The sequence below is a fragment of the Bos mutus genome, chromosome 17 (genome assembly GCF_027580195.1).
Source record: "Bos mutus isolate GX-2022 chromosome 17, NWIPB_WYAK_1.1, whole genome shotgun sequence".
Classification (NCBI taxonomy): domain Eukaryota; kingdom Metazoa; phylum Chordata; class Mammalia; order Artiodactyla; family Bovidae; genus Bos; species Bos mutus.
This window is the reverse complement of record NC_091633.1, coordinates 28,285,058-28,356,267: the sequence shown is the minus strand read 5'-3', so window position 1 is coordinate 28,356,267 and position 71,210 is coordinate 28,285,058. Positions and strand designations below refer to the sequence as shown.

At 46.2% G+C, this 71,210-nt stretch overlaps 2 protein-coding genes and 3 pseudogenes across 3 annotated transcripts; 1 reads left to right on the top strand and 4 right to left on the bottom strand.

The window, feature by feature from the left end:
* Positions 1 to 12,783: 12,783 nt before the first annotated feature.
* Positions 12,784 to 13,368, top strand: MBD3L1 (methyl-CpG binding domain protein 3 like 1). The gene has a single exon (XM_005891200.2). The coding sequence runs from the start codon at positions 12,784 to 12,786 to the stop codon at positions 13,366 to 13,368; it is 585 nt and encodes a 194-aa protein (XP_005891262.2).
* A 12,085-nt stretch (positions 13,369 to 25,453) lies between these two features.
* On the bottom strand, positions 25,454 to 26,831 carry LOC102277849 (branched-chain-amino-acid aminotransferase, cytosolic pseudogene; annotated as a pseudogene).
* Positions 26,832 to 28,589: 1,758 nt separating this feature from the next.
* On the bottom strand, positions 28,590 to 32,409 carry LOC102278126 (zinc finger protein 384-like; annotated as a pseudogene).
* Positions 32,410 to 38,794: 6,385 nt separating this feature from the next.
* On the bottom strand, positions 38,795 to 53,768 carry ANHX (anomalous homeobox). 2 transcript variants are annotated; one of them, XM_070385603.1, is made up of 9 exons: positions 53,520 to 53,768; positions 51,204 to 51,331; positions 48,354 to 48,477; positions 47,386 to 47,602; positions 46,876 to 46,996; positions 45,446 to 45,738; positions 41,882 to 42,029; positions 39,157 to 39,241; positions 38,795 to 38,881 (listed from the first exon to the last, which is right to left on the bottom strand). In XM_070385603.1, the coding sequence occupies exons 1-9, from the start codon at positions 53,766 to 53,768 to the stop codon at positions 38,795 to 38,797; spliced, it is 1,452 nt and encodes a 483-aa protein (XP_070241704.1). The 2 variants fall into 2 exon arrangements, with proteins under 2 accessions (XP_070241704.1, XP_005891263.2); XM_005891201.2 differs by lacking the exon at positions 45,446 to 45,738 and having other exon boundaries at positions 41,882 to 42,010.
* A 7,463-nt stretch (positions 53,769 to 61,231) lies between these two features.
* Positions 61,232 to 61,926, bottom strand: LOC102278409 (U2 small nuclear ribonucleoprotein B'' pseudogene; annotated as a pseudogene).
* Between the last annotated feature and the right edge of the window lie 9,284 nt (positions 61,927 to 71,210).

Sequence of the window (71,210 nt, the reverse complement as noted above, 5' to 3'; positions counted from 1 at the left end):
TTCCCTGTGTATACTGAATCATGGGGGAAGGTGTGCTTCCTCCAACCCCGTGGTCTATGGTTTGTTTGTTTTTTCACTTCTTGAAATTTAAAACAAGAAAAACCGATTATCTTTTTATAAAAATTAGAAAACATCAGTTCAATTCAGTTAGTCGCTCAGTCTTGTCCGATTCTTTGTGACCCCATGAATCGCAGCATGCCAGGCCTCCCTGTCCATCACCAACTCCCGGAGTTCACTCAGACTCATGTCCATCGAGTCAGTGATGCCATCCAGCCATCTCGTCCTCTGTCGTCCCCTTCTCCTCCTGCCCCCAATCCCTCCCAGCATCAGAGTCTTTTCCAATGAGTCAACTCTTCGCATGAGGTGGCCAAAGTACTGGAATTTCAGCTTTAGCATCATTCCTTCCAAAGAAATCCCAGGGCTGATCTCCTTCAGAATGGACTGGTTGGATCTCCTTGCAGTCCAAGGGACTCTCAAGAGTCTTCTCCAACACCACAGTTCAAAAGCATCAATTCTTCGGCGCTCAGCCTTCTTCACAGTCCAACTCTCCCATCCATACATGACCACGGGAAAAACCATAGCCTTGACTAGATGAGCCTTTGTTGGCAAAGTAATGTCTCTGCTTTTGAATATGCTGTCTAGGTTGGTCATAACTTTCCTTCCAAGGAGTAAGCATCTTTTAATTTCATGGCTGCAGTCACCATCTGCAGTGATTTTGGAGCCCAGAAAAATAAAGTCTGACACTGTTTCCACTGTTTCCCCATCTATTTCCCATGAAGTGATGGGACCGGATGCCATGATCTTCGTTTTCTGAATGTTGAGCTTTAAGCCAACTTTTTCACTCTCCTCTTTCACTTTCATCAAGAGGCTTCTTAGTTCCTCTTCACTTTCTGCCATAAGGGTGGTGTCATCTGCATATCTGAGGTTATTGATATTTCTCCCAGCAATCTTGATTCCAGCTTGTGTTTCTTCCAGTCCAGCGTTTCTCATGATGTACTCTGCATATAAGTTAAATAAGCAGGGTGACAATATACAGCCTTGACGTACTCCTTTTCCTATTTGGAACCAATCTGTTGTTCCATGTCCAGTTCTAACTGTTGCTTCCTGACCTGCATACAAATTTCTCAAGAGGCAGGTCAGGTGGTCTGGTATTCCCATCTCTTGAAGAATTTTCCACAGTTTATTGTGATCCACACAGTCAAAGGCTTTGGCATAGTCAATAAAGCAGAAGTAGATGTTTTTCTGGAACTCTCTTGCTTTTTCCATGATCCAGCGGATGTTGGCAATTTGATCTCTGGTTCCTCTGCCTTTTCTAAAACCAGCTTGAATATCAGGAAGTTCACGGTTCATGTATTGCTGAAGCCTGGCTTGGAGAATTTTGAGCATTACTTTACTAGCATGTGGAGCGCCGAAGAATTGATGCTTTTGAACTGTGGTTGGAGAAGACTCTTGAGAGCCCCTTGGACTGCAAGGAGATCCAACCAGTCCATTCTGAAGGAGATCAGCCCTGGGATTTCTTTGGAAGGAATGATGCTAAAGCTGAAACTCTGGTACTTTGGCCACCTCACGCGAAGAGTTGACTCATTGGAAAAGACTCTGATGCTGGGAGGGATTGGGGGCAAGAGGAGAAGGGGACGACAGAGGATGAGATGGCTGGATGGCATCACTGACTCGATGGAGGTGAGTCTGAGTGAACTCCGGGAGTTGGTGATGGACAGGGAGGCCTGGTGTGCTGCGATTCATGGGGTCGCAAAGAGTCGGACACGACTGAGCGACTGATCTGATCTGATCTTACTAGCATGTGAGATGAGTGCAATTGTGCGGACATTTGAGCATTCTTTGGCATTGCCTTTCTTTGGGATTGGAATGAAAACTGACCTTTTCCTGTCCTGTGGCCACTGCTGAGTTTTCCAAATTTGCTGGCATTTTGAGTGCAGCACTTTCACAGCATCATCTTTCAAGATTTGAAAGAGCTCAACTGGGAATTCCATCACCTCCACTAGTGGATAAGCCAAAAAATAAACAAATAAATACAATTTAAAAGCCAAATAAAAATAATAAAAACAAATAACAATGTGGCAGATATCATTTTATGTCTTATCTTTTCAAATGGGCTCTGTACCACTCACCCTGGTTTTGTAACAGGCTGTTTTCATGCTACAATGTATTACAAGTTGGGTCATCTAGCATCTTCCTGGGCATAACTACTAATTATCTTCCAGGAGCTCATCCTCTTTCTGCAGTGTGATCTACTTAGCAAATCTCCCACCAGATCTTTGGATTGTTTCCAGATTGTTCTGGAATGTTTCTCTTTTGCCCAAAGTCTTGCATAATCTTAGGCATGAGCTTTGCCCTCAAGAGAATTTTTACCTAGACCATCATTTAAAAACCAATGTAAAGGGGCTTCCCTGGTGGCTCAATGGTTAAGAATCCTCCTACCAATGCAGGAAAGGTGGGTTCAATCCCTGATCAAGGAAGATCCCACATGCCATGAAGCAGCTAAGCCCTTGTGCCTCAGCTGAGCACTGAGCCCACACTCTGGAGCTCTCAGAGCCCTAACTACTGAAGCCCTGCACCTAGAGCCTATGCTCTGCAACAAGAGAAATCACTGCAGTGAAAAGCCAGGGAACTGCAACTAGAGAGAAGTGCCACACACACCTTCCCCTCCCCACCCCACACCCCCTGCATTCCCCTCCTGTCCCACTAAAGAAAGGCCCCCACATCAAGAAAGACACACACACACACACTCACACACACACACTCACACACACACACACACACACACACACACACACACACACACACAGCCAAAAATGAATGTATATATAGGGCTTTCCCTAGTGGCTCAGATGGTAAAGAATCAGTCTGCAATGCAGGAGACCTGGGTTTGATTCCTCATGGGGGAAGATCCCGTGCAGAACGGAATGGCAACCCAGTCCAGTATTCTTGCCTGGAGAATCCCATGGACAGTCCATGGGATCACAAAGAGTCCCTGAGCAACTAACACTCCTCCTGGTTTCATCTCTAGGGCACCTTCCACTTGCTGTGCAAAAATCACAGGACTGTAACCTGCACAGGAGAGACCCCAGAATTGTCCGAGCAGGTGAGGGCAGTTCTGTGGTTTCCTCTGCATGTGAACCAGGGGCTTGGAGAACTCAGGTCCCCAGGCCCCCACCATCACAAAGGCTTCTCCACCCCGCGGAGCTGAGCACCCAGGATCCCACAGGGGTGAGATCCACAGGGGCCTCTGCTGCGACCTAAGCTCCTTGAAGGCGCTCCCTCCCACGCAGTCCAGCGGGTGCACATCTACCCATGCACAAGAGAGGTCAGAGTTTCTGCCCCACAGGCTGTGACCCCAGCAGGGCTTTGGCTCTGCAGAGCTCTAGGCCAGTGTTGTGGGGTCAGTCCAGGATTACAGCTTCCTCCTGCTGCAGGGGTGGGGATCATGGGACCTTCTTCTCCACCCCAGCCCATGACTCTCAGGCTCCCTTGCTTCTGAGGCCCAAGGATACGCAGAGCCAGGCTGGATGGCGCTGCCAACTCACCGCCAACCTCTAGGTTCTCGGGCAGCCCTCCTGAATGCCACGCACGTTTGCTGGAGAACCTCTTGGCTCACCAAGAACCACCAGAACCCCCTGAACCCAAGTGGGCCCCCAAAGCTCCTGGATTTAGGGGCCAAAGGCCAGCGTTGTCCAGCCCAGCTGACACAATGATTGACTGAGGCCTCGATACTTTGTAGTGACTGCACCTCCCCAACTCCTCTCCAGAGGTGCAGCGGGAGCACACGCGGAGCCTGGAGGGGTGGGGGGAGCATAGCAAGTTCCGGGGCAGGTTCCTGACAGTGAAGGCCTTCCTCAGAGAAGAGAGTATTGCACTGCCCCACTCTCCGTGCCTGTCCTGTGACAAGGCCAGACTTCTCCTTCCAATAGATGTGAGTGAGGTGTGGGCAGCCTCTGGCCTCTCTGAGTCTGGGGTTTGCACAGAGGCACGTGAGCTGCAGAAGAGCCTCCTGGCTGCAGGGTGCCTTCCCCTGGATTGCAATTGATTCTTCTTGCCCAACAAATGTTCTGTTAAAGTTTAATGTTTTGAGCCATGCCGCCCCTCTATTTACTTAACTATCCTGGACACCTTCCCTTCTCAAACCAGGCCCACATTTCGCTGCCCAAGGGCACTAATCCACACACCAGGACTCTGGTGATCGGCACTCAAATCCTTTCTAATGGCTCTGTTTTATCGGAAGCGTCCTATGAGCATCTCTGCCCTCTGCTCCTCACCTGGTCGTTTTGCCCCAGAATCAAGGAATTTCCCTGGAGATGAAAGCAGCGGTGTCAAGCACACAGGCCCTGGGGCTGAGTGGGCTCGGTTCCCAGCACCCCAACCCCCTTCGGTGAGGACTTTGACACCCAGGACTGTCACCTCCAGGAATGGGCCCTTGATCCTAGCCTCCCCATCGTGTTGGTCAACAGAGGTGATACAGCGGGAAACTAAGCCAGGTTTGTGCCCTCAGGGCTCACAGGATAGTGGGAGAGGCAGAGGAATAAAGGGGCACTTCCAGGTAATTGCTGGAAGGTGGGGTGAAGTGGGGAGCCCCCGAGAACCTAAGACCCCTTTAGAGACCCTGGCAACTTTCCCCACAGGGGGCATCTCAGCTGAGACCACCTTACTCTGACTCTGCCCCTACAGCCCAAGTGTCCCCAGGCTCACTGCTTCCCTCCACCCCCCCCCCGCCGCCACCCCATCGCCCAGCAGCCCCATCCCATCCCATCCATCTTCATCCCCAGAACCGCAAGGCCGAGCATCAGGAGTGACAGAAGGCCACTCGCCTTCTAGGGTCCCTAAAACTCAGACCTTTCAGTTTTAAAGCATTTCTTTGTTTTGAAACGATAGAAAATTTACACAAAGTTGAAAATGCAAAACAAAGATCTTTTTGTCTTTGAATCATTTGAGAATAAGTTAATGACCAGATACCACATCATCCCTTCACTATGGGTGAGAGGAGGAGAGAGACCACCTGAAACAGCAGGAGGGTGGCGACCTGGAGCTCAGCCAGGAGGCCCCGCCCCTCAGGGGCGTGTCCAGGAGTAGTGACAGGAGCACATGCACTGGAAAAGATTGCAGCCTTTAAGGGGACCATTTGGGTTTGGTGGGGACAGAGAAGGGTGATACAATGACTGCAGTCTAGGCACCTTGTTATCTGAGGAGCAACAGGCCTCCCTGCATTAGTAGCACTAAGACCATTATCCCAATGAATTCTCAACAAACAGCCCCGCTGAGCTGAGAAAACAGGCTTGGGGATGTCAGCTGGCTGCTCACAGCCATGAGGTCAGAGCTGAGGAACCTCCAGAGCGTAGACTGCTTGCCTTTCCCTCTGAGCTTCCTGAGGCTTGATCTGCCCCTGACATGGAGGGAGAGGGCTGGGTGAAGCTCCTCCCTTCCTAGTTAGGAGACAGTGAACAGGGCAGATGTAATCAGTGGGGATCCTGCTGATTTCAAATAAAGACTTGGGTTTTCTTTCACATTGTAGGGAATTTTGAGACTTCCCTTATATAGATCCCAGGTTCAGCAAAAGGACAAAAAGCAAAGATACACATGGTCCAGTGCTAAGTGAAACAATATTTTTTTTCTCTACTGTTCAACAAATTTGTGAAGAGTGACTTTCTGCCCTCTGACATTGTTAGTGAGGGAGGAGTGGACGTCAGTTCCCTTGGGAGTGGGATTGAGGGGCACTCTAGTTGGAAAACCCCGGCAGGGCCCCAGGGGGCTTCAGATTCAAGATGGGGTTCCAGGCCCGCCCTGGTCATCTCAGGCCCTCCACGACCACTCTCAGATCAGACTGGCCCCAGCGGTTGGTGGCCTGGGACATCTGCTCCATGGCCAGGGCAATGGAGTAGCTGAAGCATCCACCGGCTTCTCCAGGATCTCCTGGGCAAGGTAGCCAGGCCCGGAGGCATCAGGAGCAAACCTGGCTATCACTACAGGGTGCCTCCACTGTAGTTATGCTCCCCAGGTCAGGCAGAGGACCATCTGCACAGAATCGAGCCAGAAAGGGAACAAGATGACACCTCAAGGGTGCGTGGATAACATGGGGGGCGAGGAACTTGGTTCCCAGTGCTGACCTTCCCAGCCTGCCAGCCTTGGTCTGGGTTGCTAACGACGGATGAACAGACTTCCAACACCTAACAACCTGCTCCTGCCCCCTCATCTCCTACCTTCCCCCACCTCTCTCTCTCAAACACACACAGGAACTGACCAGATAGGTTGGGCTGCCCATGTGGAGTTATAGCTGTGGCCTGGGAGGTCTGGCCAGGGCTGCCCTGTGTTACCTTCGGGGGCCTCTTGTCAAATGACCAGAGGTATTGGAGGTGAAGGCTGACCTTGTGTCTGAAATGGCCCCCACTCTCAGCTTTCCAGAAGCTGGGGCCCAGAATGTCAGGCCACAACATGAGAACAGGTCGCTACATTGAGCACCTCTGGTCAAGTGAGTAGGGATAGCCAGCTGGCTCTAGAACGTGGCTGCTGGGTTACCACATTTCAAGTTCTGTTTTGCTGTGTCACCGAGGAAGTGAGGTCACTTCTTCCTTCAAACCCACTCAAAGCCCCGTCTTGACTGCACAGTCCTCCCCACCACTTCTTGGGAATGGAACCAGGATCCTGCTTTGAGAAGGCAGTTCTCTATCCTGGAAAAGCCTCCTGGGTCCTCCCCAGTCTCCAGGCCTGCACAGTGGGGACCAGACCAGTGTCTACTTCCTGGGGACACCATTGGTGGATGTGAAACAATGCCTTCAACATCTGTGTGCTGGTGTCACATGTATCTGAGGCACAGATCATTATTACAAGAAGGGTTGGACACAGCAGGGAATACCTCTCAAAGCAGGTCTGGGTTCCAGCCAAGTGATCTTGGGAAAGTCATTGTCCACTGTTCTCATTTCCAGGTCTGCACCTTCAAAGGGTAGAAATCAGAGGAGATTCAGATGTTGTCATCCACTGGCATAAACTTTCCAACCCTCCCTGCTTAGATTCAGGTCCTGTGCCTCTTGGTCCATTTGCTGGGCAGGCTCCACAAGAACTCTCAGTGACAGCTGCTTCCAGGTGTGTACATCCCTATGTGACACTGACATCCTCGTGTGAGCAACAGAATGCAGCCCAGGTGATAGGATGTCACATCCATTACAATAAAAACTGCCACTCCCCTCTTACTTGCTCTCTTAAGTTCTCCCTTTCTCCCTCTGTTCCTCTGTTAGCATCTCTCCCCTTCTCTGTCTCTCTCTGTGTCTCTCTCACTCGGTCTTTTTCTGGAACTGGGAGAGCAACCACAGGTGATTTGAGCTGCCCTGTATGGAGGCCCCATCGGGAAAAATCAAGGGAAAGTCGCATCTAACAGACAGATAGGAACTAGGCTGTCAGTTCAAACAGAATCCTGACAACACCCATGTGAGTGAACTTGGGAGCAAATCCCCCCAGAAGAGCCTCGGTTAACATGGCTGCCCCAGCCTGTGAGGCACTGCAGGTCAGTCAGAAGCACCCAGCTAAATTGCGTCAAGATTCCTGAGTCACAGAAACCGTGAGGTGTTAAGCATGTGTCGTCTGAAGATACAAGATTTGGGAGCAATGTTGTTTATGCCTCAGTTTTTCTCTCTGATACTTGGCAATACTAACTCTACCTCCTGCAATATTAGGGAAAGTATTAAAGAGTGAATGTCTGAAAAATGCTTGAACCTGGTACATCTCAAGCTCTGTGTCTATATGTTATAAATATGTGTTTATCATTATCTAACACTGTTTGCGTGCTCTGGAGGGTGGGGACTAGTGCCTGGATGAATGTAGAAAGCACCGCGTAACACATGATGGATACTTGAATGACCAATATGTTAAAGATGTGAAGTTATCTTATGCCTCACTGGCCTCTCAACACACATGTAATGAGCTGAGTCAGACCCCAGATCTGGAGGGAGAAGGGGCTTTTCATGGTTTGTAGCCATAAGTCAGTCTTCCTGGGATCTTCTGGGGTAGGAAGGGGACTCCCTGGATGGGATTAGAGGTGGTTTTCTGGGTCATCTGAGCCTCTTCTAGGGGATGGACAGAATCAATGAGCCGAGGACAGACCCTTGCCACAGCCCAAGGCCTGGAAGTCAAAAGGAGAAAGGAGACATCACCTACTCAGACAGAACAGCAAGGTCTGGGAGGAGAATCTTAGGGTCTGTTCATGTCTATGTATGGATTGGAAAAGAATTTCCAGACACGGGGTATTTCAGAAGGGAGTGAGTTTATTAAGAACAAAGGGCAGAGATAATGAGAAGCACAGCATATATGAGGAAGAATGAGAGGAGAATAGAATTTGTTAGAGCAGAAAATACTGTTAGAACACAGGCTGGCTCAAGGAGAGCTGAACCCTCTTGTGGGCTAATAGCCAATTTTTATAGCCTCAAGACAAAGAAAATTCCTACTGGAAGTGTAGCGTTAGGTGATTGGTCAGGATGCTATAGGGTGGATATTTTACCTAGTATGGAGTCGAAGAAGGCCAGTTTAGGTTAGAGGAGCTCATGGCAACAGTTGCTATGGGACTCAGTCAGTTCTGGATAATTTTGTCCTGTGAGCTTGGTACAGGGCTCCACACCTGTGACCTTGGTATAGGACTCCACAGGGTCCATTTTGCCAACTGCTTGGAAGGCTATAGACTCAGAACTTTGAATGATTCATTTTGACTTTGGAAATTCACCTTTCGTCTTTTTCTGAATTCTCTGTGTGCATATGTCTTAAAAGAGTAAACCTTCTTGTAGAGTGTGAGCTATAGGCCTCAACGGGACCAGGAGAAGGACCTCATCTCCCAGGTGCAGCTGGAGGGCTGTTCCTGGTTCCAAGACCACCATGGTCCTTGAATGCTGGGAATCAGCCACCCCTAGGGGAGAGAGGCTCAGACTGGGGGAGGTGAGGAAAGGGAGGGAGGGAGCTGCCAGCCACTTTCCTATCCCCTACACCAATTACCTACTGCCAGAATATTTTTCAGCCTTTAAGAGGAAGGAATTTTTGACATACATTAAAATATGGATGAACTTGAAGACATTATGCTCAGTGAAATAAGTCAGACATGAAAGGATAAATACTGTATGATTCCACTCATATGAGGTCCCTCAGTCAGTCAGTCAGTTCAGTCGCTCAGTCGTGTCTGACTCTTTGCGACCCCATGAATCGCAGCACACCAGGCCTCCCTGTCCATCACCAACTCCCGGAGTTCACCCAAACTCACGTCCATCCAGTCGGTGATGCCATCCAGCCATCTCATCTTCTGTCGTCCCCTTCTCTTCCTGCCCCCAATCCCTCCCAGCATCAGGGTCTTTTCCAATGAGTCAACTCTTCACATGAGGTGGCCAAAGTATTGGAGTTTCAGCTTCAGCTAGAGGAGTGAAATTCCTAAAGAAATGGTAGAATGGTGGGTGGCAGGGGCTGGGGGAGGGAGAATTGAGATTGAATGTTTAATGAGGACACCATCTCAGTTCTGCAAGATGAAAAGAGTTCTGGAGACAGTGGTCGTCAAGGTTGCAAAACAATCTGAATATGCCGAATACCACTGAACAGTACACTTAAAAATTATTAAAGCAGGACTTTCCTGGTGGTGCAGTGAATAAGAATCCACCTGCCAATGCAGGGTTTGATTCCTGGTGCAGGAAGATTCCGCAGGCCTCAGGGCAAATAAGTCCATGTACCACAACTTCTGAGCTCGCGCTCTAGGTCTACATGCTACAACTACTGAAGCTCTGGTGTCTAGAGACCATGCTCTTCAACAAGAGAAGCCACACAATGAGAAGCCTGCACACAGCAACTAGAGAGTGGCCTCCGCTTCCCACAACTAGAGAAAAACCTGCACAGCAACAAAATCCAGCACAACCTAAACAAATAAAAAAATAAAAATTTTAAATATTAAAAAAAAAAGAATCCCACCCACCCAAATATTTCTGCTCTGTCCTGCACCATCTTCTTCAAGTCTGTTCAGGACTCACTGGGGCTTCTTGGTCCCTGGGTACGTACCCAGCACATTAAAGATCTTCTCCTCTTCTGTGAGCATACCCCAGTCCTTGTCCTATTTCCTGCAGCTCACAGAGTCTGCACCCTGGTCCTTTCTTTTACCTGAGGGACAACTGGGCAGGCACAGAGGATGAACCACGGAGAAAATGTTTCCCTGGCCTGTGGCAGGAAGGAGAGAGAAGTGACAGAGTGTGACATTGGGAAAATTCTCCAGGTGCTATCAGGGCGTGGAGCCAGGGGATTTGTCAGCAAGGACTAGTCTGGTTGGTGGGCTTGGTGGTTAACTAGGAGGAGGGCCAGCATAATACAATCGATGTGTTGGTCATCCAATCAGAATCAACCTAATGAGGCCCAAATTAACGCCATCTATCCTCTGACTGATTCACTAATAACAATGTTTGTATCCTATCATCCTGATTCCATTTATTGGCTACAGTTATTATTCTTTACATATCTTGTATATTTTACATAGTAAAGATGAAGTGATTTTTTAAAATGACCCTCCTTCAAAAGTTTCTCAAGAGTATTGAATTAATAACAGAAGTCAATGAGCAGGAAATTCCTCCTAAAATTATCCTTAGTCTCTGGTTTTGACTCATCATAATTGATAAACTATCTTGACTTCTGACTTTTTTCTTGAGATTATTCTTTTTAAGACTGTAGGAGTGCAGCCTCAAGGCATTTGAGGCATAATGGTGGGAATATTTGATTTAGAAAGTGTGTGTGTGTGTGTATGAGAGAGTCTGCTACATCTTGGGGTGAGGTTGAGGTAGATAGACTCTTTCCCATGGGAACAGCTTTGCTGAGCTCTTTCTGTGGACTTCATTTTTTCTTATGGCTTGAACCAGCACAGTCCAACAATAGCTTTAAGCACTTTATATTTTTAGTAGCCGCATCTTAAAAAGTAAAAACAAACAAGTGAAATTATTTTAATTGTATATTTTAACCCATTACAGCTAAAGATATTTTCATTTGTGAATGCAAACAATGTAAAAATTAATAATGACATATTTTACTTTTTCAGTATTGAGTTCCTGAAATTTATTTTGTGCTTTTCATTTGCAGCACAGTTCCAATTTGTGAGACATAATTTATCCAACATACCTATTCCATATTTAGATTGTAAGGTTCACAGCTATAAAATGTGATTCATGTGTTTAAATTGACCCAAAGATACTTAAACATTTTGCACTTAAGGACCATGTTGGATGAATAATGAAAAGGTCCATGCTTGTCCTAGTAACAAAGTCGTCATTGTGACCTGACCAAGGGAAGCACCCATAGAATGGTGAAGTCAGACGGTAGTGTGAGGAGGTCTGAGGAGTTGGTTGGAGGTGAGGCCGCAGAGACACGTGATGTAGATCACCCTTCTCAATGGTTCACAGCTAAGGGGCAGTAGTAGAAAGACTGTGGTTCAGGAAGTTCCTGGGAAGACTAGGTGAAGGCTTTCCATGTAGTTTAGAGAGATTTGTAGGTACTTAAATGCTGAAGGAAGGATTCGGTGGAAAAGGAGAGGCTGAAAGTAAAGAGGGATATATTGGGATGGTGAACTTACTAAGAAGGAAGAAGAAATGAGGATCAGCATTGGAAGATAAAAGATGCTTCTTTAAATATAATTAAAGGAACTTTGAAAATGATGGAATCTTAGAGATAGTTGCAGATTTGGGGACTACTGTGGTAAAATTTCATTGTAGTAGTTAACAGCTTCTCTGTGAAATATCAGGCAAGTTAAGGGACATGGGATGCGTGTGATGGAAAAAGGAAAGTGGAGAAAACCTGAAACAGACTTTGGGGAAAATCCAAAAGTAAATATGCCAACACATAAAAAGAAAACAAAATTTCCAGGCATTATGGATGCTTTCCAATCGATGCAGATGATTTTGGACTTGCAGTGGTAGTAAAATATCATGTTGTGTGCTTTCCTTAGCAGTTACCATAAGACCAGCAGTAGCTATGGTAAAGGCAGTCAAGTGTCAGGTTTGAAGTTTGTTGTTGTTGTTTGTTTTTTTTTTTTTTTTTGCAAGACAGATGTGATGAGCAGTAAGGAATTTTGGATTATTCCAAGAGAATTACTGAGATCATAGTCCATGGAACCCAGGACTGATATGACTAGAAGGCAAGAAATTAAGATGAAGATATGGTGATCTGGTATAACAGGATCTTGAGGAGCAGGTATCTGTTGTAGGAGTCTTGGAAAAAATCACAGACCAGAAATTAGTAGTGAGTTAATAAGTTTTCTAAAGTATTTATTTAGAACATGACCAACTGGGTGGAGATAAACATCAGGGATATGGGTGAGTTGCTAAGGGTGGGACAGTTGTTAATGTCACTATATTCTTAAGCTCTAAAGCAGCTATGAACAAGTGTCAGTGGGTTAACCAAATGAAGTCACATGACACTGAAGCATTTGGGATTTAAAAAAAGACTGAAGACCATGTGACATAAACTACCTGAACTGGTGCAGTTGAGAGTGATAAGGACAAAAAAGAATATAGTCACACTCATAAAGGAAGGGGTGAAGGAGGTGAAAGAGTTCACCTTACAAACTATGAAGGAGGAATGAGCTGGGGTAACCCTGAGGTTTGACCTTGAGCTTTCTGTTCTTGACTCAGATCTGCTTGATGATGTTCAATCTAACCCTGGAGGGACAAAGAGAGGCTGAGAGTACAAAAGAGCCAAAATAATGGTCCAAGAAGGCAGATTTCATTTATCATTTGGATTCAATTTCATGGTTTTTCATAGGGTACAAGGAGAAGAAGTATGATGGTGAAGACTTCACAGAGGAAGCATTGTGACTGTGGAAAAGTATCCAAACCAAAGCCTGGTTTAAACATCTCAATCCCTTTGAGGATGTCCAGTTACATATTCAAGAGACCAGTGACTAGAATCACATCCCATCCCAGCAATGAGGTCAGATGTTATCCCTGGGAGGAAACCTTGGACAACCCCCAACAGCTGTACTGGCAGAAGAGACTGCAAGGACTCCAGGCTTGCAGCAGCACAGGGGAACTGTTAAGTCCTCTGGATCTAGCCAAAGCCTTGCAAAAATTTGCACCAAGTTGTCCAGGTGAGTCCCTGCCAGGGGTACATACAGGTGGTCCAAACTCCAGCCCCATGGCCACCCCGGCGTGGTCTTCAGATTTGTCACAGACCGTTCCAGGAGCTGGTTCTGGCACCCCACAGGTCCTTTGTGAACAGTGTCTGGTAACTGAGGAGGATATCAAGAATCAGGAAAGGAGAGTGAAGACAGTAAGAGAGAGACTGGCGATAGCAATGGTTGCTGACAGACTGGCTGGCGAGGCAGAGAAAGTGTGGGGCCAAGAAGGATGCCCTGGGCCAATGCTGTGAAGAAGAGAAGATGATGCATGTGAAATTTCACACAACACTTTATTAACATCTCTTTGCAGTGTTCTTGCTTTGAGTTCTTGAAACTTAAGATATACTAATACTTTCCTCCATTGTAAATTCTGTATGACAGAAAATATAGACAGGGATTTCCTTTCGAGGTGGAAAATTGAGTTCTCTCATTTTTAATTACTATGTATGTTGTTTGTATTTGAAAGTTAACAGAGTCATCAAAGTCATAAGATTACTCAAGGTTTTGCTCTCACAGTTATGAACTCCTTAGTCTGAATTACATTTTTTGTGTGTGTTTGTAATATTTCCCAAAAAGATTCCCAAACATCTCATTAAAAAAATTTTACATCTATATTCTCAAATAAGATATCTCTTTCTATTTTTCTGACTTTTGTTGCATATGAATTCAGAAGTGCACATAATCTGAAATACCAGACTTTCCCTTGTTTTCTAGACCTACTTGTGTTTGAAATTTCATTCATGAAAATTGACATGTCATTTGGGAAAATGATGCTGTCAAGAGGGACTGTTTTCAGCATCATTAATAAGAAGCCTGGACTTGTTTATATATATATATATATGTCTATTTGCCTGAACACATGTGCTGCTGCTGCTGCTAAGTCGCAGCCCACATAGACGGCAGCCCACCAGGCTCCCTCGTCCCTGGGATTCTCCAGGCAAGAACACTGGAGTGGGTTGCCTTTTCCTTCTCCAATGCACGAAAGTGAAAAGTGAAAGTGAAGTCGCTCAGTCATATCCGACCCTCAGCGACCCCATGGACTGCAGCCTTCCAGGCTCCTCCGTCCATGCGATTTTCTAGGCAGGAGTACTGGAGTAGGGTGCCATTGCCTTCTCCAGAACACGTGTGCTCTACTATTCAAATTCTTTTCATCATTACTTACTTTTTCCTGGTGAATTTACCAATTTCTGAGAGAGAGAGAGATGTTTTTTTAAAAAACAGAGTATCTGTATTTATATCTTCCCTAAAAATGAGACATTTTTAAATTGAATCTTCTCTAGAATGTGGCAATCATCTGGGACTTTAGTTAGAATGCCTTATTTTAAAACCAGTAATTATTTAGATACACTAATTTTTTTCTCTTCCTCATGATTCCTTTTATGTTTTGCCGGGTTCACATTTCATCATCATGATATACATTCTTTACTGGTTCTTTCACAGGTGGCCCTAGGGAGATCAACTTTGGGTCTGCCAGTATGTTGGAAAACGCCTTATTTCTTTCTCTGACAGTTTGGCTGAGTGTTTAATTCACTTTCTAAGTAATATTTTTCCTTCCTCACCAAGTTACTTAATATCTGACCTTCCATATCTCTAGCTATAACATGGAAATAAAACCTCATGGGGTGATGAGCATAACCGAAATGATGCAGGCAGAGTTTGCCCATCATGCTGCTCAGCAGGTACCAAGCGTCAGCAGACAGCTCTTATCATCATTGTTGCCATCTTCAGAGAATGACTGCTTAAGAATGAGCAGCAGAAGCTCATGCCTGAAAAGGCAGAATGGGTGACATTAGTGTAATTTTAATTGTTCGTCCTTGGGCATCTTCAGCTTTGGTTGTCTGCATGAGCTGTAGAGATAGTGCCGTCTCTTCAGTAAACTCAAGGCAAAACAGTACAGCTTGCTTTATGTCTGGCATGTTTGTACTACTTGTAGAGGAGCCTCTGCTTTAACTGTCTGAATGGATTCTGTGTGGAAAAAATGAAAAAAGACTGCTTTGTTTTTCCCTCAAATTTTCTTCCCTGAGTTTATTCATCTTTACATCCAAAACAGACAATTTTTATAGCCTTGGTGTTACCCCAGGATTCATGCTTCCCAGAGACCTAGTCATTCCAGTTTCAAGTCCCAGTAAGTAGGGTGATTGCCTCCATATTCATGACTCGCTCCTCCTGTCATGGCCTGTTTCCCATCTTGAAGGACCCAGGAGGGGTCTGGATCTGGAATCTCTCTTAGGCAGTTTGAGACTGCTGGGGCTTTGGGGTGGAGGTGTGGAGGAACAGTGATGCGGGTCATGGCATAGAGTCCAGGGGCACATGTGCTCCAAGGTTTCCTGGGAGGGGAGATGATCTTGCCTTGAGGTCACATTTCAATTTCATTTGAGGCCATGTCTGTTTCTGTTTCACCAATCCTGATATCCCTGAGGGATGACATGGCATGAATCCACAAGACCCAAGTCACAGTTTCCTTGAAGATTTAATGGAGAGAATAATGTTTATATGGATCCCTGTGAACTAGACAGGATCCAGGTCAAGAAGGACCCAGAAATGTGTCCAATGCCTCTGCTTTATTCTGTTCTAGCCAAACCCTTTGAACTCTGGATGGGAGAAAAGGGGACTCTGGGAGATCTCTTCTAGGTAACAGACCCAGGCATTTCGGCTGAGCCTCCTACATCTGGCCCTTGCTCTTACAGGGTGTTTCCAGGAAGTGATGTTCAAAATGCTAGATGGGGTGGGTATTAGCTCATGGGGTGGGTGTTCAGGTAAGCTTGGAGCAGTGTTGTTTACCACCCATATTGGAAGCATTCTGTATTTTCAATCATCAATGCTGTGTCTGTGCATGTCTGCGGATCATCAGTTTGGTGGCATTTCCTCCATTGGACCTTCACATGCTTCCCTTTCATGTCTCTACTTTCAAAGGTCCACTAAGAAAGGTCCATACCACCCTGACATAACCACACCACAAGACTGTGGAAAAGCACACAGTCATCCCAGGGATGGGGGTCGGGGTGGGGCGGGGGTGCTGTAAGCTCATGGGCTTGGCCCCAGCTTCCCCATTAGGACCAGTTAGTAACAACATGACTAAGTATGTGAAGTAGTGATTGTCCAAGATCATAGGCCTCAGAACCACAGGGACCCACAAGTCCCACTGGACAGCAAGGAAAGTATGGGGTCATACACTGGCCAGGATTACAGTCAGATATCCTTATGAAGCAGAGCTCAAAAGGAGCCATCAGGACCGGGCAGGGAGAAGTGACTGCGACATAGCTGATCGGCTGACAAACCTTCAGGGAATTCCTGCCCTAAAGGGGATTGTAGAACAGAAGTGCAAGGATGCTGGAAATCTAGGTCACAGGGAACAGTGATATTTATGTAATGAGGTGCAGCTGTAGCCTCAAAAGCTGCATCACAAATCTTTACCCCTGAAGAGAAAATCATTGGGAAAAGGAATTCTGAGGTCATGGACAGGATCTCAGGAGGACTCGAATCTAGGCCTAGAAGGGCCTGAGGATGGAGAGTTCTACTGCCCTTAGTTTTTCTACAAATGTCCTTCCTCTGGCTTCATCCTATCTACTTGCACATCTTGATTTCTTTGCATATTTACCTCACTTAGAGCTAATGCAATTCAAGATATTAAATCAGAAAACTATAAATTCTTCATATTTGATCAAAAGAAACTTCCACAAGAGAAGCAGAAAGTGTCTCCTCTTCCCACAGAGCTGTCAGATGGTGGCCACTGTCCAAGTTCAGGACCCAGTCCCAGGAGGTGTTATTTAAACACATAAACGTTTCAGGTGTTCTTGTTCGATCTGTGAAAGTTTGAGGGGCAGCCTCTGCTCTTGGCCCAGCTGAATGACATGAAATGAATCAGCCCTCTGAGGAGGGAGACTTGGAGCTTCCTTCACCAGCCAGAGAGCTGGCCCTTCTCCCTTCACCCACAACAAGCTGATGAACCTGCAAGACTTCTTAATTAAAAGAAGAATGTCAAAGTCTGCATGTCATTTCAATGAGCACAGAATGGTGAAAGAACCAAATCACAACTCTAGGCTGTGAAAGAAACAGGATGTTAATATAATATTCAAACCTAGTGCATATTATTTACAACAAATAATATTACCCTTCCCCAGTAAGTAGGTGCAGGGGTAGAAATGTCATGAAGATGGGGTGCGAAGTTCTCCTCCCTCTTGGCCTTCAAGGATCCTCATCTGTGTGGGAGGTCTGGCCTGGTGCACCCCAAGTAACCAGTTCTGTCCCCACCACTGACAATGCTGCTCCACTTGAACTGGTTTTGGGAGTGTGATTTGCCAGTGGAACTGGGCTGTGTGCTGGGGACTGTTGCTGAGTAGAGGAGACATATAACTTGTAGGGGCCTCCCCAGAACCACAGCTCCCCTGCACGCTCTGCACTCTGTGCTGCAAGCCCTTGGTGAATGCTCAGCCAGCACCACTCCAGTTGCTCCTGCCATCCAGCATCCAGCCACCATCACTTGTTTCAAAGGAGAAAACCAAGTCCCAAAAAGCTGAGCAAGTCTCCCCATGGCAGGACTGATCAGCAGTGGAATTGGGACCAGAGTGCTGGCTGTTGAATTCCCCAGGCCCACATCAGCCTGAAGCTTTACCAGGGCCCTGGATGCAGCTGCTGCCAGCCCAGATGCTCACTCCCCACTGAGACGTTCAGCTCAGTTCAGTTGCTTAGTCATGTCCAGCTCTTTGCAACCCCATGGACTGCAGCACATCAGGCTTCCCTGTCCATCACCAACTCTCAGAGCTTGCTCAAACTCAGGACCATCAAGTCGGTGATGCCATCCATCCATCTCATCTGCTGTCCCCTTCTCTTCCTGCCTTTAATCTCTACAAGCATCAGGGTCTTTTCAAATGACTCAGTTCTTCGCATCAGGTGACCAAAGTATTGGCGTTTCAGCTTCAGCATCAGTCCTTCCAATGAATATTCACAACTGATTTCCTTTAGGATGGACTGGTTGAATCTCCTTGCTGTCCAAGGGACTCTTAAAAGTGTTCTGCAACACCACATTTCAAAAGCATCAATTCTTTGGCATTCAGCTTGCTTTATAGTCCAACTCTCACATCCATATATGACTACTGGGAAAACCATAGCTTTGACTAGATGGACCTTTGTTGGCAAAGTAATGTCTCTGCTTTTTAATATGCTGTCTAGGTTGGTCATAACTTTTCTTCCAAGGAGTAAGCGTCTTTTAATTTCATGGCTGCAGTCACCATCTGCACTGATTTTGGAGCCTCCCAAAATAAAGTCTGTCACTGTCTCCACTGTTTTCCCATCTATTTCCCAAGACGTGATGGGACCAGATGCCATGATCTTAGTTTTTTGAAAGCTGAGTTTTAGTCAATTTTTTCACTCTCCTCTTTCACTTTCATCAAGAGGCTCTTTAGTTCCTCTTCGCTTTCTGCCATAAAGGTGGTGTCATCTGCATATCTGAGGTTATTGATATTTCTCCTGGCAATCTTAATTCCAGCTTGTGCTTCTTCCAGCCCAGCATTTCTCATGATGTACTCTGCATATAAGTTAAATAAGAAGGGTGACAATATACAGCCTTGACGTACTCCTTTTCCTATTTGGAACCAGTCTGTTGTTCCATATCCAGTTCTAACTGTTGCTTCTTGACCTGCACACAGATTTCTCAGGAGGCAGGTCAGGTGGTCTGGTATTCCCATCTCTTGAAGAATTTTCCACCGTTTCTTGTGTTCCACACAGTCAAAGGCTTTGGCATAATAAATAAAGCAGAAATAGATGTTTTTCTGGAACTCTCTTGCTTTTTCAATGATACAGTGGATGTTGGCAATTTGATCTCTGGTTCCTCTGCCTTTTCTAAATCCAGCTTGAACATCTGGAAGTTCATGGTTCACGTACTATTGAAGCCTGACTTGGAGAATTTTGAGCATTGCTTTGTTAGTGTGTGAGATGAGTGCAATTTTGCAGTAGTTTGAACATTCTTTAGCATTGCCTTTCTTTGGGTTTGGAGTGAAAATTGACCTTTTCCAGTCCTGTGGCCACTGCTGAGTTTCTCAAATTTGCTGGCATATTGAGTGTAGCACTTTCACAGCATCATCTTTTAGAATTTGAAATAGCTCAACTGGAATTCCATCACCTCTACTAGCTTTGTTCCACTGAAATGATGATGGCGCTATTTTAAAACACAAACACTTCAGGGGATGTTGTTCAGTCTGTGAAAGCTCTGAGTGGCTGCCTCTGCTCTTCGCCCAGCTGAAAGACATGAGATGAACCAGCAAGGGTCTGCAGCACACAGTGCAGTGGCAGGTAGAGAGCCAGAGGGGCCCCTGATTCTAGGGGAGGCCCCCAAGATAATCCATCTCTTCTGTTCAGCCACCACTTTCCCAGAGGGAGCTCAGTACCAATGGCAGATCAGACACCTGAGGCCAGCTCAAGGTGTAATAGCAGGACCCTGCGGGGCCTACCCAGGACAGGCCTTCCCCCTTATCCTCTGCTTTAGCTATTCCCTCAAGTTCTCAGATAATAGTATTAGATGCAAATTTTCTGAGTTCTTTTGCAGATGTGAACCACCCCCCCACCACCACCAAATGGAAGATCTACTTGATGACCATAAGCACATAGCCCCAGGCCTCCTGGAGCCTAAGGACTCATAATCTGAACCACTGTGATACCACCCTGCTGCCTCACCATCAGCCAATCAGAGAATTGTACACAAGCTGATCATATACCTTGCAACACCGACCCCCTTCACTTACCTTTTAAAAATGCTTTGCCAAAACCCTCAGGGAGCCGGGGGCTTTTCAGAGAATGAGCCACTTAGTCTCCTTGCATGTCCCTGCAATAAGGTTTTCACTGCTCCGAATGTTACCACCAAAATCTTGGCTTTCTCTGCCCACTTGGTCACTGCTTCCTGTACGATGTTATGAACCTCCATACCTAGTTCTTCAGCTATTCTGCTTAGCAGATCTAATCCCCTGAATCTATTCATCAGTTCAGTTCAGTTCAGTCACTCAGTCATGTCCGACTCTTTGTGACCCCATGAATCACAGCACGCCAGGCCTCCCTGTCCATCACCAACTCCCAGAGTTCACTCAAACTCACGTCCATCGAGTCGGTGATGCCATCCAGCCATCTCATCCTCTGTCGTCCCCTTCTCCTGCCCTCAATCCCTCCCAGCATTAGAGTCTTTTCCAACGAGTCAACTCTTCGCATGAGGTGGCCAAAGTACTGAAGTTTCAGCTTTAGCATCATCATATGGGATTTGAATGGCCCAGTGGTTTCCCTACTTTCTTCAATTTAAGCCTGAATTTTGCAATAAGGAGTTCATAATCTGAGCCATAGTCAGTACCAGATCTTTTTTTTTGCTGACTATATAGAGCATTTCCATCTTTGACTACAAAGAACACAATCAAATGGATTGTGGTATTGACCATCTGGTGATGTCCTTATGTAGAGTTGTCTCTTGGGTTGCTGCAAATGGGTGATTGTTATGACCAGCGTGTTCTCTTGACAAAATTCTGTTAGCCTTTGCCCTGCTTCATTTTGTATTCCAAGGCCAAACTTTCCTGTTATCCCAGGTATCTCTTGAATTCCTACTTTTGCTGTCCAATCCCCTATAATGAAAAGGACATCGTTTTTGGTGTTAGTTCTAGAAGGTGTTGTAAGTCTTCATAGAACCCGGTCAACTTTAGATTCTTCAGTATTAGTGGTTGGGGCATGAACTTGGATTACTGTGATGATGAATGGTTTGCCTTTAGAAACAAACCAAGATCATTCTGTTGTTTTTGAGGTTGCCCCCAAGTATTGCACTTTGGACTCTATCATTGATTATGAAGACTATTCCATTTTTTATAAGGGATCCTGGCCCACAGTAGTAGATATAATAATGGTCATCTCAACTACATTTGTCCATTCCTGTCCATTTTAGTTCATTGATTTTTAAGATATTGATGTTCAATCTTGATGTGTCCTGCTTGACCACATCCAATTTACCTTGATTCATGGACCTAACAATCCTGGTTCCTCTTTAAGATTCTTCTTTACCCCATTGGACTTTACTTTTACCACCAGACACACCCACAACTAAGTGTCACTTCTGCTTTGGACCATCCACTTCATTCTTTCTGGTTGTTGTTATTCAATCTCTAAGCCATGTCAAATTCTTTGCAACCTCATAGACTACAACACTTCAGGCTCCTCTGTCCTCCACTATCTCCTGGAGTTTGCTCAAATTCATGTCCATTGAGTTGGTGATGCTATCTAACCATCTCTTCCTCTGCCACTCCTTTCTCCTTTTGCCTTCAATTTTTCCCAGCATCAGGGTCTTTTACAATGAGCTCTTCACATTAGATAGCCAAAATATTGCAGCTCCAACTTCAGCAACAGTCCTTCTAATGAATATTCAGAGTTGATTTCCTTTACTATTGACTGGAGGAGGAAATGGCAACCCACTCCAATATTCTTGCCTGGAGAACTCCATGGACAGTAGAAAAGGCAAAAAGATTTTTTCTGGAGCTATTAGTAATTGCCTTCTTCTCTTCTCCTATAGCACACTGGACATCTTCTGGCCTGGGAGGCTCATCTTCCAGTGTCATAGCTTTTTGCTTTTCATACTGTCCATGAGGTTCTCAAGGCAAGATACTGGAGTGGGTTGTCATTTCCTCCTCTGGTGTACCACGTTTTATCAGAACTCTTCACTGACTCATCCATTTTGAGTGGGCCTGCACAGCGTGGCTCATAGCTTCATTGCAAGCCCCTTCAGCATAACAAGGCTGTAATCCATGAAGGGGACCAATCCTTTTACCACTCCCCAAACCTTTTCATGGGCTCCAAAATCACTGCAGATGGTGGCTGCAGCCATGAAATTAAAGGATGCTTGCTCCTTGGAAGAAAAACTATGACAAACCTAGACAGCATATTAAAAGCAGAGACATTACTTTGCCAACAAAAGTCCATATAGTCAGAGCTATGGTTTTTCCAGTAGTTATGTACAGATGTGAGAACTGAACAATAAAAAAAGGCTGAGTGCCAAAGAATTGATCCCTTCAAACTGTAGTGCTGGAGAAGACTCTCAAGAGTCCCTTGGACAGCAAGGATATCAAACCAGTCAATCCTAAAGGAAATCAATACTGAATATTCATTGGAAGTGTTGTAGCCACACGTTCCGGGAAACAAACTCACTCAGAAGGACAATGCAGATAGTGGAGTGCAGTTTATTACACCGGCAGGCCCAAGGCAGAGGCTCCTCTTAGCCAAGGACCCTGACCAGTTTTTGTGAAAACCTTATATACCCTAAGTGTATGTGCTCAAACCCACCTCCCCAAATTCCTTGAAACTAATCTGGACAAGGTAAAAGAGAGATACTATCAAAGTTAACCCATGATTCATGTGCGATAAGCCCAGATGGTTAAACAGTGGACATTTATCAATAGGCCTGTGGTCATACCCCGATAAGCATAAAGGGATTTATGACTTTGTTCTGTTACAGAGATAATTAGCATATTCTTTTAGGTGACAGAGATTCTAGGTACAAGTCCTGAGGCTCCTTCATCCAGGGGGTCTGGTTTTCCATTGGTATGTCGTTTCCATAGATACTAAGCATATAGCTCAAAGTCCACAGTCCAGCCCAAGATAGCGTCCTGCTTTCAAGATAGAGCCTGTTCTGTCTGTTTCCTCCTTCAGAAGGACTGATGCTGAAGCTGAAGTTCCAGTACTTTGGCCACCTGATGGGAAGTGCCAACTCATTGGAAAAGACCCTGGTGCTGGGAAAGATAGAAGGCAAGAGGAGAAGGGGACGACAGAGGATGAGATGGTTGGATGGCATCACCGACTCAATGGACATGAGTTTGAGCAAACTCCAGGAAATGGTGAAGGACAGGGAAGCCTGGCGTGCTGCAGTCCATGGGATCGCAAAGAGTTGGACGTGACTGAGCAACTGAACAACAACAAACCTTCCCTATTTATCTAAGAGGCTTGTAAATATTAAACAAAGGGGAAGCAAAGTCATCCTAGGGCGGTCTTGCTTGTGCCTTTGAGATGCAAATGTCCCACCTGGCCTTCTCTTACCTCTGCCATCTTTTTAAAATGCAAATTTTGAAGAGAGGGTGAAGTAATTTAGAAATTGACTCATCAAAGTTAAATAGAAATCCTAAGTATATATTTATCTATCTAGACAAGTGAGTTTTATTTGTTCTATCTGCCAGAAACCTAATTTTAATCCAACTTCTTTTGTAAACTGATGGGTTTTACATTGCTATACCTGACTATAAGGCTGAAATTTTAAAACAAGAACTATGAGGTCTGTTTGTGTGTTTATATATGTCCTTGTCTTTGGAGAACATTGCTGAAGTTAATTTGTAAATTAGCTCTATTTAACTGACCTAAAGAAAAGTAAGCATTTATAAAGCAGACAATTCTAACAAGAGAAATTAAGCTAAATAAATTTTAGGCTCACATAAACTGGGAAATGTATATTATTAAATTAATACATGGTATTAATGTTCAAGTTTGTTGATCTAATTAATAAAGACATGTCTTCAGAGTTATCAACATTAAGTATAATACTTTTACTGCACCTAGGTTTAATAAAAATTAAATGAAATCTTATTATATCTTTTGCAAATTTGTCAGAGAGAAAAATAACCTGATATGGTGAAACTTTAAAGTAAAAGTGAATAAGATAAGAGCTTTTAGATAAATTCCATAGGAATAATTGTGTTCTCAAAAAATCTAAAATAGTCTCTCCAGATTTTGTTAACTATTACTTGCCTCTTGGTTTTCACTAAAAATTGAGGTTTTTAAGAGTTGGGTATTCTAATTTAAATATGTAATTAAAGCTACTGAAAATAATAAAACATTTCACTATACAGTAGGAAAATGGGATACGTTTTGGGTAAAAAAGGAATTTTATACATAGTCAGGCTAAGATTAGATTATACTCAACTTGGTAAATAGATTTTGTTATTAAAAGTAGACTGATGCAGGACCAGACTTGGTCCCTGTTTGCTAAGAGAACAAGTTTCCTTAGAACGCTGTGTCTGATAACAGACTGTTTGAACTATATTGCCTTTAACTGATTTATATTTGTTCTTAAATACTCTATATGACCAAATTTTTTTAAAAAACATTTTTTTATATTTCTTACAAACTGCTATCAAATTCTAATTAAAGATATGTTGGGGAAGAGTGTAATTTCCTCAGTTCTGTCTGCCACAGCAAAGATTTGAAACAGCTGGCCAGTGTCGTAGCTCAGTTACAGTTCAGAGTTTTATTTGGCAAGCAAGGAAAGTACACCCCTGAGGCGTGAAGGCAGACTGACCCCATAGGAGTGGCCTCAATCCGCCCTGGCTTCCTCCTTTTATACGTTTGTCTCTGCCCCCTTGAGCCTGCCCTATGAAAATCGGGCTAGCCAAGAAGGGGGTGTGTTTGTTTCACCTGAAGTTCTCATACCAGTCCACAAATTTTCTTTTGTTCCACTTTCACAGGTTTTTCAGTTTGTCTTTTATTTTTTTTTTCTTTCTACCAAAAAACTAAATATGATTTATTTTGTATTTAACACTTTAACATTTATGTATTCGACATATAACATATAACATGTCATTTCCATTTGGTTGATATGATATCACCATCTTTTTAGAATTATTACTTTAATTCCCAGACACTCTTCAAATAAATCATTCCTCCAACAAACTACAATCAGAGTATCTCTAATGACTTGGCAGTCCATGGAAATTAAAGACAACATGAGGTAAATATAGACAAAGTCAGAATCAATCACAAATTCTAGTAAAGAGGTTTCATAATATAGAAACAAAGAAGGTACACTTCTATAGAAGCTAAATGTTCATTCATTCCTTACTATGGGCCAGGCTGGGGGATGCAAAGATCTATAAGGCACAAGACCCTCAGTCCTGTAGTGAAGCCTGCCCACGAATTAAACACAATCTGGAGACAGCAGGGGTGGTCTTGTTGATGTACCAATGGAGCCTGGTGCAGACTGTGATATCAGGAAGGAGGAGAGATTCTCCCTAAGAGGACTTAGGGGACCTGGAAGAAATGTAAGGGAAAGAAATCCAGTTTCTCTAAGTCTTGATTTATAAACAACAACAACAACACACTTTTCTGAGAATGGAGATGTGGCCCGGGAAATGGTACCTATGAAATGTACTCAGATTAGCTTTCAAACACAAAGACACTCATTGGTTGAGAAGCAGAACATAACTTATGCTAAAGAATAAACATTAAAAAAAAAAAAAATTTGAGTGAAGCCCTAAGGGAGGCACTAAGATTATGGAGGAAAATTCTACAATTATATGGCTTCCATAATCAACTGTCTAGAGAAGGTAAGGAAAACTTCTAGGAGCAAGTTTAGAAAAGATCATTGGACAGTTGTGATTTGTCTTCTCTGGCATGAGGAAACAATCACCCTGGTAACGCAGATAATATGAACAACAGCACAACTAAAATCAGGTAGCCAAAGACATTTCCCATAATTCAAATGCCACAGTCTGTCCCAAGTGCACACGTCCCGTTCTTGTCCATTCAGGCTACCGTGATTGTCCAGTCGCTCTCTTCTCTTCCGTACTGAATATCAGTCAGTTTTTCTAAGATGCGGCTTGCAAGCTTAGGACCATTCTCCATAGTTGGAATGTGTATAGTCTCATCCTTGTACAGTGTAGTCGAAACAGGGCAAACAACACAGGCGGTGCCTGAACCAAACATCTCCCTCACCCGGTTCTCCTCCACAGCTGTGGTCAAGTCATCCATGGTGAGGTATCTCTCTGATACCTTAAATTCACCCCACTGGTGTGCCAAGTCCAGGATGCTCTGCCTCGTCACTCCTGGAAGAATGATGCCATCTAGCGGAGGAGTTGCCAGTTCTTCTTCTCCATCTTCATTTATCCAATAAAGAAAAAGATTCATAGTTCCAACTTCAGTTATTTGATTATCTTCTCCATAGAGCCACAGAACCTGCTGACATGCATTTTCCACTGCTTCACATTGGGCAAAAAGAGATGAGCCATAATTCCCTCCCATCTTGCAGTCTCCGGTCCCACCTTTCCAGGCTCTTACATACTTCGGCCCACAGGGACACAGGATTAAAGCTTCCAGTGGAAAAATAAGGTCCCATTGGGCTCAAGATTACAAAGAGCAGGGCTTTAGTCGGCTTCTTGATTCCCAGAGAAGACTCAGTTCCAATGAACGTAGGACGGATATATAGACTCGCAGATGTTGAGTAGGGGACCCATTCCTCATCCAATTTCACGAGCTGCTGAATACACTCTAAAAGCTCTTTCTTGTCAAACGCCAGCAAAGTTGCCCTCATAGCAGATCGGTACATCCTATCCATGTTGAGGTTTGGCCAAAACAGACGAATTTTATTATCTACTCCCCGAAATGCCTTCAACCCTTCAAATAATTCCACAGCATAATGGAAAGCCGATGAACCCGGATGCAGTGGGAGGTTTTGAAGAGGTTTGATGCGTGGTTTCTCCCATCCAAGCTCCAAGGACCACTCCACTGTTAACATGTGATCTGTAAAAACTGTTCCAAAAACCGGAGTACTGGAGTCTGGTTTTTCCTTTAAAACGGTGGCTCGTGTGATTATTAGATCTTCAGCCTTGAAAGTCTCCACAGCCTCTTTGGATCCGCCTTCTCCGGTACCTTCTGCGGAGCATCCATTATTGCAGTCCTGAGGGACGAGGGCCGCGGCGGCGAGGGGCGGGCTGGCCATGGGGAGCCTTCCGGGGCGCGCGGCAGCGGAGAGCGGCGGCGACACGCTGCGCCCGGCGCCACAAGCTCAGTTTGTCTTTTAGTCACCACCATTTTGAACTCATTTTTCCTATACTAACTACCTGACAGTTCTTTTGACTTCAGCTAGCTTTGGGATGCTTCAGAGAGCTCCTGAGGCATCTCGGGGGAATATATATATATATATAATTGACTATAATTTCTTGGTATGTTAAGTTGCACAGAAAGCATTGTCAAATGAATGATAAGCCTCCTCAGATTATACAATATGAACAAATGTTATTAATATACATACTAGAAATTGTTCAAAGTTCCTGAAATTTGTATATGTCCTGGTATAATGTTATAATTTTAGTTGTTATCTTAAAATTTTGCATGTCACAACTTGGATAAGCTTCTTTGCCAAGAAGAATTGTAATCAGATCTTAACCTTTGCCTTTTTAAGACTTTTATCATCCATAGGCAGCTAAGCTGATGCTTTGCAAAACTGCCATATCTTCAAAAAGAGTCACAGAGGACTTCATTGCCTGTCTAGTAAATAAGAATCCACTTACTAATGCAGGGTCATAGGTTTGATTCCTGGTTCAAGAAGATTCCACATGAGGTAGACCAACTAAGCCCATGTGTCCCAACTACTCAGCCCACACACCTAGAACCTGTGCTCTGCAACAAGAGAAGCCACCAGAACCAGAGAAAGCACAGCAATTAAAACCCAGTGCAGCCAAAAATAAATAAATAAGCAAATAAATTTTTAAAAAAGAAGAGTCATTGAAAGGATGTTTCTGATAACTTTTAAATCATACTGCTAAACTCGGCAAGATATTTTAAAAGTCTAATGGAAACTCTGATTTCATAACACTGTCCAAAAAAAAAAAAAAAAACAACTAATTATATAGGACTAAGTAAGCTGATAAATATAGTTGAATTTTTTTTTTTTTTTTTTTTTTTTTGCCTAAAATATTACTGGTTTTTAATCTGTGCTTATCAAGATTTGTTGACAAAACTCAGCCTCTGTTCACTGGTGCCGAATAGAAACAAGAGAGAGTTTTGGGTGAAGTAGAAAAAAGTAGCTTTTATTGCTTTGAGCCAGGCAAAGGGGGCCACAACAGGCTAATGACCTCAAGACTGTGTCTTGGAGGGGCTACTGAGGAGTTTTATAGTGTTCACAGAGCAGGGCATAAGCAACCCATGTTCAATTCTCCATTTGGTTGGCATCAAGGTAAAGTTTGAAGCATCATCAACCTTCGGGTTTCAACCTGTCTAGGTTTACAGTGTTGCAGTCAGGAGAGAGTCTGCTTCCTGTAAAAACAACTTGGGCATGTGTGTCAGGCCTTTATCTGTATCTTTTAGGAAACTTGGAGTCCAGTAATTCTTCTATGTGGCCGAATTATAGTCTATATTGTTACCAATTCCACACCTCAACAGCTATTCTTTGTTTCCACATCTTCACATTCCCCACTTGTTAACTCTTGAATCAGCCTTAACCTCAAAAAAACAAGAAAACGGGGCTTATACATGGTTTCACTCCTCCCGGACAGGGAAGACTGCTGCCCTGTCCTGCCTGCCTTCTACCACATGTGGTGGGGTGTCGCTCCAGGGCTTCACTTCACATATGTAAGATCCCCCATCCATTAAACCACTGATGTCTCTGTGTCCATCTCTGACTCCAGGCTTTTTCTCTTGTCTTGAGGCTGGGCAAGCACAGGGCATGCAGGCCTGCAGGTGCAGCCCAACAATTTGTTTACCAAACATTTGCTTTTCCATCTGTGTGTGAATTGCCTTCCTCCCCTTTGAGGTCCCAAACCACCATCCCCCACACCTCCTCTTTTGTCTTTAGCTGAAGGTGATGTTTAACGGGAAGGTCTGAGCCACCACTGTCGCTGCCACCGCTGCACCTGCTGCTGGAGATCAGGAGAGCTGTGTTGTGCTTGTGTTTCATCAAGCACGTTTCCAACACACAGGGTGCAGACAGCGTACCTCGGGCTACTTCACTGCGTGTGGACAGGTGCCCCTCCAGTGAGGTTGCGACTGTGTACACCTGCTGACAGTTGTGGCACCTGTGGGTTTCTCTCTACAGGATGGAGTTGTGTGAGGCTTTCCCACAGCCTGGGTGTGCACATTTGTACGGCTTGTCCCTGGTGTGGATTTGGGTATGCTGCTGGAGGTGAGAGCGCTGGCAGAAGGATTTCCCACTGAAATTACAACTGTAGGGCTTAGCACCTGAGTGGATACAGGTGTGCTGGGCTGGGTGGGAGCTATTGGCAAAGGTCTTGGGACAGGGTGGGCACTTGTGGGGGTTGGCCCCAGTGAGTGACTTGGAGTGGATCTGCATCTCTGACCTGAGTAGAAAGTCAGGGAGCACATCCAGCACCTGAAGGTCTTGCTGTCTTTCTGATGACCATCCTCATCCTTAGGGGAAAAGACATACGGGTCATTCATCTTAGGCAGCCCTGATTCCAGCGCCTGGTTCTTCTTTCAGCCCCAGAGGCAGCCACAGTGCCAGCTCCACCACCACCTCCTTCCTCTGCTGGGGTCAACGCTACCTTCTTAGTGACGTCAGGGACTACCTGCAGGGCTTGTGAGCTGGGGGAAGAGCTAAGACAGTCATGAGAGCTAAATGGGGAAGGTCTGAGCCGATGAGGCTGTGGTCACAAGGGAGCCTGAGAGGGATGTGATAACCAAACCAGGATGCTTGATTGACTCACTTCTCTTTTCCACCTCTGAGAACAGGAGACTCCAGCGGTCATCAGATCTGTTGATGGCACAGGGAACACCATAATGTTCTGTGTAATGGACACTTGGCTGGTCTGTCTTGGATTCTGTGTCCATGCTGATGTCCAAGAGCAGGGACACCAAGGCAGGCACTGTCAGCAAGGTGGGGTAAGGGAGCAGAGCCAGCCCACAAGCCTTCTCTGGCAACAGCTGATCCTTCATCTTGTTAATGAAAATCATGTTCTCAGTCTGTCCTGAGGCCCATGCCAGGCCCCCCAGGCTTCACAGCTGCCACAGCAGCAGTAGCCACAGTCACCAAACTAACAGTCCCCTGGGGCAGTCTTGAAAGGTGGGGATGTGGGGACAGAAACTCCAACCCTCCATCCCAGCGTCCCTTTGACCTAAACCCCTATAAGACAGTGGAGCACCATAAGGACATCTGCCTCACTGTCACCTGCAGCCCCACCCTGGTGGTGCACCTGGCGAGCTTATAGAGACCTGTGCTGCTGTCCACTAGGAAGAAGGGGAGGAAGTCCTGGTCCCTTCTTTCCCCAACTCCTCTTAGTGGGAAAAGTCCTCTTCTTCTTGACAGACCATGGCTCCATCTCCCTGGGCACATCTCCGCAGGCACAGCCTTGGTTGACAGAATACCATCCTTCTTCCCAACTCCTCTTTGGAAGGAACGTCAGCCCTCCTGATGGGCAGAGTTCTGAGCTGGTGGTGTAATCGAGGAGCCTCCCCACCTAAGCAAAGGTTTTAAAATTGTAGGCTGGTGCTCAGGGAAGGTGTTCGCTAATGACCTCACCGAGACATTTCCAGCATGGGCACTAGCTCTCTCCTTACCCTCATAAAGCTCCAAACTCAGGCTGAGAAAGGACTAAAGGCTGGTCCTCCCAGATGTCAGATAAGAGGGACCCCTAAATGCAAGCAGCCTCCTGTTCTATTCTTGCTGGCAAAAGAATAGAGGTTCCTCCAGTACCCCCATCCCTGGGAGCGGTTGTCCTCACCTCATGATCTCACTTAACTTCCTACCTAATGCTGGAAGGAGATGGGGAGTCAGATGCCCTTTATCTGTAAAGGGGCAAGGCCTTAGACGTGATTGCCAAGGGGCAGGAGATCCCCAAAATGGTCAAGGGGGCTTAGAAGTGTGGGTTATGGTTTTCCTTGGAGCTTCTCACCTTCTCTGCCAGCTGAGGCCCTGTACTCTATCTCCCCATTCCCAGTCCAAGGAGCTGTGGATTCTTTGTGAAACCACACAAGAGGGGCTGAAGAAAAGGGGGAGTTTAGGGGAAATGCGATGACTGGACTTACCTTCCTAAGACCCATAGTCAGTTTCCAGACACAGATTTATATATAAAAATTGATATATGTATATATACCCATTCATATGGCCATCTTTGTTGTAACCATTTCTGTGTTTATAAGTGCATTATCTCTGAAAAAAAGAAAAGGTGAGGTTTTAGAGTATTTTGGAGAGTTACACAGTTTTCTTGGGTATATCTGTTATTAAACATTTATGTGACCTCCTGTTAATCTGTTTTCATATCAACTTAAATCTAAGACCAGCCAGAAGAGGTGGAGGGAAATTCCTTCCTCCACATCAGCCAAACTTCCAAATTCTTCCTTAGCTCTCTGATCTACAACTTCTTCTCCCACCACCAGAATCCCTGTGTCTCCCTCACCTCGGCTGCAGTCCCCCTTTAATCTCTGTTCTCAGAAGCAACCTTCCATGAAACCATGTCCCCTAAAACTGAGCTCCTGTGCCAAGTTCATGACTAACCTCTCTATCCAAAACTTCACCCACTTTCTTGTCCCCTCTGACCTCAACCCTGTGCCCACTGAACACTCACCCCAGGGTCATAGTGCTGTTGCAGGTTTCATCATTAACATACAAAGTCAGGTTGTTTCTCCAGAGCAAGGTGAGCTCACCTACACCCGAGCCGTGGACCACTTGGCCAGAGGATTGCAAACCCAGAGATATTCTGACCTTCAAAACTATGATTAAGAAATATCACAAGATAACAATGAACTCCAACCTCTTCATCTCCTCTCTGCTAGCTGTTTTGCCTCTGATGACACAGAAACCGGTGAAACACACAAACATTAAAAATGGCAATTATGAGGGCTGTTTCCTCTAAGACCATCTGGGTCTGCTTTTCCTTCCTGCGTGCATTCTCTCCCTTTCCTAACTAGGAACTACACATGTCTGCTCTTTGGAACTCAGGAAAGGCCAAGGAGAATAAACCTTTCTCTACAAACAAGAAATGGGGGACATAGAGGGTCTTTTGTACCTGGGAGGGCCCTGCAGAGTCCTGTTTGGTTTCAACCTCCCCTCCCCTTTTCTTTGATCTTTCTCAGTCCTGAGGGGAGCACAGATGGGACAAGAAAGGGAAGAAGAAAGGATAGAAAGCGGGGTCATAAACTCAGCAGGGGAACTCAGTTTAGGGGGACTCGATTCAGAAGCTTGATTTAATGACCGCCTTCCTACCATGACTCCAGGGCTGAGCCAGGGGCAGGAGGGACAGCAGAATATTGCTTTCTCCCCAAAACTATCAACTTTCTGGAGACTCTTAGACACATGATTCCCAGAGAACAGATACTACAGGAAGGAGGGAGACGACTACTTTGTGATTTGAATATCAGAGCTAGGAAACTCAGAAAAGAGAGTGGTCAGGATTAACGGGAGCAGTCAGGAAAGGCTTCAACACACAGTGGGAACCCTGACAAAGGACCTCACCCAGGTCCCCGAAGTTAACATCAACAGTGATAAGTGTCTTGAGGGCCTGCTCCCTTGACATAAAGTGGTGAGGAAGCTCTTGACCTCTGTGATCTGTTTCCACAAAACCCATGACCCGTCTAATCATGAGAGAAACTCCAAGTAAATCCCAGTACGGGACAGCCTCAAAGGACCTGCCCAGTCCTCCTCCACAGGGTCATGGGCATTGAAACAAAGGGAGTGTCGAAAACTGTACAAGCCCAGAAAAGCCTGAACAGACATGATGACCACATGTCATGTGGTGCCCTGGATGGGATCCTGGAACATAAAAAGGCAGAAGGAAGGGAACTTGAATAAAATATGGATTGCAGTTCAAAATAATGTATCAGTATGTGCTCATCAATTGTGACAATTCTGTAGAAAACCAGAAAGAGAAGAAAAATTAAAGTCAAATAAGAGAAATCCATTGCTTCAAATTGGAAACCTAGATGATAATGATGATTTACTCATAAAAACGATGATTTCCTGGTAAACACACACATTAACAAAGTAGACCTAAAAAAGGACAATGTAAACAGACCACAGGAGTGAAGCGACCAAGCACACATCACAAACAGATCAATTAGTACAGAAAAGCTTGGGACGGTGCTTAGACATCTTCCACTGGAAAAGACCCCGGACCACGTGGGTTCACAGTTAATAGCTGAGTGTTAAGTGACCTTGAACAAATTCTGATTGCAATAACAAAGCTTGGTATGCTTACATATTTCATTTAGTGTAGGATGTCCATGTTTACAGAAGAAACTCACTTTATGTAGTATTACAAATATACTGCCTATTAAACTGTGACTTTCACAACAAAAAGGACAAGTTGTTAATGAGTTTACTTCCATTAAAACCGGAAAAAAAATTTAATATATTCTCATTTTGGTGTAAAACCCACATTTAAACTTAAATAATATAGTGAGTTTTAACACACACTTTTCAGTGTGTCAACTTTTTTCCAACAGCATCAACATAAGAATACTCTTTCGAGCAAGAACACAGGGCACTGGCTCTCAGGTGGCTGTGGGACTGGCCTGTCCCTGTGTGCACGCACAGCTCTGTAGGAGGACCCCTGTGACGGCTTCTGTAAGAAGCACCACTCTGCGCCCTGAGGAAGAACACCTTAACCAGGGATGCTTTTGTAAAATACTGTTGACCCTTGAAAACATAGGTTGGAACTGCTCGGATCCACTCACGTGTGGATTTTTTCCAATAGGAAATAGTGCAGAACTACACAATGCTGGGAAAGATTGAGGGCAGGAGGAGAAGGGGATGACAGAGGATAAGATGGTTGGATGACATCACCGACTCAATGGACATAGGTTTGGGTGGACTCTGAGAGTTGGTGATGGACAGGGAAGCCTGGCGTGCTGCAGTTCGTGGGGTAGCAAAGAGTCAGACACGACTGAGTAACTGACCTGATACTGATACACAATGCAAGTTGGTTGGATCTGCCAAGGCGAAACCAGGAGCAGGAGGGCGACCGTAAGTCATTACTCCCTTACGACCACAGAGGGTGGTTGCCCAATCCCCTGACTCAAGGGTCGCCTGTGGTCCTGCTGAAATTCTAGTGAGAAGGTAAAGAGAAGCCTGGGGCAAAACCCAAGGATGAAGGTCCAATGCCCACATCCGATACCACGTGTCCCACAGGAGCCACACCCGCAATCTGCCCTCCCGCCTGTGTCCCTGAGCTTGGGTTGGGACAGCACGGCTGTCGGAGGGTGGCATCCTGCTCAGGTGATGACACAGAGGTGCCCTGGGGCCCATGTATGGGGGGCGTGGCTCACCACTACCACAGCCACGAAGCTTTGGGTGACTTCTCACTTGGGCACCACCAAGGTCCAAGCAAGCTTCCCTCGTGGCTCAGACAGTAAAAGCATCTGCTTGCAATGCCAGAGACCCGGGTTCAATCCCTGGGTAGGGAAGATCCTCTGGAGAAGGAAATGACAACCCACTCCAGTACTCGTGCCTGGAAAATTCCATGGATGGAGGAACCTCTTAGGCTACAGTCCATGGAGTCGCAAAGAGTCAGACGTGACTGAGAGACTTCACTTTCACTTTTCAAGGTCCAAACATGTGAGTCCAATGAACACCATCACTGGCCACACAGGACAGGCTTCCCAGTGGTCTAACCCCGAGGGGCCCAGATTCACTTGAAGCCCCGCCTATGCACACACTGACCTGGGACTCCCCAGGGGTGGCTCCAAGGAGTGGCTCCATGCTAGTGTTTTTACACTGGGTTAGAGTTGATGGTGTCTGCACCTCACTTCCATCCACACCCTCCACTCTCTGGATATGAAGGACACAGTCTGGGCCCTCTGGCCCCACCAACATGGATACAGCTCTGCTGATGCTCCCACCACACCCCAGGGCTCCACAGGCTGTACATGGGGGGGCCGCCTGTCTCAGACAGAAGGAGGGGCTTTCCCCTCCTTTCCCCTTGGGGGCTAGAGCTGCAAGTGCTTTCTGTCCAGGTCATAGGGGACCCTGAAGACCCTGGAGAGGTGCCCTCTGGCTCAGCACCTTTAATACTTCAGCACCTCCAACCCCAGAACAGTCTCCTCCCAGCCCTCACTGGGCAGAGGATTCCAGCCCCAGACCTAAGTCCTGCAGCCAGGAGGGGTGGGGTCTTCTGCCTGGAGTCCCCAGTAAGCCTGATGGGGTTGCTCCAGGAAGGGCCATGGCATCTGGGGCCAGCAGAGAGAGGGAGGTTGCTGGCAGAGACAAGAACACTGTTACAGGTTGAATGATGAACCCCAGAAATTCATGTGTTGAAGTCCTAACCCCAGTACCTATGACTATGACATTATGTGGAAATGAGTCAAGATGAAATCATTCAAGTTGGCCCTAACCCTAGGGGTACTGGTGTAAAAAGGACATGAATGTGTATGAATTTGGACACACATACACACAGGGAAAATGCCTTGTGAGGGCTGGAGCTATGCTGTCCTAAGACAAGAACTCCAAGAAGCTGAGAGCCCTGAATCAGATCCTCCCCTGGTGCTCTCAGGCCTTGCCCACACCTAGATTGACATCCAGCCTCCAGGACCATGAGATCAAAAATTCCTGTTGTTCTAAGTCACCCAAATTGTGGAACTTTGGGGGTTTTGTTTGTTTTGGCTGCATCACATGGCTTGTGGGATCTTAGTTCTCCACCCAGGGACTGAACTTGCATCCTAGGCAGTGAGAGCTCGGAGTCCTACCCACTGCACCACCAGGGAAGTAATTCCTTGCAGTACTTTGTTACAGCAGCCCTAAGGGATGGACACCAGCACCCTCTGCTCTGTTCCTTTCTCTCCAGACCAGGGTGGGTGGTAGGAGAGGCAGACCCACTGCTGCGTGGGCCCTCTGGCCCTGACTGGCTGGGAGCTCTGGAAACAGCTCTCTGCTTCCAGGCGCCATGGGAGGATGAGGACAAAGAGGAACAGGGGTGGCACCCTGGAGCTTGACACTGCACCCTGCACCCAATTCCCGCACTCCTGGAGCTCTGAATGTCCAGGAGTAGCCAGCTCCACTCTTCACCTCCCTCCAGTCCTCTCCACCTGCCATCAGCAGTTTGGAACAGCCATGGTATCTTGATCTCAGTAGGGGAGACAGAGAGAGAGAACACTCCACCTGGGCACGGCCTCTCACTGGCGTCCATGGCCTTTTACAGACAGGCTGGCAGGACAGACTGTGGGGCCAACACTCCTCTTCTCAGAGGGGCCTGGATCAAGCCAGGAAGCAGGGAGAGAAGTGGTTGAGCAGGCAGCCTGATTGGCAGGACTCTGAGGGCAGAGCCCCATCCCCCCAGGTGCTGAGTGGAGGAGGGTAGGGGGAGGAGCCTCCTGCCTTCACCCACAGTTCTGACCCCACATAGGTGGCCCTCTGCAGGAGGTCCTGTCTGTCAAGGGTCAGCTCCAGACACTTTAGTCCATTTTCTCCAAAACAGACATGATGCAGCTGCCAAGTCAGGGCTCTAGGACTTTCAGGATAGAGCCCAGTGTCTGCAAAGGTGGGAAGGAGGAAAACACCGTGGAGGTCCTCATGCAACCTGTTCACCATGGTCCTGCCTCTAATCTGACCAGCTGCCACACAGATAACTCCTTGCCGGGCACCCAGGCTCTGCTGACCATAGGAGAGATCTGGACAGGCCCAGAGCTCTGCGTGTTTCCTGGGAAAGTTGAGGGGTGGCACATCCCTTGGCAGCCCAGGGTGTTATAAGCCCTGACCCCTTACCCTAAAGTATGTTCACTAACTGTGCTGCCCTTCTGTGCAGAATTTGGATGAATGAGGGTGAGTGAGTCTAAAGAGTGTGCTTCATGTGGGGACAGCCTGTGTGGGTAAGAGCGAGTTAATGATGTGCGTGGACTCAGTTATTTGCACCAACCACCATGGGGTGAAGGGTAAACCATAAAGTTGAAAAGTGACTCTTGGTGATGGGGTGAACACTGTATGGGCATGTGGGGGCAAGTTGGTGATGTTTGAGATCCTAGAACTGGGAAATGAAAGTAAAGTGCTCATGAATTCTGAGAATTAGGTAAGCAGATTAGGGAGACCAATGAATTAGTTAATACAAACTTTGATGAGAAACAGATATTTGCATAGCTTCAAAGCACCGTCCCCTAAAATACTTACACAAAGAGAAAAGGAGTAACTTTATAGTGGAGAAGCTTGGCTGGGAACACCCTAACCAAGTGATGGAGATGAACACCAGCAGTAACAGGGTGAGCAAGATTCACATGAGGCCCAGAGGCTGCAGTAAGGACCAATCATCACTTCTGGGATATCCCTTCCAAATGCATACCCCAAATCACATGGTCACTTTGGGGGACATTCTGCACAGAAACTGGTTTGTAATCCCCAAGTCAAGGTCCCGGAAGTCCAGGAGAAACCAGGACTGTCCCAGGCGGGAGGGCATTGAGAGATTTTCTGAGTAAATGTAGCACATGTTGTGGAGTGGATGTGGATTCTTTCATTCAGGCCAATATTGGGACAACTAACTGGACTTCCTCCAGGTCTAGCAATTAGGACTGACTTCCGGGTTTCAATGGAGGAGCTGTGGTCATGCCGAATGCCTTATCTGAAGGGAACACACAGAAGCATTAGGGGGATGATGGGCATCTGGTCAGTAACTTATTCTCAAATGGTTCAAAGAAAATGAGATACATTTTCCATTTTCAACATTTTCTTAAGTTTTCGACTGTTCCCAAATAAATGTTTTAAAACTGAAAGGCCCTAGTTTTAGGGACCTAGAAGGTGAGTGGCCATCTGAGCTGCACATCTGTCACTCCTGACACTCAGCCCTGTGGTTCTGGGGATGACAATGGGATGGGATGGGGCTGCGGGGGAGCAGTGAGCGTGGGGGCCCTAGGGCTGTGGGGGCTGAGCACAGGCAGTCTCAGCTGAGACATTCCCTCCAGGAAAGCTCATAGGGTCTCTTTAAGTGTCCTTGGTTCTCAGCTGTTCCCCGCTTCACCCCACCTTCAGCAACTACCTGGAAGTGCCCCTTTATTCCTCTGCCTCCCCCACTATCCTGTGAGCCCCAAGGGCACAAACCTGACTCTATTACCCATTATATTACCTCTGTCAACCAACACGATGGGAAGGCAAGGGTGGGTCAAGGGGCTGCTCCTGGAGGTGACAGTCCTAGTTGTCAAAGTTCCCATTCAAGCGTGTCACGGGAGGACCAGGAGCTGCAACCAGCCTAGCCCTGGGGCCTGTGCTTCCCTGCCCACTGCTTCCATCTCGGGGCCAATTTCTCATTCCCGGGGCATAACACCAGGTGAGAGGCAGAGGGCAGAGATGCCCATGTGACACTGCTAATAAAACAGAGCCATTGGAAAGGATCTGAATGTCCATCACCAGGGTCCTGATGCATGAATTAGTGCCCTCACACTGTGAAATGTGGGCCTGGCCTAAGAGGGGCAGGTGTCCAGGACAGTTAAGTGAATGAAGGACAGGGAGTCAGAACATTAAACTTTTAATTGAACAGAACATTTGCTGGGCAAACACACTGAATCACAACCCTGGGCAAGGCATCCCCCAGCCTAGCAGGCTCTCCCCCAGTGCACGTGCCTCTGTGCAAACCCCAGACTCAGAAATGCCAGAGGTTGCCTACACCTCACTCGCAACATCTACTGGGAGAAGTCTGGCCTTGTCACAGGACAGGTGGGAGGCCCAAAGGGCAACATCCCCTCTCTGAGAAAGGCCTTCACTGCCCAGAACCCACCCTGGAACCTGACTGCAATCTGCTGCTGCCTGCATAGAACAGACCCACCTTTGACTTCTGACTTCAGGAATGTTTCTCAGATGCTTCTTCCAATACAGAAAGTTGACAACCAAACTATTCAAACAGGGCATGGGGGGCTCAGCAGAACCCCCAGGAAACTCTGGGGACCTCCTTCTTCAGTAGGGATAAAGCTCTGTTACTTGATTTGCTGGGTGTCCACAGCTGCTCCCCTGGAGCACTGGCCAGGCTCCCAAGAAGCGGCTCAGCCCAGGCTACCCGCTGAAAGCTCCAGGAGCATCCTGGCTCCCCAGAAGGCGTCGCTGGAGGTCTGCCCGTCAGACCACTGCACCTGGGAAGCCAACGCAAGTGTCACATGCGGAGACGGAGACGCCCTTTGCCGCTCTGCCCTCCCACTTGGCACTCCCAACCCTGGGACTCACCCTCTGGACTCGGTAGGAAACCCTGCCCCAGAACACTCGCCTCCCAGCTCCCCTTCCATTGAAGTCCAGCCTCCAGACGTCCCTGGCTCACGTTCAGCTCTGCCCATTTTAGTCACCCTGAAGACCCAAGCTGGGGACCCAGGAGTCAGGAAGGAAGCCCACAGTACTTGTAGGAGGGTCTCACCTGGCTGGAGGGAGGGGGCTGGCTCAGCTCCACGGCAGACATGGGGCCAGGGAAGCCTGGTGGGGCCGGAGTCAGGTCTGAGGAGCTGGAAAAGGGACGGTGTCAGGACAGGCCCTCTGCCAGGCCCTGTTTGAGGGTCACACTGTCCCCTGTGAGCCCCATACTCGGAGAGCTTTCTACCTGTCTGAAGCCCTTCCAGGTGACAGGCTCTCTGGGAACAGCCTCCTCCTGCAAGGCGCTCAGGTGTGCAGGATGCTGGAGGGGCCTCAGGACACCTCAAGCAGGTGGCTCAGGTAGTCAGGGAGCAAGCACACCAGGGCAAGCTCACAGAAGAGGGGGTGGTGAGCAGAGACGTAAAGGGAGAGAAGGCCACAAAGGGACAGCCTGAGGCATGAAGAGGCCAGAAGGTGCTTAGAACCAAGTCAAGGAGAGCAGCAGCGGGAGCAGGGCAGGAGATAGGTGCAGCCACTCAGGACAACAGTCATGTAGGTCCTTGAAGTCAAACCACATCTACCCTGTGACCTAGTCACCCCACTGCTAGGTGTATACACCCCAGAGACACGAAGGCAAACGTGCAGGCCACCATGTGTGCAGCCAGGCACACACCAAACTCAAACCAGGAGCTCCCAAATGCCTCCAGCACATATGTCAAGCCACACCAAGACTAGGACTCAGCAAGAAAGAGGAAGGGGTGCTGATACACACAGGAGAAAGGGGGTTGCTACACACAGGAGGAGGGGTGTTGCTACACACAGGAGGAGGGGTGTTGCTACACACAGGAGGAGGGGTGTTGCTACACACAGGAGGAGGGGTGCTGATACACACAGGAGGCGGAGTGTTGCTACACACAGGAGAAAGGGTGTTGATACACACAGGAGGAGGGGTGTTGCTACACACAGGAGAAAGGGTGTTGATACACACAGGAGGAGGGGTGTTGCTACACACAGGAGAAAGGGTGTTGATACACACAGGAGGAGGGGTGTTGCTACACACAGGAGAAAGGGTGTTGATACACACAGGAGGAAAGGTGTTGATACACACAGGAGGAGGGGTGTTGATACACACAGGAGAAAGGGTGTTGATACACACAGGAGGAAAGGTGTTGATACACACAGGAGGAAGGGTGTTGATACACACAGGAGAAAGGGTGTTAATACACACAGGAGGAGGAGTGTTGATACACACAGGAGAAAGGGTGTTGATACACACAGGAGGAGGGGTGTTGATACACACAAGAGGAAGGGAGCTGATACACACAGGAGGAGGGGTGTTGCTACACACAGGAGAAAGGGTGTTGATACACACAGGAGGAAGGGTGTTGATACACACAAGAGGAAGGGAGCTGATACACACAGGAGGAGGGGTGTTGCTACACACAGGAGAAAGGGTGTTGATACACACAGGAGGAAGGGTGTTGATACGCACAGGAGGAAGGGTGTTGATACACACAGGAAGAAGGGGTGATGATACACATAGGAGAAAGGGTGTTGATACACACAGGAGGAGGGGTGTTGATACACACAGGAAGAAGGGGTGTTGCTACACACAGGAGGAGAGGTGTTGATACACACAAGAGGAGGGGTGTTGGTACACAAAAGGAAGGGGAGCTAATACACACAGGAGAAAGGGTGTTGATACACACAAGAGGTGGGTGTTGATACACACAGCAGTAAGGACAGGTCTCAAGCAGTTAGGCTGAGTGAAGGAAGCCATATAATAAAAAAAGGGCAGATGCTGTATGATTTCACTCATATGAAATTCTTAGAAAATTCAGCTAAAGAAAGCAGATCCTTGGTCCTGGGGAGATGGGAGTGAGGGGTGGAGGCAGATGGAAACAGCTCTGTGGCCCATGACCTAAAGCATAGTTATGGTCTGTGATGAATACATAAGTCACACTCAGAAAACTGTCATTTGTATCATCTAAACCTGTTGGTTTACTTTACACCCAGCGAAGCTGTTTTTAAATAAAGAATCAAGGGTATCAGATCAGAACAAAGATGAGCTGGAGCATCGGAGTCCAAGGGTGAGAAAACCAGTGGAGAGTCCAAGCAGCCCCGAGGGGGCCCTGTGGCTGCTCCTCTCCATAGGGCTTCTGCTCATAAACCCACATCATCTGGCTGTTACCACAAGCAGAGCCTGTTTCCTCAGGAGGCTGCTCCCCTCCTCTCGCATGTCCCCCAGTAATTCTGCCCTCACTGGGCACCTGATCTTCAGCTCCTAGATTTGGGAGACCCCAAACCCTGGGGACCCTGTCCTGTGACCCTCTATCATAGGTTCCCCCTTCACCAGAGGCCCAATACTCTCCTGTGAAATCTGAACCACTGTCACGCCCCCATACCACAGTCTGCAGCACATCCCCTATTCACAGCCCTCCCAAGCTCCTTTAAAATTATAATTTGGAATATAAAAGCAGGCTCTTGATGCTGTCCAGAAACTGAAACAATCTTTGGGGAAAAGAAAATGCCTGAAAGAGGCTGCTAGAGCCCAGGGAGACCTCTGGGGAAGCACCATCCACATGCCTGTATCTGCTCCCATGCTTGCAAGTGTTCTTTTGTCTGTGGGAAAAACTATGATCATGTAGGATGGGGGAACTGTTGAGGTTTCCAGAAATCCATAAGGAAAAGACCTCATCTACCCCGTGGCAGATGGTGAGTCTCCCGTCCAGGCATCACCCCATGAGTGGCCCATAGGAAGTGTCACCTGAGCCCGATGGCTCTGCACCTACCTCTGGTTGAGGATGAAATCGGGAGCCTGTGCCGGGGGCTGGGTTACCCGGAGGTTGCCTGCCTGTTGTTCTGCTTGGCTACCACAGGAACCCGGATCCTCCTCCAGGTATGTGCCCTGGGGTTTGATGCTGGGAGGGTCAGCAAATCCTGCAGGGGAGGAAACCCCACAACCCAGAGCTGGGAGACAGGAGCACAGTCCACGTGCCCAACACAGAGGTCCATGGAGAGGCAGCGTCCAGTCTGCCAGCCCCCGGCCTCAGCTCTGCGTTGAGGAAAGAAAAGCCACTTTTTCCATCTCAGTGGCTTTTTCAGGCTTCCAGAGACCAAAACAATGTCATATTTCACTGGCTTCAAGTTTTTGTCATTCTAGACCTCACACCAGCCCAACAAAGACTCAGTATCCAAATCTGCCCACATTCACCACTGCCGTGTGAGGACAGACTCCTCGGTGCCTCCCTGCTTCACCACAGGCTGAGCCCAGCCACCCGCCACTTCCCTCCCCTTTTTCCTTGGGTTTCACCTTGACTTCATGTCAGTGCAAGGTGTCACTCCCTTGCCCCACCCTTTCTCTTTACTTAAATGTTGTAGAAACTCTCTCAGAGTGCCTTTTACTCTAAAAAGGAAAACCACACGGACTCGATCTGTTCCGGGTTGACATTTAGGAGCAAAGTAAGCTAAGCAAGAAGATTCACTTGTGCCCTAAGTCCATCTGGGCAATAAAACTAGCAAGCGTCCTGATCTCAGACCCCAAACAACGGTCTTCCCTCCTGTCTGCCAGAGCAACCATCTCATCTCTCAGCTGCTCAGACCTGCCGAACCGTTTGCTGTGTGACTGCCTCCATCTCTGTCGTATCTTCTTCCCACAGAACTTCAAAGATACTCTGAGGTCCATGAAATATGGTTAAGTGCAAATTTGAACAATTCAATTCACACAGAATAGATCAACGGGTTACAGCTTCTTCCTCTAAGAATAAGGAAAATAAAGAGCCCGAAGCCTAGAACAAAGGGAGTGTCATGGGCAGGGCAATTATCAGGTGGGAGGTGTCCATGTTCGGCAGATGCAGGGCACACGTCCAATGCCAGGGTGGTGGGTAGGGTGTCTGAAGGGAAGCCAGGGTGTAAGCAGGGGTCAAGGACCCTGAGGAGTTTGCAGAGAGGGAAGGAAAATGAGGTGCTCAGGTGGTCAGCAGGGAGCTCACCAATTCCCACAGAACATCACCCCTCACATAATGCTTGACATGGTGTGAAAACCAGCTCCCCTCTTCCCAGTATGAGGCTGGCCACTGCCTGTCCTGACTCCAGCCTTGTTAGTACACATGGACAGGAAAAGGTCTCAGAAATGAAAGACCAATCTGTTCAGAAGGAAAAACCACCTCAGAGAAATAAGTCTCCAGGCTTTTCCACTTTCAGGCCCCACCTCTTCCTGTTTCCAAGAAAGGACCTGAATCCACGATCCTAACATTTCCTCCTTCAGGCAACAAAGCATATTTACTGAAGCTTGTAAGCAGGATACTCAGAGAAGTATAGATATTGCATCTATAAAAAGTAACACAATCTATGAAGAAAGGAAAAGCAGAATTAAGAAAAGAGAGCTTGGAGTTCTCTTAAAATACGTAACGGTCATAATATCAGAAGACAGGACTTCCCCGGTGATCTGGTGGTTAAGAATCGCCTGCCAGTGCAGGAGATATGGGTTTGATTCCTGGTCCGGGAATTTTCCACATGCCAACTAAACCCATGAGTCACAACTACTGAACCCCACGTGCGCCTATGGCCCGTGCTCTGCAACGAGAGAAGCCACTGCAGTGAGAAGCCTGTGCACTGCCACCAGAGAGTAGCCCCTGCTCACTGCAACCAAGACCCAGTGCAGCAAAAACAAGTAAATAAATGCTTTTTTAATTAGATCAGAAGATAAATTTTAAGACAAAAGCATATACAATAAAAAGCAACTTTTTAAGGTAAGCATTTTGGGAGATTGGCCCAGGATTTCCAACATCCAAATAACATTTGTGCTGTAAAGAGAGAACTGGAAGGAGGAAATTATCAGGAAACTATCAAAGAATATTACAGAAAATGCCTGGAGCTTAAAGAAGACCTTGCTCTCTCTCTAAATTGAAAGGCTTAACAACAAAGTGATTTTAAAAGACTCACACCTAGAACCATCCCTGTGAAATTTCAGAACACCAAGACTTAAAAAATAAAAAGCTCCAAGAAAGGAAAAATATGTAAAACATGTAAAGATCAGAATGCATCTGACTTAAAATGACAGCGCTGGATGCTGTACTGATATGTTGCTTTCAAATTTCTAAGGGAAAAAAGTGTTTTGAACTCAGAATTCTGTCCCTGACAAATCATTAATCAAGCATGAGGGAAGATTAAAGACAATTTCAAAAGATGCAAGGAATCAGAAAATTTACCTGTGGTCACCCTTTCTTCTAAAGTTAAAGACATTCTCTAACATAACAAGAGTCAAGAAAGAAAGAACAAGACTTGCAATTAAGGAAACACTGAAGTGGAATTTCCCTGGCGGTCCAATGGTTAAGATTTCACCTTCCAACGCAAGGGAGGAGGGTTTGATCCCTGATCAGGGAACTGAGATTCAACACTGAAGCAAACCCAGGCGCTCTCAGGATGATGGCTCCATCCCAGGCCTAGGCAGACTGCACTTGGATGGGGACAGGGAGAAGGAGGCTCCCAGCAACAAGTCTTCAGAGGTGATGTTTGAAATATTGGGAGAAGCTAAGGACGTGATAAAAGCAGACAATGTAAGAAAAAAGAAAGGCAACGAGAAATTGTAAGACATATATATATATATATAACCACAGAGGAGGGCTTCGCAAGTGGCGCTAGTGGCAAAGACTGCCGATGCAGGTAGACACAGAGATGTGTTTGATCCCTGGGTCAAGAAGATCCCCTGAAGGAGGGCACGGCAACCCACTCCAGTACTGCCTGGGAAATTTCAAGGACGGGGGAGCCGGCGGGCTACAGTCCATAGGGTCACAAAGAGTCAGACATGACTGAAGTGACTTAGCATGCATGCATAACCACAGAAGACTAAGAAATTTAGGTGACAGGCTGAATTCAGTGCCAATATCCTCCTTATGGAGGTCACAAGATGCTGTCATGTTTGGTGCACAAGATACATACCTGAATACATTTTCATTAAGGGTATGTATAGCTACAATTACAACTAAGAAAGAAACCAGGACAAGAGGGTAGAAGTCCGAGCAGCTCAGCCCTCCTCTGTGCTAGCAGATGTGGACAAGCTAGTCACAGGGACTGGAGGCAGGGCTGGCAGCCATTCCATTCCATTCCAACTCTTTCCTCACTATCCTATTTTTCAGTCATGTGCACATTTTATTTTGAAAACAAAAATAAATGAAAAAAACATCCAGCTGTTCGTGGGAAGAGACTGTTCCAACTGCACTGGTTTGTGGGTCTAATAAAATACATGGGATTCAGGCAGAAAGTCCTTGCCCCTCAAAATCCTGCCCCTTCAAATGAGACACAAGCCATCAAAGCATCTGATGTAGAAACACGTGGTCTGTCTAGAGTGGACCCACCTGTGGGGCTGGGCTCCCTGAGGGCGGTGAAGGACACAGCCAGAGCAGCGTCTGTAGGGCGCATGGTGAGGTCCAGCCCATGACTGTGGATCAGCTGCCCAGTCTGGAAGGAAACTTCCTTGGAGGATGCCAGTGCGAGAGACATCAGCCACGACTCAGGGGCAGCCAGAGAGGGATCCAGCATATCGTTGGCAGCAGCCAGAGGACAGAGACCAGGGCCAGAGCAGACAGGGGGCAGAGTGGCAGGATCATGGTTAGGTCCCTCCTGGTATATCTCACCACCCTGCAGAGACCTGGGGGACACAGGGAACACCACCCCTTGGTGGGCAGAGGCTCCCTCAGACCAGAGAAGTGGGGCCTGGGAGGATATTCCAGCTCAGCCTGGGAATCTGGGCTCAGATGGCTGTGGGGCCCACCACATTCCCAGTCATGCTGCCTTCACCATCCTCCCTGGGGCTGCAAGAGTAAAAAATATTACTGCTAGAAACCTAAGATACATTAGCAGTTTATTTACAAGTGCTTTCAATGAAGCATTGTTCTGCAATAGTGAAAGCTGAAAATGATTAGGAACAGCCTAACAGTTGAGGGACTATATGAAGGTGGATCCTAAAGGACTATCACACAGAAGTTAATAATTCAAAGAATCAATATTCCACAAACACTCACTGTATCTCAGATGGCGCTCTTGGGCTTTTGTTAACAACTCCCCACCTCTATAATCTGTGTGATGACCTGCATGGCAGGGCTTATCACTGTCCCCATTTCACAGATGAAAAAAGTGAGACACCAAGAGGTCATGGGAACTTGCCTAAGGCCACATGGCTGGGTAGTGCTGGCCTGAATGTGAGGTGTCAGCTCAGGTAATGTCATGAGAGATGCTAATAACACAAGGGTAACAGGGAAAAGCGGGCACAGCCTGATGGCTTATACAGCACGAACATGACCCCTCGCTCAGACTCAGTCCCCCTGCTGGCCAGCACTCTTCTCACAGCAGTCTGTGCAGCGTCACAGGAGCGGCAAGGTAAGATGAGACACTGGGCTGTGGGAGGGACTTACTAACTTAGTGGTTACTAACTTAGAGATATACCAACCACACCAAATGCTGGAGATAAACAAACCACGAGGAAGGCCATTTGCCTTTAGGAGATAGTTCTGCATGTTCTTCTAAGTCTGTTTCCCCATTCTCCAAAATTTACATGAAGTCAGGCTGTGAGTCAGGCTCCAGGAAGCAAGTGTGCTGTACATGACGTGGGTTCCTTGCCAGTGGCTCCCCCTCCTACCTGGGATCACAGCTATCTCTGCCCTCAGCCATCACAGACTTGGTCCCAGGGTCTGGCTGGTGTTCCTATGCCCACTCCATTCCTGGTCTCCCACCGAGAGTGGGAAACTGAACAGGGAGACAGTCCCCTGGCCTATGTGCGTGGCAGTACCTGGGAGCCAGTGACTTGGGCATAGTCTCGTCTCCAGAGAAGTCTGGGGTCAGAGCCACCGGCTCCCACGGCCCTTGGGTGGTCTCCAGGGTCTGTAGAGGCCCACTTTTCTCAGGTCCTGCTAAAAGCCGATCAGAGGGGAAGGGAGGCTGGGTGATGCTTGGAGTCCCAGCCTCCTTCCCAGCAGATTGAGAGCAGTCACGCTGGCTGCCTGCTGCTCTTTGTTTGATCCTTGATCTGTCTTTGGTCTGAACTGAAACCCACAATTATGAACCCAGGCCACCCCAATTCTGGTGTTTGGCTCAACTCCCCGACTCCTGGGCCTGACCTCACAGTAATCGCTCAACGCAAAATGCTGCTGCAGCCCACCCGGGCCACCCTGAGCCCAACCTGACCCTTAGCGTCAGTGAGCTCACTTCCCACAGGGTGAGGTGCTGAACGTGCAGACTCGGACTGGAGGAGGAGGCCTGGCTGGTCCTAGATACAGGTTTTGTCAGAGGGGCAACTCACTTGACCACTGAGGCCTGTCCACAAGCCCAGAGCCAAGCTGGGGGTGGTCTGTTGGCTGCGGGGGTAGGTGCCGACTCGCCTCCCCCGACGTAAGGTCTTCTGCTGAGTCTGGGGCTGGCGCCGCACGCTGCATCAGGGCCCTCTGGCGCCGCCGGTAATTGGCAAACCAGTTGTAGACTTGCTCCGTGGTCAGGTGCGTCTCAGAGGCCAGGCCCTCCTGCCCCAAAACAACCCACCACTAGCCCACTCCCAAGCCGAGAGGCCAGAGCACCAAGGGGGCAAGCCACCACCCAGTCACTCACAGCCAGGAGGGCTCCGCGCAGCTGGCAAACCAGATCCTCCCGAGGTGCCACCCAACCACTGACCCTTCACCCTTCCAGGCCAGAGCATATCGGCCATGACCAACCCTGCGACCAGGCACCTCTCAGATGTGAACTGGCACCACTGGCCACAGCGCCCTGCTCTGGGGGAGCCCAGCTGACTGGACGCGGGGAGGAGAGAGCAAGCCAGCTTTCTGAGCAGCAGGGTCTGAGGGGGAAGACTATTGCCCCCTCCACCTGCTCCTGGAGGGCACCCCCCTCCACCCCTCCTGCTGGATCCCCGGCCTCAGCGAGTGCTCAGTGAGTGTCTCCTGAAGTCACACGGGCTGACAGGGTATTAAGATGCTTGTGATGAAACTCACTCCCCAACCTGTGCAGGGTAGACATGCAAGGGCTGCCAACCAAAGGACGCCATCCCCAAGGGAGTTCAGGGTGGTCAGAGCCCACCATCGCCCTGGCAGATAGGCCACTAGGGAGGGTGTGGATCTACCCCCTAAGATGGTGATGTCACCTAAGAGTGGCAAGCCCCCAAGGGCGTTAGTCCCCCACCTAACAGTGGGGGTGAACCGACCAAGGGTGGGCCTCCCCTAAGGACAGGGAGTGTTGGCGAAGGGGAGGGTGCCTGGCCATGCTCATATCTGCTCTTACCCGCTCAGCCTTGCTGGGGTTGGTGCTCACGCCCGAGGCAAAGTCCTCCAGCTTCTGGCGAACTTCTCTGGGGAAGTTCCGGCTCTTGAGACCATTAGGGCAGAGGGAGGCAGGTGGTGGATTCCTAGAGGAGGACACTGAGGAGGTGGTAACAGACCCCTGCTCCTCTGGATGCACCTGTTGTGCCCCCTGGACTCTTCTCCTTTCAGCGGCCACCCTCCTCCCCACCGTGTGCTGCAGGCCCTGGATCCAAGCCCTGAGCAGGGAGGGGCCTGGTGGTGCCTGGGCCCACACTCCACACTCTCATCAGGGTTCCCAGCACCCCTCACTGACCAGTGGTCCTGACTGCTGAAGCTGGATGATGAAGATATTGAGGTGGGTTATGCTATCCGCTTTACTGACTGTATAACGGAATTTTTTGCAAAAGAAAAAATGACAGGGGGCTCCCTGGTGGCTCAGTGGTAAAGAATCTACCTGCCAATTCAGGAGACGGATTTGATCCCTGGTCTGGGAAGAACGCACGTGCCACAGAGGAACCTAGCTCAGGCACCACAACTACTGAGCCTGTGCTCCAGAGCCTGGGAGCCACAACTACTGAGCCCCAAGCACCCTAAAGCCCATGCTCCGCAACGAGAAGCCACAATGAGAAGCCTGCAGAACACAACCAGAGAGTAGCCCCCACTCACTACAAGGATTCCCTGATGGTTCAGTTGGTAAGGAATCCACCTGCAATGCAGGAGACCCTGGTTCGATTCCTGAGTCAGGAAGTTCCCCAGGAGGAGGGATAGGCTACCCACTCCAGTATTCATAGGCTTCCCTCGTGGCTCAGCTGATAAAGAATCCGCCTGCAATGCGGGAGACCTGGGTTAGATCCCTGGGTTGGGAAGATCCCCCAAAGAAGGCAACGGCTACCCACTGCAGTATTCTGGCCTGGAAAACTCCATGGACTGTGTAGCCCGTGGGGTCACAAAGAGTTGGGCATGACTGAGTGACTCACTGCAACTAAAGAAAAGCCGCACAGCAACAAAGACCCAGCAGAGGCAAAAATAAATAGTTTTCTTTAAATGACATATAAGTGAACAACACCGGTTTTCTACAAGATTTGATATCCAAATACCTATTGAAAATCCCCATGAATGTCAAGAACACACCCCATACATCCAGTGAAGCTCAGTTTCCCACTTTTCACATCTTCCCCCAGCCTGTCCTGCCCGTTCCAGTGAGGAGAGAACACCACGTTCCGGCCAATCAGGCCAAGAGCCTGGGTTTATTATCTTACCTTCTCCAATACATTCAACCTCTCAGCAAATCCTCCTGAGTCCATCCTGACACAACCCATTCCCCAGCCACGGCCTCTCCCAGAACCTCCAAGCACCTCCTGTCTCTGCTCCTGCACTGACCATCATTTGTAACGTGTATCACCCCTCCTCATGCCCAGAGTGCCGTCCCGTGCTCAGGCCTCGTTCAGGTTCTGCGCCCTGTGCTGCAGCCCCCACCGTAACAAAGGGCCACCGAGCCACAGCCCTCTACTGAGCTTGTCCTGTCTGGCATTCCTTGCCCTGAATTAGGGGATCTGCTTTGTTCCCCAGTCTCCAGTCCGTCATGTACATCCAAGTGCAGCTCCAGGAGAGCCCCAGGGGCCTCTTCACAAACAGCAAACTGCTCCCCAAGTCACTTTGCTGAACCACCCTCAGGCAGGCCCTAAAAACCTATAGGGAGGGGACTGACTGCAACCCTTGACAACCTCAAGGCTGATAAACTTCTTGGCTTTGAGGACATATTTGGTGGGCACTCTGAGAAAAATTCTGTCTGACCCAAAGGAATCCATCCATCTCTTCCTCCATCAACTAGGCCCTTGGCCCATCAACTAGGCCCTTGGCTCAGCAACTCCTGTCACTTGGGCTTTTGGGAGCTCAGAGCGAGACCTGCAGCCCCTTCTGGATGGTGGAGCACACCCAAATAAGGAACAAAGGCTCTGCAGCTTCAACGTCTAAGCTGGAATCCTGCCTTTGCGTCTCTCTAGTGTGTAACCAGGTGAGTCACTAATTTGTCTGTGTCTCGGTGTCCTCATGCGTGAATGGTGATAATGGTGATGGTTAGAACTGGTAGTCGTAATGTTTACTTAGTGCTGATTATGGTCATAGTGGTGATTGTTAATTAACATCTGTTCAGCAGCTATCATGTGCCAGACTGTCTTCTAACCAGGGGCCCCCTGTCCGATGATCTGGGATCTAATGTCTGATGATCTGAAGCAAAGCTGATGTAATAATAACAGAAGTAAAGTGCACAATAACTGTAATATACTTGAATCATCCCCCTTGCCCCTGCACACGCACTGGTCCACGGAAAAATTGTCTTCCACAAAACCCGCCGCTGGTGCCAGACTGGGACCGCTGTTCTAAGCACTACACACATCCACACGGTGCTTATAGCCCCCTCATTTCTATCTGTCTTTAAAAGGTCCTGCAGCCCTGAGGAGCTGCGCTGAAATCCCAGCCAGGCCACTGGCAGAGCCCAACCATGGGGACTAGCTGACATGAGGGGCATCCCTCCTCCCACAGGAGGAAAGTGAGGTCGGGTGCCCACCTGCTGACTCTCTCCCTGCAAGGTCCTCACTGACAGGCAGCGGCTCCTGGCCTGGGTCTTGGGAATGGCTCTCCGTCCTGCCCCGTGGGCAGAGGTGGGACAGTGTTCCCACAGCCGAGCAGGTGGAGAGGTGGCTCAGTGTTGGGCACTGACATCACTGTTTCATCTCGCCTCCCTCCCTCTACTTCACCTCAGCCCTTCTATAGTTCTGGAAGGCAAATCCCTCATGAGCCCCGGGGAATAAGTGCCAAGACCAGCACATACCTCTTCCTGCACCGGAACTTCTGCACCGGTGTCAGCGTGGACACGCCGAGCTTCTTCATGGCCAGACGGTAGTGGATGTCATTCCAGAGCTGCACCAGCTTGGGGCTGCCACCTGGCACCTGGCACCCCTGTGGAAAGAGCCTCCTGAGATCCGCACCCTCCCCTGCCCTGGAGCCCTGTTGTCCACTTGCCTGAGCCCTAAGACCAGCCACCCACTGGCTCCCAATGGTGAGGGCATGAGCTCCATGGCTGGGCTCCAGTCCCTACCAGGCTTGCAGGGAGCCCCTGGGGGGCACAGTTCTCCTCTACCCCCTACAGGTGAGGGACAGGCAAGGGGAAAGCCACCTCTGGGCTATGGCCACAGCACACAGGAGGCAGAGCTGCGCCAAGGACCATATGAAAGATCAGATTTGAGGGGCCTGAGGCGTCACCCCTATCTTGTATGAGAGGCCTTTCCCACCAGCTGGGTGGGTCCCTGGGTCTCAGAGAGCACATTCTGAACTGCAGGGGATGAAGGGGTCCTGGTCACACCACTGATGGCTCCCAGACCCAGTGGGACGTGGTCATGTGACCAGACTTTTGAGAGGGCCAAGGATGCTGAGGACAGGCCTGGCCTAGACACAGCCCCTGTGCTTGAACCCCAGTGTTCTCAGGACCATTTTGGTGAGGGAGGTGCTGAGAATCATTTAGCTTTCTTTCCACAGCAATAAAAAACCCATTTTGCTGGGTCGAAGCCTGCAGTCTCCTGCCAGGATAAAGCAGTAGACCCAGGGCACAACCTATGGGCAGGGAAACCACCTAGGGCCTCCCCACCTGCATGAGTGGCCCTGGGCAGGAAACGCCCTTTTCTGAGGTGGTGGCCCCATGGCTTCTCTCAGGTCTCAGAACACCTTACTTTCTCAGAGGCGTTTCTGAGTGAGTTACAGTCCCTCTCCTGGGAGTTTTGCATCACATTTCATCCTTGACTGCCTACACAGCAGCTATGACAACTCTGTGTTCATCCATTTCATCTGACATCGCTGGAAATCTGAGTTCTCTTATGTTTCAGGTGTTGGGGATCCTTTAATGAGCAGAACTGATGCGCCCCCTGCTCCTGGGGCCTGCAGTGCAGGAGGGAAGGCAGACAAACACAGGTTGAAAAATAAACAGATTTCTACTTATGAGCTGAGGAAGGAGCCATAGAGGGGGATGAGGGCTCCTTTATATCCTTGACAATAAAGGAGGCACTAGCTGTACAGGGTGACATTTAAAGCAGAAACCAGACACGTAGGAAAGCTCCAGCCACACAGAATGGGGCTCCAGCCTTGGGCAGAGGAAATGACACCTGCAAAATTCAAAAGAAGAGGATCTCAGGAGCTCCAGAAACAGCAAGAAAGCCAGCATGACAAAGGGGGTCAGGAGGGGTCCAAAGACTGGAGAGCAAGCCAGCACTGATGGCAGGCTCTGGGTCCACCGCCTCAGCACACACCATGGTCCCATCTGCAGTTTTAAAACTCCCCCTGGCTGCTAGGTGAGGAACAGATGGAGGGGGCAGGAGAGAACATGGGGGTGCCGGCGGAGAAGGGAGCCAGGTGGATGTCACAGGGCTTGGGGGAGAGGGAGCAGAAATAGAAAGAACTGAAAGAACCGAGTATCTTGGAAGTAAACTCAGCATGACTTATGCATAGATGTACATGCATACATGCATATGGAGTGAAAAGGAACACTGGCCCCCAAATCTCTTATTAAAACCTTTCGAGCCACACACAGTTTGGAATTCAGAACTTCACACATTTTAGGAAGTAACACAGGTATACACTACAGAATTTGCACCACTCCAGTATGATCTGGGCAAGCACCATCGTGCAACCAAATATACCAATATTTGAGTAGTAAAATGTACCGCAGTAACATAAAGTGGATAAAGACATCACTAGCTTCATGTGGACATAGCTCAGGTTTTCATGCCAAATAACTTGATGTTCAAAGTGCCACCAGAGGACTTACAGACATACTTGTGATTTCAGAGCTCCCGAATGCAGACCCACAGCCAGCAGACTGAGAGACTGGGTCTGTTTGCTTGTCTCACTAACTGGGATGCCAACTTTCCAAGCCAGGACCACGAAGATTCCAAAACTGGACAGTCTCATCTTCAGTTACCAGGCAAGTTAAAACTTAGTAGAGAGAGAGTGGACCATCCCAGCTTGGTTTATGGCACCTCTCCACAAGGTGACAAATGCTGACTCTGGGCATTTGTGTCGTGTTTAGGATGGTGGTGGCCGCTTCCCCTCTCTTCACACCCCCAAGCCCCAACCCCATCTCACAGACCAGCTCTACCTCCAGCAGCCGGCAGGCGGCCTGGTGCTGCTCTCGCTGGGCCAGCACGCTGGCGCACACCAGGGCCACATCCGCATTGTCCAAGAGGTACAGGCGGAACTGGCTGTCCAGCACGGCTGTGACCAAGGACTGCACCTGGGTGGGGTCATCCTGGAGGTCCCGGCACAGCCTGCCTGCGAGGGTCACCAGCTCCGACAAGGGCAGGCTGGGGCCCTCGTTTCCCCTCAGCAGTTGCAGGAAGCTCTGCATTGCCAGGCGGGTTGGGCCTCTCTGCAAACAAGACGACAAGTCAGGACCACGGCCTGCCCATGGCGATCAGCTGACCGCACATCTATATTCAGCCAAGTCTGCCAGGCCTCTCCTGCCACAGGTACTTGTAATGTGGCAACAGCGAGAGAAGGCAGGTGCATCAGGGACCTGCAGTTTCCCATGAGTCCCCACAACAGTCCAGATCCTGGCTGTGTGTTGTGGCTGCAAGAGTCCTCCTCGCTCCTCACTCCTGGAACCTCTGTTCCCTTTGTGCCCCTTGCCCACATCATCACCTCTCTGTTTCTCACATTTTAAAACTACAATCTGACTGTGTATATATACACCAAACGGAGAGAGCTTCCTTATGGCAATATTTAGTCTGGCAGCGCTGCAGGAAGGACCCCTAGTCTCCACTGGTTTCTGAAAAGGACCGGGTGGAAGGAGGAACTGTAACCACCTCCCCAGCCCCACACTAGTGAGCACTTTCTCAAACATAAGGTCCAGACCTGTGTTCCAACTACCTGAGGGCTATGGAACAGGCTGCTGGCAGCCAAATTAAAGGATGTGTACTTAGCAGATGCTACCAAACCACTTTCCACACATGTAAGAATCTGAACAGACTTGCCACGCTCCCTGGCAAAGGGTCTGGCCTGTTTCCAGCTCTCGCCGCCCTGTACCACCTATAGATACGCGCGCGCTAAAGGGACGCAAGATGCGCCCTCGTCGCTGTTCCCAGACCTCAGCGCCTTGTCACCGGCTCCTGTCTCAGGGCCCTACCTTTCTTCCCAGCACGACGGGCAGGAGATCGGAGACCTCGCATCCTTCGAGGGACCCAGGTTTCCTCTGGGGCCCACTGCCCATCCCACCCCCCCACCAGGCTCCAGGAAGGGCAGGGAGGAGGTTAAGGGCCAAACTCACACGAAGAGGATCCTGGAGTTGGGGAAAGAAATGGGTTGGGGAGGGGTACCCGGAACACTGAGGGGACCCGGTTCCGCGGGGATAGACAGCTCTACTGCACCATCCTGCCTGGACACCCTCTGCCTGGCTGTGGCCCTGAGCCGCCCCACCTCTCCAGGTGCCCTGCTCCCCGTGGGGACCAAGAGGCCTCCCCAGGCCCCCACCCAGGACCACGAACTCAGTCACCATACCCCATAAACTCCCTCCTGAACGCCCCCTTCACCCACCTTCATCCAGACGCCCCCAACTCACCCCCTAGCCAGGCCCCGGTTCCCAGCTTCCACGCTCAGCACGCAAATACCCGGAGGCGGTTCCGAGGTGCGGTGGCTACAAAGTATCGAAGCCTTGGCCAATCACTGAGTACCTGGCCCGACGACCCTGGCCTCACCCTCTCTTCCTAAATCCGGGGGGCCTGGGGATCAGCCTGGGTGCCGGGGCGGGGTGGGGGGTTCTAGTGGTTCTGGCAGTTCTTAGTAAGCCGAGAGGTTCTCGAGGGTCCATGGGATTGGGGGGCGGGGAGCTGCACGGAAGCCAAGATCTTGGGGGGCTGGCATTAAAGGCCCCAGAGCAGCAGGACTGGGTTGGAGGAGAGGGTGTCATGACCCCCAAACCCCTGCAGCAGGAGGAAGCTGTGACCCTGGGCTGACCCCAAGCAACCCCTGAAGCTCTACGGAGCCAAAGCCCTAATGAGGTTGCAGCCCATGGGGCAGACACTCCCCGCCTCCCCTTCGTGCCCGGAGGGATCCGCACCCCAGCCTGGGTCGCGCGGGAGGGGGATCAAGGAGCCGGGATCGTAGGGGAGGCCCCTGTAGATCCCACCTCCTGTGATCCTAGGGGTGCACCTCTGCCTTCACACGGTGGGGGTCTCAGAACCCGAGTTCTCCACGTCCCTGGTCCACACACAGGGAAATCACTGAACTGCCGCTGTCCCTGCCCTGGCGTCTGCCTGGTACAGGTTACAGTCTTGTGAATTTTGCACAGCAAGCTGGAAGGCGCCCTAGAGATGAGACCAGGAAGACTTCAAGTAGAATTTTCTTTGTTTTTCCAGTTTTAAAGTCTTTAGTGCATTTGTTATAATATTGCTTCTGTTTTAAGTTTTGGGGTTTTGGCCTCCCAAGGCAGGTGAGATTTTAGCTCCCCACCAGGGATTGGACTGCATTCCCTGCATTAGAAGGCAAGATCTTAACCACTGGACTGACTGACAGGGAAGTCCTGCGTTTGTGTGTGTGTGTGTGTGTGTTTTATATTTTATTTATTGGCGCAACAATTTTCTCATTGTGACGCCAGGGTTTCAGAGTGTGCTGCACGTTCTAGAGCAGGTGGGCTGAGTAGTTGCTGAGGGCAGGCTTAGTTGCTTTGTGTCCTGTGGGATCTAAGTTCTCCAACCAGGAATAGAACCCGTGTGCCCTGCATTGCAAACCGGATCCTTAACCCCTGGACCAATAGAGAAGTCCTGTAAGTTGGTTTTTAAACGGTGGTGGAGGCAAAAGTTCTTTGATGCCAGAGCTTTTGCCTAAGCTTATGGGCAAGAAGACTTTGGCAGAAAGAGAAACATTTCAGTGTTTGTTCACAATCTGGAAACAATCCAAGATCTGGTGGAAGTTTTTGGTAAATACATCAAACTTCAGAAAGAAGGTGGGCTCAGTAAGGTTAATTAGTAGTTGTGCAGAGAAAGAGTGCCTCCTGACCCTTATTAGTGATACATTGTTTCTTGAAAACTGCCTGTTACAAAACAAAGTGAGTGCTATGAACCCATCTGAAAAGTACAGACACGAAATGATACATGCCATTTTGTTAAACACTGATTGCCACCTGGTGACAAATTATTTATCATTTTTATTTAACTTTTAAATTTTCTTCTTTTTGCTTATTCATGTTTTCTACTTTTTATAAAAAGATAATTGGTTTTTCTCCTTTTAAGGTTCTTTTCAAGAAGTGAAAGAAAAAACACAGATGAGGAAGCTTCCTTGGAGGAAGCAACCCCCACCCACGCAATATTCTAGAGCAGACACTGGTGAACAGAGGCAATGAGAGGCTTGCTGCAGGAAACCCTGCCACTGTGGGAATGCGTTCCCAGGTCCTTTCTCCAGGGCCAGCTGGGAGTTCAGTGACAACATTCCACCCATTAAGCTGGTTGCTGTCCACCCATTAAGCACCAGTGAAGTTAAAATGTCAGTGGAACCCAAAATGTCCACCTACCTACATTATAAAATTAAATTTAAATGCAATTCAACAAATGTTATGATTCTAATTCGTATCTATAAAGTCAGTTGTTGTTATTGGCTGCCAGATAAGAAGTTACTATTTATAAACATTGTCTTATTTGAGCCTCCCAATCCCCCTCTGAGTGAGAGTTATATTCTCTTCTTATGTTCTCTTAGTATGGGTCCAGTGAATTTTAAAATAGTTTCCACCTATAAGTGACTTCCTTTAAATGTAAGACTCAAAAGTTTACATTCTTAACTTAAGCACATAATTTTAAGTATTCTAAATCAGGGCAAACTCTTCACAAGCTTCATTTTTAATAGAGGTCTGACCTTCCAACAAAAGGTAGGCCAAGATGTGTTAAGTATTAAATAGATGCTGCCTCCCTTCTTCCATGCTCTCTAGTATGAAATGCAATCATTACCACATAATGCATTCTAGAGCATAAAGATCAGCTGTTTCCAGATTTTCTGTTCTCTTCTGAACCCAGGCTACCTGGGTTGGACTGCCAGTTCAGTAGCTTAAAGCTGTGTGACTTTAACCCTATCTATATCTTCTCTCCTCTTTGGTGAAGTTTATTATTTGAGATAATAACAGGCCTTCTTTGCTCTGGATTGAGAAACTTAAATGAGCCAATACTCTCACGTGCCATTTTCTTCATCATTTTGTTTCTTTCCTACACTGTTGATTTTTAACACCTTGAAAATCTGGTTAGGTAACCTCCCTCTTATGACTTCTGTTCAGAAGTTTTGTGGTCATCCATGTACTTTCCCCATAATGATTAGCTGAGTAATTTTTTAAAATTCCTGATCCAGGGACTCCCCTGGTGGTCTACGGGTAAAGAATCCACCTGCCAATACAGGGGACATGGGTTCAGACCCTAGTCTGGGAAGATCCCACAGGCCATGGAGTAACTAAGCCCACAAGCCACAACTCCTGAACCCATACACCTCGAGCCCATGCTCTGCAATAAGAGAAGCCACTGCAATGAGAAGACCTTGCACACAGCTAGAGAGTAGCCCCCACTCACCACAACTAGAGAAAGTCTGCATGTACCAGCAAAGACCCAGTGCAGCCAAAAAATACAAGCAACAAATAAAATCCCTGATTCACAGAAGGCTGGAAGCCCACCTAGATACAGCCTCCTGAACCCCTCTCTTCCAGCCAGGGAATTACCTTCATCCCCAGGGTCCCCCTGATGGAGTTCCTGTCCCACCCTCACTGCCCTGGGATGCCTTCTAGAAGGCCCCAGAGTAACTACCTCCAGTGGGTAGGCTGGAGGTATCAGATTTGTTAAATGTCTGTCTGCATATTGAGTGCTTGCAGCTGCTGGAGACCAGTTATTTGGCCCTGCCTTGGTTCACAGAATTCCAGGGAGCAGGCCATCTGGGGAACACCCTGGGAAAGCAATGCTGGACAGAGAGAGATTACTTGACATCCTTGGTAAAATGCTGTGAAGGACACAGAGTGTAAACAGGAGCTTCCAAGAGTGACTCAGCTGTCCTTCCTTTCTTGGAAGAAGGCAGGTGCAGGTGGGGGGCAGGGAACAGGAAGACCCTCCCCATACACTGACCCAAAGGCAGTTGAGGCTGCCAACTCTGCTAGAGGATTAGACCCTGTTCTCCTTCAAGCTCAGATAAGTTGCAGTCCTGCCACAGGTCTTTCAGGGGGTCAAAGCCATACATCCCCCTCCTCTGGGTCCTGTGCAGGGCCCCGCAGTGCACCTTCTTCATCACCCTGGGTGCCAGTATCACCACTCAGGGCCATGACCAGCATGTGGGTGCCTGATACTCCCTGGAGTCTGGATCTGTAAGGCCCAGGCTGGAGAACTTTACTGTCCAAATAAGGCCTGCACCAGGGGGAGGCAAGTGAGGAACCAAACAACTCAGTCATCAAGATAAATAGTATTTTAACACAGTATTTTTAAAAACCACAACTTTCGCCAGAGAATCCATGATGAGCAAGATATTTTTTAAAAAAATTCTAAAGATGAGATGAATAGAACTGATTTTTGCTTTTGCTTCAGGCTTGGAGGTGGCTGGGCAGTGGAGCTGTCTCCAAACAAGACCCACTTCACGTGCTGCAACCCTTCTCTCCCGCTGGTAGTCAGTCAGGTGCTGGTTGGGGACAGGGACTTGGAGTCCAGGGACTGTTTACTGAGCATACATGACTCTGTGAGGTGTCCTTATTTCCAAATGACAAGATACCCATCAGAAGGTTAAGTCACTGGTCCACAGTCACAGAACTGGCAGAGGGTGGGTTTGAGGTGTGTGGTTGTCCTGTCACCTGGAAGCACCCTGAACTACAGGGTGGGAGAGGAGGAGGGGAGTCCCAGTGTAACCTGCATCCTTACCACTCAGTCCACCTTCCCGATGCTGGTCACACTCCAGGTCCACAGTGGACACTGACGTCACAGACGAATGAGTGTCCCTGTGTTTGAGGAACCCATCTTCTCAGGAGTTGCTGATTCCCTACTCTGTGTAGAGCATGAAGAAATCAATCTGTTTATTTCTGTTGTTTAAAAACAGCCTATTTAACCAAAAACGTTTTAGATTTACATAATATTACATGCGAAAAGTTGAACAGACATACAAGTCCAAGAGAATGAAAGCACATTGTGAATGTTCTTGATGTTTTGATTCCCTATCTTTACAACTTACATAAAGTGCATGGATCTTTAGGGTTTACCTCTGAGTTTTTCATGTGCAGACACTATCCTCACCACTTCCAGCACGTTTGAAGGCTCTTTCATGCCCACGTCCAGTCACTATCCCTCCACAGTAACCACCATTGACTTAAGTCACCAAACATTAGCTTTTTCTGTTTTTGCACTTGACCTGCCTTCTCAAAAGCTACCAGTTTCCCCCTCTTTAACCTTCTAGAAGGTCTCTTTTCCCCCTTTATATTTAGGTGTGCAATTCACTTGGAAATAATTTTAGTTCATGGTATGATATATGGAGGTGTCGACTCCCCTCCACAGAATACCCAGTTGGTCCAGCTCATTTATTAAAAAGGGTGTCTTCACCACTGCATTGAAGTGGCACTTTTTGTCTGAAATCAGATGATGGTACATGTGTGGGTCTCCTGGGTTCTCAAAGGATATGTCATTCATTGCTCTGTTTGTCTAGCTTTATAGAAAATTATATAATTTTAATCATGGGATAAGTTGATATTCAGTGTGTATCCTTCAATTTTCCTCCTGTTTATCTTTGCTATGCTTCACCTTTGCATTTTCACATGATTTTCAGAATAAGCTTATGGACAAAAATGCATCTACTATGACTCTGAGATGGCATTGAATTTATCAATCAATTTGGGAAATGTTTAAGAAAAATATCGAGTCTTCCAATCCACAAATACAAAATAGATCTCATTTATTTAATTTCAAGTAATATTTTGTAGTTTTCTATATAGAGGCTTTTCACCTTTCTTTAGACTTTTTTCTAATATTTTTGATGCTATTGTCAATGGTACTGTTAGGTCCATTATCTAATTGTTTTGTAAGATATGGAAACACAGTTGACTTTTGTATATTGACATTATGTCAATAACTAACAGCTCTGCTAAATTCACTTAATTCCAAGAGTTTATTTGTAGATTCTTTTGGGTTTTCTAAGTACATAAATATAGTGTGTAAGAATGACTAGTTTTCCTTCATTCTTTCTAATCCTCATACTTTTAAAAAAACTTATTGCACTGGGGAACACCAATATTCCTTGTTGAATTAAAGAGATAATAGTTGTAATTTTTTCTATTCTTATATGTAAGGAGAGAATAGTACATTATTTTTTCATCTAAAATTAAATTATGTGTTTGCATCATGAAGTATCTCTGAAAGATTTTTTTTGTAGATACGGTTTATCAGATTAAAGAAGTTCCTATTAATAGTTTTAAGAACTTTTGCTTTAAATACCTGTTTAATTTCATCAACTTTTTTTTTTGCATATTTTGAGTTGGTTTTTCTCCTTTCTTCTGTAAATGTGGTGGATCACAGTGATTGTGTGGTGTTGTTTTTTTTTTTTTAACATTAAACCATCCTTGAATGGATAGTATAAACCATACTTGATCATGATATGGGTTTTTTTACAGAATACAAATAAAAGTTTTATTGTACAAAATTAAGGCTTTCGTAGTTCATAGTTCACTAAGGCTAAACAAAGACCACGTAATTTTTTTAAATCCTTTCAACAATTTCACATACACTTCCCCTCTCCCCCAAACTATTAAAATGGCCTGGCCAAATGTTATCAAAACAAAAACTATAAATAATACCAGTCCTTTAAAGACAGTTATCCCAAATGTTATTTCTTGGCATAGGTTATCATCATGGCATGGGACAATGTGATCTTAAATCCCTGTAGAGCATCTCTGGCAGCTCCAGCCCGTCCATCATTTTCAGATTCAACAAAAGCAATGTCAGTTCCTCTCAGGTCCTAAACATACTTCCCTAAAACCAAAGAACTGGTTAAACAACATGGATAATATCATCTCACTAGTCTCTTCTGGTAAATTATTAAGGAATAAAGTACTGTTTGGAGGGTAATCAGGGACCTGAGGATCAGTGCTGCATTTCCTTGGGTATTAGCTGAATTTGGTGTTCCCTGACCAGGCTTTTTGTCCATGGTTGGTTTTTCCAGTCAGTTCCACAGTTTTGGCTTTTTTCTTTTTTCAGCAAAAGTGCTACACATTTTATAATATTATGTCCGAATCTGTTTTTGCATACTGGATTCACATCAGTTTGCCATAACATGGAAATCCTTGTAACTATCTCAAGGCACTTGCAGATGAACTCAGTTCCTTAAATGTAACAAAAGCTTGCCACCTCATCTTCATGGTCTTTAAAGACACAGTATCTACCACGTGGCCAAACTGAGAAAACAGAACATACAGAAGTCTCTTCTTCCTTTTTGTCATTCATATTGTTAATGTAAATTGGATGATTTGGTGTGATTGTGTTTTGGGTTAGAGTGTTCAAATAGCCAGAGGGTTCTACCATGTCCTGTAAGAATCTCTCATGATATAATTTTTAAATATCACTAGATTACACCTGTTTATGACTTTTGAGTCTCTCTTCATAAAAAAGAAATGTCTACGTTTTCAATTTTTCTAATGTGCTTAGTTGGATTTGGCACCAAAGTTATGCAGGTCTCAAATATTTGGGGAAAGTATGCTCTAACTTTTTCTATTTCCTGGAATAATAACTCCAATGTTTACAGAATTGGAATTATTTCTTCTTTAAATGTCAGAAGAATTCACTGATGAAGTCATCTAGGCATCAAGCTTTTTTTGTGGAAAGGTTTTTATTTTTAGAATCAATTTCTTCCATAGATTTAGGACTAAATTGGTTTTTTTCTTATTGTATCCATTTTGACTTGTGATTTTTAAGGAATTTGTCCACAATATCTAAACTGTCATTTGTGTTTGCCTATTACAAAACCTTCTTTTACTTCCACTTATATTTTATATTAATTAATTTATTCATTCATTTACTTTGATGTAAATTCTATTGTGATATCCCTTTTCATTCTGGATATTGGAAATGTATTTTTTCCTCTTTCTTTTTTAAAAAAGTTTATTTATTTATTTCTGGCTCTGCTGGGTCTTTACTGTGCAAGCTTTTCCCTAGTTGCAGTGAGCAGGGGCCACACTCTAGCTGTGATGCACAGGCTTCTCATTGTGGTGGCTTCTCTTGTTGTAGAGCATGGGCTCTAGGGCACGTGGGCTTCAGCAGTTGCAGCTCCCAGCCTCTAGTGTACAGGCTCAGTAGTTGTCATGTGTGGGCTTAGATGCTCCTCGACATGTGAGATCTTCCCAAGTCAGGGATCAAACTCATGTCTCCTGCATTTGCAGGCAGTTGCTTTACCACTGAGCCACCAACAAGGCTCTTTTTTCCTCTTTCTTGCTTCTTCTTGACCAGAAGTGAGTTTTACTAATCACAGGATCAACTTTCAGTAGTGTTTTTTCTCTTCTACGTTGGTTTTTTATTGAAAAAAAAATTGCTTTACAATGTTGTGTTAGTGTCTGCTGTACAATGAAGTGGTCAGCCATATACACATACATATATCTCCTCTCTCTTTGGACCTCTTTCCCACACCCCAACCATCATCACAGAGCACTGAGCTGCGCTTCCTGTGTTTTGTAGCAGGTTCCCACTGGCTATCTACTTTATACATGGTAGTGTATATATCATGCTTCCCAGGTAGCTCAGCTGGTAAAGAACCTGCCTTCAATGCAGGAGATGCTGGTTTGATTCCTGGGTTAGGAAGTTCTCCTGGAGAAGGGATAGGTTACCCAGTCCAGTGTTCTTGGGCTTCCCTGGTGGCTTAGATGGTAAAGAATCCGCCTGCAATGTGGGAGACCTGGGTTCGATCCCTGGGTTGGGAAGATCCCCTGGAGAAAGGCATGGCAACCCACTCCAGTATTCTTGCCTAGAGAATCCCCATGGACAGAGGAGCCTGGAGGGCTACAGTCCATAGGGTCGCAAAGAGTCAGACATGACTGACTAATCAACTAAGCACTGCATAGCACAATGTATATATCAATCCTAATCTCCTAATTATTCCCATAGTCCCCTTCCTCCCCTGGGTCCACATGTCCATTCTCTACATCTGTCTCTCTTCCTGACTTGGAAATATGTTCATCTGTACCATTTTTCTAGATTTCACATATGCATTGTTATACGATATCTATTTTTCTCTTTCTCGCTTACTTCACTCTGTATGACAGACTCTAGGTCCATCCATATCTCTAAAAATGACCCTACTTCATTCCATTTAGTGGCTAAGTAACATTCCATTGTATATATGTACCACATCTTCTTTATCCATTCATTTACCATTGGACATTTAGATTGTTTCTGTGTCCTAGCTACTGTAAATAGTGCTGCAGTGAACATTGGGATACATGTGTCCTTTTGAATTATGGTTTTCTCAAGGTATATGCCCAGTAGTGAGATTACTAGATCATATGGTAATTCTATTTTTAGCTTCCTAAGGAACCTCCATACTGTTCTCCACAGTAGCTGTATCAATTTATAATTTCACCAACAATGCAAAAAGTTTCCCTTTTCTCCACACCCTCTCCAGCATTTATTATTTGTAGATTTTTTGATGATGGCCATTCTGACATGTGTGAGGTGATACTTCATTACAATTTTGATTTGCATTTCTCTAATAATTATAATTAGTATATTATAATACTAATTATAGTAACATAATAGAAATCTAAGATAGAAATATAATGATCATAATAGCGATGTTCAGTATTTTATCATGTGTCTTTTGGCTATTTGTATGTCTTTTGGGGGGAGATGCCTATTTAGGTCTTCCATCTATTTTTTGATTGGATTGTTTTTTTGATATTGAGCTCCATGAGCTCTTTGTATATTTTAGAGATTAATCCTTTCTCCATTGCTTCATTTGCAAATATTTACTCCCAGTCTCAGGGTGGTCTTTTAGTCTTATTTATGGTTTCCTTTGCTGTGCAAAAGCTTTTAAGCTTAATTAGGTCCCATTTGTTTAGATTTTATTTTCATCACTCTGGGAAGTAGGTCAAAAAAGATCTTACTATGGTTTATGTCAAAGAGTGCTTTTCCTATGTTTTCCTCTAAGAGTTTTTATAGTGATCAGTCTTATTACATTTAGGTCTTTAACCCATTTTGAGTTTACTTTTGTGTATGATGTTAGTATTCTAAACTCATTCTTTTAGATACAGCTGTCCAGCTTTCCCAGAACCATTTATTGAAGAAGCTGTCTTTTTTCCATTGTATATTCTTGCCTCCTTTGTCATATATTAGGTGACCATAGGTGTATAGGTTTATCTCTGGGCTTTCTGTCCCATACCATTGGTGTATATTTCTGTGTTTGTACCAGTAGCATACTGTCTTGATTACTGTAGCTTTGTAGTATAAAGTCAGGGAGCCTGATTCCTCCAACTTCGGTTTTTCTTTCTCAAAATTACTCTGGATATTTGGAGTCTTTTGTGTTTCCATACAAATTGTAAGATTTTTTGTTCTAATTCTGTGAAGAATACCACTGGTAACTTTATAGGAATTGCACTGAATATGTAGTTTGCTTTGGGTAGTATATTCATTTTCACAATATTGATTCTTCCAATCTAAGAACATGATATATTTCTCCATCTGTTTGTGTCATCTTTGATTTTTTTTCATCAGTGTTTTATAGTTTTCTGAGTGCATGTCTTTTGCCTCCTTATGTAGGCTTATTCCCAGGAATTTTCTTCTTTTTGTTGCAATAGTAAATGGGATTGTTTCATTAATTTCAATTCCTGTTCTTTTGTTGTTAGTATATAGGCATGCAAGAGATTTCTGTGCATTAATTTTGTATCCTGCAACTTTATCAAATTCATTGATTAGCTCCAGTAGTATTCTGGTGGCATCTTTAGGATTTCTATGTATAGTATCATATCATCTGCAAACAGTGACAGTTTACTTCTTCTTTTGCAATTTGTGTTCCTTTTCTTTTTTCTCTCTGATTGCTCTGGCTAGGACTTCCAAAACTACATTAAATAAGAGTGGCAAGAATGGACATCCTTGTCTTTGTTCTGATCTTAGAGGAAATGCTTTCAGCTTTGAGAATGATGTTAGCTAGAGAATGATGTTTGCTGTGGGTTTGTCATATATGGCCTTTATTATGTTAAGATAGGTTCCCTCTGTGCCCACTTTATCATAAATGGGTGTTGAATTTTGTCAAAAGGTTTTTCTGCATCTATTGAGATGAACACATTGGTTTTATTTTTTGTTACTATGGTATATCACATTGATTTATTTGCATATATTGAAGAACCTTTGTATTCCTGGTATAAACCCCACTTGATCATAGTGTAGGATGCTTTTAATGTGTTCTCTTTGCTAATTTAATGGATTCTCTTTGCTAATACTTTGTCGAGAATTTTTGGTTGTGTTCATCAGTGATATTGATCTATAATTTTCTTTTTTTGTTTTATCTTTGTGTGGTTTTGGTATCAGGATGATGGTGGCCTCATAGAACAAATTTGGGACTGTTCCTCCCTCCACAATTTTTTGGAAAAGTTTGTGGAGGATCAGTGTTAGCTCTCCTCTAAATGTTTAATAGAATTCACACATAGTCATCTGGTCCTGGACTGTTGTGTGTTGGAGGACTTTCAATTACAGTTTCAATTTCATTACTTAGGATTGGTCTGTTTATATTTCCTACTTCTTCCTGGTTCAATCTTGGAAAGTTGTAGATTTCTTCCAGGTGGTCCATTTTATTGGCTATAGTTGCTTATAGTAGTCTCTTAAGATCCTTCATATTTCTGTGGTGTCAGTTGTAATTTCTCCTTTTAAAAATTTTAGGAATTTTCCCTTTATTAGAAATTTTCCATTCCTAATTTTATCAATTTGAGTTCTCTCCCTTTCCTTTCCTTATAGTCTAGCTAAATAAAGATTCATCAATTTTGTTTATCTTCTCAAAGAACCAACTTTTACTTTTGTTGATCTTTGTTATTGTTTTCTTCGTTTCTGTTTCGTTTATTTCTGCTCTGATCTTTATTATTTATTTCATTCTACTAACTTTGGGTTTTCTTCATGCTTCTTTCTTTAGTTGATTTGGGTGTAAGATTACATTGTTTGAGATATTTTTTGTTTCTTGAGATTAATTACTATAAACTTATTAGAACTGCTTTTGCTGTGGTCCATTGGTTTTGGGTTATGTTTTTGTTGTCATCTGTTTCTATGTATTTTTTATTTCCTGTTTAATTTCTTCAGTATTATTTGGCAGCACACTGTTTAGTCTCCATGTGTTTGCATTTTTACAGTTTTTTTTTTTTCTGTAATTGATTTCTAATTTCATAGTGTTGTATTGTGGTCAGGAAAGACGCTTGACATAAATTCAGTTTTCTTAAATTTTACAAGGCATGTTTTGTGACCCAAAATGTGGTCTATCCTAGAGGATGTTCCATGTGCAATTGAAAAAAAAAGTGTATTCTGCCATTTTGGGGTAGAATATACTATAAATATCAGTTAAGTGTATCTGATCTATTTTGTTATTTAAAGCTGGTGTTTTCTTATTTATTTTCTGTTTGATAATCTGTCCACTGATGAGAGGGATGTTAAGGTCCTCCACTATTATTGTATTACTGTCCATTTCCCCTTTTATGGTTGTTAGCATTTGCCTTATGTATTGATGTGCTACTATTGGCTGTGCTCAGTTGCATCTGACTCTTAGCAACCCAATGGACTGTAGCCTGCCAGGCTCCTCTGTCTTTGGAATTTTCCAGGCAAGAATACTGGAGTGGGTTGCTGTTGCCTTCTCCAAGGGATCTTCCTGACCCAGGGATCAACCTGCATCTCTTGCATCTTCTGCACTGGCAGGCAGATTCTTTACCACTAGTGCCACCTTGGGTGCATAAATGTTTATATCAATAATTGTTATATCTTCTTTCTGGATTGATCCCTTGATCATTATGTAGTCCTTACTTATCTCTTGTAACAGTATTTCTTTTCAAATCTATTTTATCTGATATAAATATTGCTACTGCAACTTTTAAAATTTTTCATTTACATGGAATATCTGTATATCCCCTCTTTTTCAGTATCCCTAGGTCTGAAGTCTCTTGTAGACAACACACATACAGATCTTATTTTTGTATCCATTCAATCAGTCTGTGTCTGTTGGGGCATTTCATCTATTTACATTTTAGGTAGTTATTGATATGAATGTTCCTATCACCATTTTCTTAATTGTTTTGGGTTTGTTTTTGTGAATCTCTTTGTTTCCTACCTAGAGAATTTCCTTTAGCTTTTGTTGTAAAGCTGGCTTGGTAGTGCTGAATTCTCCTTTTTGCTTGTCTGTAAAGCTTTTGGTTTTTTGATCAAGTCTGAATGAGATCCTTGCTGAATAGAGTAGTATCTGTTGTAGGTTTTTCCCATTCATCTCTTTAAACATATCCTGCTACCCCCTTATGGCCTACAGAGTTTCTGCTGAAAAGTCCGCTTGTAGCCTTAAGGGGATTCCCTCGTATGTTATTTTTTGTTTTATCCTTGCTGCTTTTAATACTTTTTTGTGCTTAATATTTGTTAGTTTGATTAATATGTGTGTTGGTGTGTTTGTCTTAGGGTTAATCATGTGTGGGACACTTTGCACTTCCTGAACTTGGGCGGCTATTTCCTTTCCCACGTTTGGGAAGTTTTCAACTATAATCTCTTCAGATATTTTCTCAGACTCCTTCTTTTTCTCTTCTTCTGGGACCTCTATAATTTGAATGTTAGTGAGCTTAGTGAGGTCTCTGAGACTGTCTTCAATTCTTTTTATTCTTTTTTCCTTATTCTGCTCCTCAGCAATTATTCCCACCATTCTATCTTCCAGTTCACTTATTTGTTCTTCTGCCTCAGTTATTCTGCTATTGATTCATTCTAGTGTATTTTTCTTTCAGTTATTGTGTTGTTCATCTCTGTTTGTCCTTTAGTTCCTCTAGGTCTTTGTTAAACATTTCTTGTATTTTCTCTATCTGTGCCTCTATTTTATTTCCAAGATTTTGGATCATTATTACTATAAGTTCTTTTTCAGGTATGTTGCCTATTTCCTCTTCATTTATTTGGTCTTATAGGATTTTACCTTGTTCCTTCATCTGTAACATACTTTTTTATTGTCTCTCTCTCTCTCTCTCTTTTTTTTTTTTTTTTTTTTTGATGGGTGGGTCTGTGTTCCTGTCTTACTGTTGTTTGGCCGGAGGTTTCCAGAATTAGAATTTGTAGGCAGTTGGGCAGAACCAGGTCTGGAGGTTCAGATGCAGACTTCTGGAAGACCTCACTTCAATTAACAGTCCCTGTGGTCTAAGGTTCTGTTAGTTTAGCAGTTCAGACTCAGTGCTCCCATCATAGGAGTTCAGGCCTGACCTCTGGCCCATGAACCAAGCATGGCAAAATGAAACAGAAACAAAAACAAACAAAACAAAAAAGGAGGGGGACAACAACAAAGCATAAAAAGTAAAATAAATTTAGGAAATTAACTGATATATTAGAAAAATAAAAATATAAATGAAACAACCAGCAGAAATTGTAACAGAACCACAAAAGAAAAAAAATACTGGAAAAAAACCTTGGCTGTAGGCTCATGATCTGTACAGCCAGAAAAGGCCCTCGGAATGGTGGGGGCAGGGCCTAGGCCCAGCACAGCCCAGAGGGGACCCCAGGGTGCCTGCTGCTTCAAAGTATGGAGGATTAGGCCAGGGACCTCAGCAGGCTCCCAGGGGCAGAAAGAGTGGGGGGAAATGGTAGATGCATTCCCCTTGATCCTCCAATCCCTGAGGATCCCTCCCTGTCTAGCTCTACTCTTCCTTCCCAACTCCCTCTCACACCCCCAGGATTCACATGGCACCTGTCATATTTCCACTTCTCCTACCCTTTCCCACCCATCCATGTCTGACCCCCATCACTAAGGTCCCGCAAGTGTCTGGTTAGGTACCTTTGTAGTGAGGAGATGCAGATTCTATGTTCTCCCACTCCATCAACTTCTGTACATTGGTGGTGGCTTAGCCGCTAAGTCGTGTCTGACTCTTGCGACCCCATGGACTATATAGCCTGCCAGGCACCTCTGTCCATGGGATTTTCCAGGCACAAATAGTGGATTGGGTTGCCATTTTCTTCTCCAGGGGATCTTCCTGATCCAGGAATTGAACCCAGGTCTCCTGCATTGCAGGCAGATTCTTTACCAACTGAGCTGTAAGGATCTGTACATTGGCTTCTATGTAATTGATTTCTGCTGTTCATTATTTCCTTCCTCCTAATTTCTTTGTGTTTAGTTTCCTTTTTCTGGCTTCCTTAAATAAAAGGCTAGATAATAGGTTTTCAACCTTTTTCTTAATATACTTATATTTACTATGCATTTTCCTTCAAACAACTTTTAAAATTGTATTTTACAATCATATATATAAAAATACTTAATGTCTAAAATTTATCACTCTGAAATTACTTTTTATAATTAAGAAGCATCAAGGAGGAAAATACTTTGAGTCTATTTGTTCCTCATAATATTTTTTGCATACAAGCTTTGGCACAAATTAATTCCTGCCTGAAACAATCCATTAGAGGCTGCCAAATTTTTTTTGTAATTTTGTCATTTCTTCTACATTTATCAGTTGGAATTCTATAATCATAAAGAGTTTTTCTCTTCCTCCCCTGTTATTTCAGTGTTCCATGTCATATTTTCTCCTTTCAAATAATATATTTTTTTAATTTAGGAAGCTTCATAGTTTTGTTGCAGTTGCTACTTTTATATTTTCTTATACTGCCTTGAATCCCCCTTCTCTTCATCTTTTATTATCAGCTTAACAGTTATAGAGAAGAGTGAAAAACCTGGCTTAAAAATCAAGATTCAAAAAACTAAGATCATGGCATCCAGTCCCATCACTTCATGGCAAATAGATGGGGAAACAATGGAAACAGTGACAGACTCTATTTTCTTGGGCTCCAAAATCACTGCAGATGGTGACTGCAGTCAATAAATTACAAGACACTTGCTCCTTGGAAGAAAAGCTACGACAAACTTAGATAGCATATTAAAAAGCAGAGACATTACTTCGCCAACAAAGATCCGCATAGTCAAAGCTACGGTTTTTCCATATGTATGGGTGTGAGAACGGGACCATAAAGAAGGCTGAGCACCGAAGAATTGATGCTTTTGAACTCTGGTGTTGGAGACGACTCTTGAGAGTCCCTTGGACAGCAACAAGGTCAAATTAGTCAATCCTAAAGGAAACCACCCTTATGGCAGAAAGTGAAGAGGAACTCAAAAGCCTCTTGATGAGAGTGAAAGTGGAGAGTGAAAAAGTTGGCTTAAAACTCAACATTCAGAAAACGAAAATCATGGCATCCGGTCCCATCACTTCATGGGAAATAGATGGGGAAACAGTGGAAACAGTTTCAGACTTTATTTTGAGGGGCTCCAAAATCACTGCAGATGGTGACTGCAGCCATGAAATTAAAAGACGCTTCCTCCTTGGAAGGAAAGTTATGACAACCTAGATAGCATATTCAAAAGCAGAGACATTACTTTGCCAACAAAGGTTCATCTAGTCAAGGCTATGGTTTTTCCTGTGGTCATGTATGGATGTGAGAGTTGGACTGTGAAGAAGGCTGAGCTCTGAAGAATTGATGCCTTTGAACTGTGGTGTTGGAGAAGACTCTTGAGAGTCCCTTGGACTGCAAGGAGATCCAACCAGTCCATTCTGAAGATCAGCCCTGGGATTTCTTTGGAAGGAATGATGCTGAAGCTGAAACTCCAGTACTTTGGCCACCTCATG

Bases quoted from the DNA above. Each gene is read 5' to 3' on its own strand.
- MBD3L1 (XM_005891200.2), top strand. From the start codon at position 12,784: ATGGTGAAGACTTCACAGAGGAAGCATTGTGACTGTGGAAAAGTATCC.
- ANHX (XM_070385603.1), bottom strand. From the start codon at position 53,768: ATGCAGAGCTTCCTGCAACTGCTGAGGGGAAACGAGGGCCCCAGCCTG. The intron at 46,997-47,385 runs GTGAGTTGCCCC...ATCGGCTTTTAG, and splicing joins GGACAGGCCTCAGTGGTCAA to CAGGACCTGAGAAAAGTGGG. The intron at 39,242-41,881 runs GTAGGTGCAGAG...TCCCTTTTCCAG, and splicing joins GATTTCATCCTCAACCAGAG to CTCCTCAGACCTGACTCCGG.